General features: G+C 44.4%; 1 long non-coding RNA gene across 1 annotated transcript; it reads left to right on the forward strand.

The window, feature by feature from the left end:
* Positions 1–17,481: 17,481 nt before the first annotated feature.
* On the forward strand, positions 17,482–60,471 carry LOC112403236 (uncharacterized). The gene is made up of 3 exons (XR_003003874.1): positions 17,482–17,647; positions 50,565–50,617; positions 60,359–60,471. It is a non-coding gene; the product is annotated as an uncharacterized LOC112403236 (long non-coding RNA).
* Positions 60,472–66,788: the final 6,317 nt, after the last annotated feature.

The following is a 66,788-nucleotide window of genomic DNA, read 5'->3' on the forward strand; positions in this document are numbered from 1 at the left end:
CAAATTTAGAAAATTTTCATCCATTATTTCTTTAAATAGTTTTTCTTCCTGCCTCCACCCTTGGGACTCATAGCTCACTGATGCTCTTTTCATTCTTTCCAGATGCTTATTTGACAGGCCACTTCCAGTCCTCAGCCCCAGAGATGCAGATTCCATTACTTTGGGTTGGGGTTTGGGAACTAGTACAGTATTTTTAAACCAGTCCCTGGGAGATTCGGATGCATCTGGTCCAGGACCACATTTTTGGGCTTTTTAAAAATTAATTTTGTTTCCTAACTTAAAATGTATTTTCAAACTTAAAGAAAAGTTGCAAGAATAGTTGTAAAAACTTCTGAACGCTCTTTAACCAGATTTACCAACTGTAAACATTTTGCTATATTTTCCCCCCACTCTGCCAACAACAAACACGCTTTTTTCCCCCAGGACTATTAGAGAGTAATTTACACCAAGCCCCTTTACTGCTAAGTCCTTCAGTGTACACTTCCTAAAACGAAGGCTATTCTATTACACAACGACAGTAAAATGATCAAATTCAGGAAACTTAACATTGATAAAATACTGTTATCTCATCTTCAGTCCATATTCTGATCTCACCAGTTATCCTTATAGTGGCCTTTATCTAGCCCGGGACCCTACCTGTGGTCATGAATTCCACTTAATTGTCATGTCTCTTTAATGTCCCAAGGACCAAAATGTGAGAAACATTGTTTTAAAGCTGGTTGGTAGTGGAGGAGAGAGAATAACACTCCCTGAAAGCAGCTGAATCCCAGGAATGGCAGGGCAGAGACCTGAGGGCAAGGACCTCCTGCTGCCGTGTCTGTGGGGCCTCTGTGGACCCAGGGCCAGCGTGTGGAATGTTCCAGCTCTTCCTGCCGCCCCACTGCGGGTCTTAGCTTCCCCTGTATGAACGACCTTATTAATTCCCTTGCCCTTTCTGCCCTACGTCCATTGCTTAAGGCAAACAAGTACATCTCTATGATGTGCAACTGAGAGTGGGAAAGGAAAGAAAAAGTGAATGGAGAGGAGGAGAATGGGAAAGACAAGTAGAAAAATGGAATAAACCAAACTGCCCTGCCCTTAGATCCACAAATTGCTGGATGACTTTGGGCAAGTTAGAAAATATTTTCCAGCATCAGAACCAACATCAAAATAAAACGGGCTCTTACTTTCTGTGTCCTGAGATTGAGATACTGTTGTAAGGCCCTTGGAAATTGTTACTATTGTCAGATGGAGGATGGGAGAAATCTGCAGACAAGGTTACATACTTATGAATGTCCCACCTCGTCATACCAGGGTATCCACCTTCACATGGATTTTGCACTAGTTTTGTCTTTTTTTGGTTTTATTAAAGGGAGTGAAAGGGGGAACTCAGTGCACATGACATTGATGGGAATGAAAAAAAAAAGACACCCCTATTTAGGAATCTGATACAAAAGCAAAGTCATCATTTTCAAATCCAAACTTGGTTCCGACTCATTGGCCGGACTCGTGCTTCAGCACAGGCTTTGGGGAGATGCTCCCAGGCCCACGTACCAGGACGCGATTCTCCAAAGTGTACAAACTGGAGCTGCAGGGGCAGGGTTTGCGCTACATGAAGCTGGCACTGAGAAATGCCCAGGGAGTGATACCTGTGCGTGCAAGCCTAACACCTTACATCGTGATCTGGTCCTACTGTGGCTTCCTTTCTCCCACCTCTCCGTCTCCATCCAGCCACGCTCCACCTCTTCAGCACCTCCAGACCTGGCGACCATCATGTTTGCTGTCTACTCTGCTTGGAATATTCTTTTCTGGATCTTTTTCTTCTTAAATCCTGCCTCTCTTTCTGTTCTCAGCTTTGAAGTCACTTCCTAAGCCTTCACTGCAACCCAAGCTTGGAGTAGGTGCCCCTACCTGAAATCCCAACATGCGATGAACTGACCTAGCACAGTTGTGATTGCCTGTTACCATGCCTGGACTGCACGGTAGATTTTAAGGCCTGTGAGATCAAGCACTGTACTTCCTTTACTGTGAGATTCCTGGCTCATAGCATAGTCCTTGATGTACAATAAATGCTCCATAAATATTTATTGGATGAATTAAAGAGAAGCTGGCTCAGATCTGATAGTTTGGAAATTAAAACAAAAAGTGTGAATTAGGTTTGGCAACATCATACAAACTCCCATGCACCCCCATTTCTCCCTCTAACTGTTGTGGAGAGCTCAGATTTGTTGCGTTATCTGGGAGTCTGGAGTTTGCCTTTAGCTGCTTCCTCATCTTCCCCAGCTGGACATCCAAGTGGTCACCAGACCCTAGATAGTCCACATCCTAGGGTCTGTCAGGGTCCATCTCTCCTTTCCATTCTCACTGCCAATACCCTCATAACCTCTGTGTTGTGTCAAGCAACTCCCTTGCTCCTCATTGAAACCTTGCCCTGACGGGTCCACTGGTCTCCAGAGATGGACTTACTCACACTGGGCTCTTAGCCATTCCTCAGGCATTTTTATTTCTTTATTCTTTCACCCATAATGCTTCCTCAGCAAGGAATCTACCCCTACCCCCCATATCTGTTGAATCTGCCTACTTAACCTGCAAGGCTTAGCTTAGATTCTTCTTCTAAGTTTCTTTTTTTTTGTTTTTGTTTTTTAATAAATTTATTTATTTTTGGCTGCATTGGGTCTTCGTTGCTGCGCGCTGTGCACGGGCTTTCTCTAGTTGCGGCGAGCCGGGCTAGTCTTTGTTGCAGTGTGTGGGCTTATCATTGTGGTGGCTTCTCTTGTTGTGGAGCACGGGCTCTATGTGCGCGGGCCTCAGTACTTGTGGCAGGTGGGCTCAGTAGTTGTGGCTTGTGGGCTCTAGAGCACAGGCTCAGTAGTTGTGGCGCACAGGCTTTGTTGCTCCGTGGCATGTGGGACCTTCCTGGACCAGGGCTCGAACCCGTGTCCCCTGCATTGGCAGGCGGATTCTTAACCACTGTGCCACCAGGGAAGCCCTAAGCTTCTTAAGAATAAGGATATCCCTTACTCTCTGAGTCTATTTCGCTTCTGAGTTCATATAGAATCTTTGGGTAGGGAGGGATAGTGGGTTATCAAGCACTAAGACGTTCCTGAGTTTGAGAGAAAAAGCGGCTGGAGTTCAGATAGAGAAAGACAGCTGTCATAACCGTGACCTGTGTGCATCACCATTAATAAGGACCAGGGCTGAACATCTCACCTGCCTTATCTCCTTTAGCCTTCATCACAGCTCTTGGGGGGTGAGGGGTGGGGAGTCAGTTCTTTAAATATCCTGATTTTACAGATAAAGAGACAGAGGTTCAAGGAGGTAACCTGATTTTCCCACAGCCGCCCAGCAAGGACGTGGTGGATCCTTGGTGCACCTGGAGTCTATTCCGCCTCTCTCCAGAGCTTGAGCTGGTGCCTGTTGTGCCCTCCTAAAGAGAACAGCCACTCCCAGGCACCTCTGCGTGGCCAGAGACATCGCTTTGCACATCGTAAATGCTCCATCAGTCTTTCAAATGAATGGATGCTTTCTAATTGATATTGACAGATTATAATCTTTCATTATCTTCTATCATTAACATTGATAACAACATGGTACCTAAATGCAACCCTTTTGTCTATTTAAATAGAAGCTCTGCATGTGAGTGATAAAAAAAATTAAATTGTACAAGAGCATATAGAATGAAAATGAAGTTTCGTTCCCTCTCAGGCCGCCTAGTCTAATCCCCAGAGGCAACCACTGGTAATAGCTTCTTGTTTATCCTTCTGGAAATATTCCACGTATAAATCAGCATATATGAATATAGACTTCTTGAAAAGAAACACAAATAGAAGCCTACCGTGCATTGCTCTGCATCTTGTTTTCATCTAGAAGTGGGTTCTGGAGGATGTTCTATTCCTCACATGCAGATCTACTGCAGTCACTTTAAGGGCACCTAGTGTTCTGTAGAGCGGATGTGCCTGAGATTGGCTTAACGAGTGCTATGTTGACGGATGTTTAGTTTATTATCCTTATTTCGCTATTGCAAACAATGCTGTGAAGAATACCCTTGCAGGGCTTCCCTGGTGGCGCAGTGGTTAAGAATCCACCCGCCAACGCAGGGGAAACGGGTTCGAGCCCTGGCCCGGGAAGATCCCACATGCCCGGAGCAACTAAGCCCGTGTGCCACAACTACTGATCCTGCGCTCTAGAGCCCGCAAGCCACAAATACTGAGCCCACACGCCACAACTACCGAAGCCCGCATGCCTAGAGCCCGTGCTCCGCAACAAGAGAAGCCACCGCAACGAGAAGCCCGCGCACTGCAACGAAGAGTAGCCCCTGCTCGCTGCAACTAGAGAAAGCCCGCACACAGCAAGGAAGACCCAGTGCAGCCAAAAAAAAAAAAAGAGTACCCTTGCACACACTTGTTTGCCCTCACGGTGAGTGATCTGTATCCCCTTACATGTAAATATGTAAGAGGTACACATTAAGAGGTAATTCTGGGCAGTTTCTCCCCTTCTAAAAATAGGAGAGCAAGGTACAGAAGTATTTAGGAATCTTCTCGAAGGAAGGAAGAGAGGGAGGGAGGGAGGGAGGGAGGGAGAAAGGAAGTCAGAATATTCTACATTTTTAGAACAGGGTCAGATTGGAAGGTTAACATGGCAAGATGTCCCCCACCATACACCATTAGTAAAAATCATAACATAAAAAAGTTCAGATGTTTTTCCACAGGGACCACCTCGTGGTTTTTGTTGAAGGATCTTTTGCTTTTAAGACATTCCTTTTTTGGTGTCCCTGCTTTTTTCTGAGACCCAAAGCCTGGGTTTAGCCTGCCTGTGACAGTGGCCAGAGTGAGGAATGGGGCAGCACAAAGAACAGGGGTCCCCGGCCCTGGGATTGACCAGAGTCAGAACTCAGAGTGCAACAGAGCCCAAATTCACAGCCCTTATGCCAGCCACCCACTTGACAGATGAAAAAACTGAGACCCAGAGAGATGTCATCTGACTGTCAGAAACTAATTGACATCATCTTGACACAGGTCTACCAACTCTCAGACTAGTGGCATTTTAAAGTAAGTGAACCCTAGGCAGATACCCATTAACAAATATAGCCCCAGTGTTTCATTTTTATTTCACAAATGCAAACAGAGCATCAAGACACTCATGAGCCTGCTCTGGGTCGATGGCATGTTAAATGTCGGCTACCCCCTGCCCCGAAAGGATGCATTGCCCAGATGGAACTATGGTTTACGATGTCCTGGTAGATAGGGAGAGCAACAGTCAGTGGGTCTCAGGGGCCTAATGTGTGCTGACGCTGCCCATCATTCAGACCCTTGGACGTTCTGAAGGATGACGGTCAGCTGCCTCTTAGATAATATTTCACGGCTGGCCCCAGTATTATCTGTCTCGTGTCCTGTTGATGTGGCTTGGAGAACTCCCAGACACCACACTGATCTAGGTAAGATCTGAGCTGGCAGCTCTTCCTGTCGAAAGAACCTTGTAAGTCAGAACTTTCCAGAGAGCACACAGTGTGGCTTTGGTGGCTGATGTGAGTCCTTGGGGACAAGGAACCTCCTGGGTGCTCCTTGGTGTTTACAGGCACGCAACTCTCCAATTTATTTTTTCTTCATTCTGGCCCAAGTGCAGGCAGTGTGGTGTGGTGCTGGAGGGTAAGCTCAGGCATGAGGAATGTCTGGATTCAAATCCACTGCACAGAGCAGTGTGACCTTGAACGAGTTACTTAAATCTCATTGTGTCTTCAGCCTGGACAGGTGCACGATTCTCTTGATGCTGTGTCCACCTGTGAAAGTAAAGGAGTTTGGACTAGAGTGATTTATTAGTGGCTTTATAGGATTTCACTTGCATTAAAAGGCCACTGGCCTGAGTGGAAATTGGAGTTGAAGCTGGGGAACCAGGCCGCTGCATTTGGATCCCTGCTGTGAATTCTTTCCCCCTTCCCACTGTGTGACCTTAGACAAATCACTGCACTGGTCTGTGCCCAAGTTCCCTCAACCCTAAAAGGGGGTAACAACAGTACTTAACTCACAGGTCATTGTGAGGATTGCCTGAGATGTGTGTGTAAGGTGACACAAACACATCTCATGAAATATGTGGTAGGTTATATGCATAGGTCTTGTTTTGAAAGACAATGTCCGTACCTATAACTCCCCTGCTCCCTCCTCCAAATACAATATGCCTTTCCTTTTCCCTACACTTTAATTCACTCTAATTGTTAAAAGTATGTGTGTAATAAAAGATGCTCACACACGGGCAATTCATTCATATTTATCCATTCAACAAACTTTTTTAACATCTTTATTGGAGTATAATTGCTTTACAATGGTGTGTTAGTTTCTGCTGTATAACAAAGTGAATCAGCTATACATACACATATATCCCCATATCCCCTCCCTCTTGCGTCTCCCTCCCTCCCGCCCTCCCTATCCCACCCCTCTAGGTGGTCACAAGGCACCAAGCTGATCTCCCTGTGCTATGCGGCTGCTTCCCACCAGCTATCTGTTTTACATTTGGTAGTGTATATATGTTCATGCCACTCTCTCACTTCGTCCCAGCTTACCCTTCCCCCTCCCTGTGTCCTCAAGTCCATTCTCTACGTCTGCATCTTTATTCCTGTCCTGCCCCTAGGTTTTTCAGAACCATTTTTTTTTTTTTTTTAGATTCCATATATATATGTTAGCATACGGTATTTGTTTTTCTCTTTCTGACTTACTTCACTCTGTATGACAGACTCTAGGTCCATCCACCTCACTACAAATAACTCAATTTTCTTCCTTTTTATGGCTGAGTAATACTCCATTGTATATATGTGCCACATCTTCTTTATCAACAAACATTCTTTAACTTTGTCCTGTGTGCCAGTGACTATGTTTGAGGCACTGGGGACATATCAGTGAACAAGACAGACACAAATTCCTGCCCTCAAGAAGCTTACACTTTAGTTGGGGAAGATGGATGACAGCTAATATACTAAATAAGAAAGTTATATAGTATGTCAGAAGGTGATGAATGCTATGGAAAAAAATGTTGGGGAGTGGATAAGACAGGAAGTACTGAAGTGTGTGGGCTGTTTAAAATGTGGGGCAACTCCTTGAGAAGGCAAGAGCTGATCAAAGCCTTGAGGGGAGTGAAGGAGTGAGCCATGGAGACGGTAGGGAGGAGAGCTCTGAGGAACAGCAAGGAGGGCTTTGTCACCCACTGGAGAGGGCAGGGCTGATGGCAGAACATGAGGTCCCAGAGCTGAGAGGTGGTGGGTTGGGTGCACATTTCCCTGGGCCGTGTAGGCCATTGGATGGATTTTCATTTTTGCTCTGAATGAGAACAGGTTCCACTGGAGGTTTTTGAGTAGAGGAGTGCCATGATCTGATGTAATTTTAAAATAGTCTTTTCAGCATTGGTCATTTGAGCAAAGACAGGCAACAACCTAGATGCGCATTAGTAAGGAGCAGGTTAAATAAACGCACTGTAGAAAAGAAAGCTCGTTCTGTATGGATATGATATGTGCTATGGACTGAATGTTCAAATTTGTGTTGAAGCCTAATCTCCAATGTGATGGTATTTAGAAGTGGGCCTTAGGGAGGTAATTAGATCACAAAAGTGGAGCCCTCATGAGATTAGTGTCCTTGTCAGTAGAGACAGAGGGAGCTTGCTTTTCCTCTCTCTGATCTCCATCACCTGAGGATATGGCAAAAAGATGTCCATCTGCAAACTAGGAGGAGGGTCCTCATCAAGTACCCGACCTTGCTGGTGCCCTGATCTTGGATTTCCAGCCTCCAGCACTGTGAGATCTAAATGTTTGCTGCCTAACCCAGCCAACCTCTGGTATTCTGTTACAGCAGCCTGAGTTGACTGAGAAAATAGAATATACAAGATACATTGTCAAGTGAAAAAATGCAAGATGCAGTGTTTGTACCTTGCATTCACACAGAGATCTCCGTTTTTGCATTAACTATGTCTGAAAGATGTGGAGGAAACTGATAGCCCATGGGAACCTGGAGCCTCTAGGAGGATGGAGTGAGGAGGACCCCTTTTACTCTATACACTTTTCTCTGTTTTGAATCTTGAGCCATATGAATATATTACCTATTCAAAAAATGATCAAAAATAAAAGGTATACACGCTTGTACCAAGTCAGATGATATAATGTGAATATAAAGAAAATTAATAATGGTCCCTTCTGTCTTCCTTTCCTAGCCCCTGAGAAAACCCAGTGATGTATATCTTTTAACATCTTTCTCTATGTTTAAACATGAGTATATAAAAGTTATAAATACATCTACATTTTCTCCTTGAAAGCAAGAAACCAACAAGAAATGGGATTATGTTATATTCATTACTCTGTAACTTGCTTTCCCCCAAGCTTCATAAAGCACCGTGGCCATTCTCTGGACCAAGCCAATAAAACTCATGTTTATTATTATTATTTTTTAATAGCAAAAGCATCCATCATATGAATGTGCCATAGTTTATTATTTAACAGCTCCCTATTTGGAGCACATTTAAGTTGTTTCCAGTGTGTATGTGTGTTTGTGTATATGTGTCTTTGTGTTATGCCACTTCTGACAGTGCTGCAATGAACATCTTTATATGTCTTTCAGCTGCTTTCAGATACTCCATCTGAGCTATTTTGGGGTGAGGGCAGGCGGTTAATCTTCTTCCCATTTGTTTGTTTGTTTGTTTGTTTTGGCCGCATCGTGTGGCTTGTGGGATCTTAGTTACCTGACCAGGGATTGAACCCTGGGCCCACGGCAGTGAAAGCACCAAGTCTTAACCACTGGACCACCATGGAATTTGCAATCTTCTTCCTATCTGTGAAGCACTGCAGTGGGTCGTATGAAGAGCTGGGCTTTAGTCCAGCTTGCCCACTGACTATAACTCACTGTGTAAATATGAGCAAGTCTCTCCCCATCTCTGGGTCTCAGTTTTTCCATCTGTCAAAGGGGGAATTGGACTAGGTGATCCTGAAGGGCCTTTCCATTTTCTAGGCTCTTCATGGGGTTACAAGTTCCACAAGGAGAGGGACCATGTTTTGTTTTATTCACTGTTGTTTTCTAAGTTTTAAATAACTTTTATTGAAATATAGTTGTTGTGGGTTTTTTTGTTTTTTTGGCTGCATTGGGTCTGGTACGCAGAGTAGTTGTGGCTCACAGGCTCTAGAGCGCAGGCTCAGTAGTTGTGGCTCATGGGCTTAGTTGCTCCGTGGCATGTGGGAATCTTCCCCAGCCAGGGTTCAAACCTGTGTCCCCTGCATTGGCAGGCAGATTCTTAACCACTGCACCACCTGGGGAGTCCTATTCACTATTGTTTTCTAAGTATTAAGCACATAGTAGGCCTTAAGGAGTAATTATTGATCAAACAAGTGAATGGATTCTTTGTCTTGTTTAAGCTCATGAAGTTCAATCATAGCAGAGTAGTGTGAGCTTGTGCTTCTTTTTCCCTCTACATCATGCTTCCTCCCACCTCAGTAAATATCTTTGCCCTTGACCTTTACATCTTGTAACCACGTGACCTTTTGTTCTTCTACTGATACTCATGTGATGTGTGTTTCACTGTAATGTGTCTTTTACATATTAGGCCAGGATTCTGTGCCATCATTTACTACTTGTGTGGCCCGGGGACAAATTGACCCTGTTTCCTCCTCTATAAATAGGAATGGAAGTTCACTATTTACTATGCACATGTGCTTTGAAGTAAATTATCTAAGCCAATGTGTGTGAATTGCCTAGCAAATCGCCTGGTGGATAGTAAGTACTCAAAAAATGGTTGTAATTGTGGTTTGAGCAGGGTGTAGCCTACACGATGGGCATTTCAATTTGACAAGTGATTGTTGTCATCTGTTAGATGGGAGACAATGGCCTGGGTACTGGGGTGATTCAAAGCTGTGTGATAATGTGCCCTGTCCTTCAAGTAGCTCATCACGAAATCCCAGAAACATCCATTTTGTAGTAGAATTTCATCAAAATGATTAAGTATGTTACAACATACATATTTCTTGTTTTCCTTCTTGGGTAGTTACCACATTAAAAGATACATATGCACACAACATAGAGTTTTATGCATTTGACTATGTTTTTCTTTTTCCAAATGCCTGGACCATTTTTCAACTCATGTTGTTGGTTTGGGAGGATACCTTGAAAATTGGGGTGGGTTGAAATAGTTGAGGCAGGAAAGGGTGAAGGCAGCTGAAGGCTTGTTTCCTTTCATCTTCTTCATAGAAAGGGTCTGAGACTCAACTCAAATTCTATTGATGTAGAGAATGCCTAGAACATGGTTCCAGGGAAAGAAATGCAAAGGATTATTCATCTCAGAAAAGGGAATCGATTAGTGCTTCTTATGTGCAGGTCACAGAAAGCCAAAACAAACTGGCTTAAGTAATACACAGTTTATTGTCTCACATAACTGAATTGTTTAGCAGTTCTTTTTTAATGACGGCTTCATTTTCAGCTCTTACATGAGTCCCTGTGGCAGCTGCACCCCCCCTTATGGTAGCTAAATGGCATGGCAGCTGTAGACCCAATATCCATATACTACATCATCTAGGGGGAGAGAGAGGGTGTCTTTTGGAGATTCCTCAAGGAGCCTCAGAATTGCTTCTCTTTCATTGCCCTGACTTGGGTCATGGGCCCTTTCCTGAACCAATCATCATTGTTCTGAAGTGTGGTTTAAGCCCATCATAACCACTTTTGGAGGGGAGCATAGGATCAATTCCATTCAAAATAACGGGGTTGAGAATGGGGGAGTGGTGATTTCACAAAGGAGATCTCCAGCAGTGTTTGGAAGGGAAGTGGATACTAGGCAGCCAGTATATAGTAAGTGCCTACTAGAATCATCAATTATTTATTTATTGAGTATCTACTGTATGTTGGCCATAGTTCTAAGTATTTTACATGTACCAACTCATTTAGTGCTAAAGAAAACCCTATGAGGCACTACTATTTTTTCTATCGCTAGGATAAGGCAACAGAGACAGAATGAGATCAAGTAAGTTGCCTACTTGGTAAGTGGAAGCAAACAAATTCAACATAGACAGTCTGGCTCTGGACCTGCTGCTTCAACGTTACACCATGGTTTTTACCAGACCCAGGTTGGAATCTAAAGTAGTTCTGCTCCACAAAGTCACTTCCCTAATTCTATTTGCTGTAATCTGTAGTTTTTCTCAGGATGCTTTTTATTTTATTTTTTAAAATAAATTTATTTATTTACTTTTGGCTGCACTGGGTCTTCGTTGCTGCGCGCAGGCTTTCTCTAGTTGTGGCGAGCGGGGGCTACTCTTCGTGTGGTGTGAGGGCTTCTCATTGCGGTGGCTTCTCTTGTTGTGGAACACGGGCTCTAGGCACGCAGGCTTCAGTAGTTGTGGCATGCGGCCTCAATAGTTGTGGCTCATGGGCTCTAGAGCACAGGCTAAGTAATTGTGGCGCATGGGCCTAGTTGCTCCGCGGCATGTGGGATCTTGCCGGACCAGGGCTCGAACTCGTGTCCCCTGCATTGGCAGGCAGATTCTTAACCACTGTGCCACCAGGGGAGTCCTCGGGATGCTTTTTGAAGAAGATGATGTTCCTATATTGCTCTGGATCTTTTCACTTAGTTGAAAGCTTTTGGACAGTTTCAGGGTCCCATCATGCTTTTAGGAGTTCATGGGAAAGACAGTAATTTTTGCTTAAAATTACCCTTAAATTGCATTTGTCTTTGATCTATAAATATTTACACTCTGTTAATGCATGGGGTATATATTCCTGGGCTTTTATCTAGCATCTTTTACTAGCAGCATTGCTGGTATTGTTTTTCCTCAGCAGAAGCTTTGAAGGAAGAAGAGCAGAAAGGTTTGCAGAGGGGAAGCAGCTTGGTGGGAAGATGTTTATGAACCCCTGCTTGCTGACCTCCTTCCCTTTTTTCCTTCTCCTCCTCCTTCCTGTTCTTCCTTTGTCTCTCTCTCAAACTAACACTTTCCCTCTTTTTATAAAAGTAATACACTTGGATTATTTTTTAAATGTAGAAGCACAAATGAGAAAATTTAAGAAACATCTCATGTAGTTCCATCTCCCTTTTGCACGTAACTACTCTTCTTGGTGTGTTGCTTTCACTTTTTCTTATAGAAATTACATGAAAACAGCTTTTTGTAGTATTATTTCCTTTTAAAAAATATCTATGGGCTTCCCTGGTGGCACAGTGGTTGAGAGTCCGCCTGCCGATGCAGGGGACACGGGTTCGTGCCCCAGTCCGGGAAGATCCCACGTGCCGCAGAGCGGCTGGGCCCGTGAGCCATGGCCGCTGAGCCTGTGCATCCGGAGCCTGTGCTCCGCAGCGGGAGAGGCCACAACAGTGAGAAGCCCACGTACCGCAAAAAAAAAAAAAAAAATCTATAAGATCTTAAAAGCTGTGATGAAGCATTCTTTAGCATCATCACTGTATTTTTTAAAATTAATTTTTATTGGAGCATGGTTGCTTTACAGTGTTGTGTTAGTTTCTGCTGTACAGCAAAATGAATCAGTTATCCATATACATATATCTACTCTTTTTTAGATTTCCTTCCCATTTAGGTCACCACAGAGCATTCAGTAGAGTTCCTTGTTCTATGAAGTAGGTTCTCATTAGTTATCTATTTTATATGTAGTAGTGTGTATGTGTCAGTCCCATTCTCCCAATTCATACCACCCCACCTTCCCTTCTTGGTGGTAACCATAAATTTATTCTCTACATCTGTGACTCTATTTCTGCTTTGCAAGTAAGTTCATCTGTACCATTTTTCTAGATTCCACATATAAGCGATATTATATATTTGTTTTTCTCTTTCTGACTTACTTCACCCTGTGTGGCAATCTCTAGATCCATCCACATCTCTGCAAATGGCACGATTTCGTTCCTTTTTATGGCTAATATTCCACTGTGTATATATACCACATCTTATTTATCCATTCCTCTGTCGATGGACATTTAGGTTGGCATCATCACTTTAAGTAGAGTGAATACACTTTGGTAGATGCACCATAATTTATTTTGCCAACTGCCTATTTTTGACAGTTAGACTTGTCAGTGTTTTGATGTTAAGACAGCTTTACTCGTGAGCATTGTTTGGCCAAATCTTTGCTACATTATCGATGACTTCCTTCATTTGCTGGGTCCGATTGTGTCAGTCTTCCACATCTGGGGATGGTGATGCTCTACTGCTCTTTCAGGCCCACTGTGTTGTTCCCACCTTAGAGCTGCTTGGTTTTCAGGTTCAGGAACGGCCTCTGAGAATGCAGGAATGCAATGGGCATCATTATTATCTTCCTGCCTGTTTCTGTCACAGTGTAGTACCATCCCTGCACTGGGCACTAGCTCTCTGGAGGTCCAGCTTGGGGAAAGGCCACACAAGAAATACAAAGCTATTTAATAGGTGACCTTTTTGCTTTGTCATTTTCAGGGCGTGCCAAGGACCATGTATTATGTTTGGCACTTTACTGCTTTTTTAAAATAAATTTAAGCTTTAACACACCCCTGTCAGATAGGAGTTATTCCCAGTTGTGTTAGAAGTCAGTAAAAGCTAAGTTAGTTTTTCTCATCTGGAATCTAATGGTCTGGCTCTTTCTACTACTACTTCTTGTCTTAAAGGGTGTTAAGCTAGTTGGAGAGACCAGCTGTGCACAAACGAAAAGTTAAAAACGTTGGACAAGGCACACGTGCCAGACAGTCCTGCGATACGATGGAGGGAGGGGAAGCTGGGGTGTGGCAGCCTGGAGGCCTGCTGCTCACATGCTCTGTAGGAGGCAGCTGAGCTGAAGGGCACTTGGTGACATTGGGTTTTCCTTTGGTTAGAGGCTGTCCACCAGGGACAGCTAACCCTCCCTTGAACTTGCAGAGAGGAGGGTGAGTTGAATCCTCATTCCGGGCTCCAGCTGAACTATAAGCTGTTTGAGGCACCAGCTCTAACCCTCACCCCAACAGAGCCTGTCTTATTGGGGATTTCCTGGGTTCAAGAACCCCAAGCATCTCAGCTACTGAGTGGGCTGGAAACACAAGCATCATCGTGACACTTGGAGGTATTTTTCATAGCTATCTATGTCACAATTTCCTAGTACTGGATCAAAGCGTCTGAGGGCCAAAGAACTCAGGTGGAGATGTCCCTAACGTACTCAGGGGCACGTTTGAGGTCATCTTTCCAGTATGACCTTTTTGTACCCCTGAGCCCACACTGTGATATTTTCAGATAGTGGCAAGATTCTCAAGCTTCGTGTTTGTGCGTCGTGAACCGTGAAGCAAGGCCATCTCTTAAACGTGGAACCAGGTAACATATCAGAGACTCTGGATGTTGCCTATTTGTGCTTTTCCAGGGCTCATTAGGGAAGAACTGGCTGGCTCCAAAATTCAAAAAGAAAACTGCAAAATCAAAGCTAATAAATGTTTAATTAAATGCCTCCCCAACATAACATCATAATATTGTATCAGTTTATGAACTTTAAGCCAAGTTATATATCAACATTAGTTTCAGTTAACACAGTTTTTTTTTTGGTTTTTTTTTTTTTTTTTTTTTGCCGTACGCGGGCCTCTCACTGTTGTGGCCTCTCCCGTTGCGGAGCACAGGCTCCGGACGCGCAGGCTCAGCGGCCATGGCTCACGGGCCCAGCCGCTCCGCGGCATGTGGGATCTTCCCGGACCGGGGCACAAACCCGTGTCCCCTGCATCGGCAGGCCGACTCTCAACCACTGCGCCACCAGGGAAGCCCTCAGTTAACACAGTTTTGTGGAAAATCAAGGACTGCCTTATGTAATATTTCCTGTGGGATATGGATTCATTTAGAAATGTCTAATACAATGGTAGAGGGTGGGGGATGGGTGAGTGAGTTATTCAAAAGGAAGGGTGGCCCTGCTTGGATTTAAAATAAAACAATGCAGGGCTTAAACTTTTTCATATTGATGTTGTACACATTGCCTCCCAAGTAACTGGGTAGAAAATAGGTCCAGCCCAGTAATCCTATTAATTTTCGTGTTTGTGAGCACCTGTAAAGAATGTAGCATGGCATTTAGTTAGTTTGGGGCTCCAAACCAGGAAAGGCAGTGTTCTTGTCACCCAGGAAGATTCATATTCATTCAAAAATTCCCCTCCTCCCAGCATCACCTTTCTAACTGTAACTCTGGGAAGTGATGAAACTTCTCTGAGTCTCAGTCAGTCATCTGTACATTATCACCTGTAGGATGGATGTTAACACCTATTTTATGTGCATTAAATGAGAATGTAGCTAAAGTGCCGAGCACTCTGCCTGGCATATAAATTCCATAAATGGTGTTTAAGTTCACCACCCCCCTCAACAAAATAAAACAAAAATGATATAAATTTTGACTATAAAAGGATGAGGCTAAATTCCTATATTATCCATGAAAACCTGGCTCAAGATTTTAGTCTGTTCTTACCCAGGTAATAGACAATGGAGGTGCATACAGCTGGCCGCATGTAGCTATTTAAATCCTGGCTCTGCACATCCACTTGCTTGGTTCTAGAAAACCATACCAAAGGAGCCCCAGGTGTTGTGAAGGAGCCCTTAGGAATGCATAAGTCAAGTTAACTGACTGGAACAGGGTAATGAGCTTGTTAGCAGAAACCAGCCAGGCCTGGGTTCCTTCTGTGTATTCCATTTGAGTCAAGCCCCAGTTAATGGATCCAAATGACTTCAGATCTCTTTCAACAAGATCGTCACTAATTGGCATGATGTAGCTCTTAACCCTTTGTAAAAGCTTCACAAATAGGTCATTTACTCCTTATTTCAATGTGGAATGGGTAAAGAGTACGCTTAACTCTTCTGGTCAACCTATCCTTCCTCTCATCCATCCGGTGTTTCAGAAAATGCTACATAATGCCTAAAAGTCAGCCCAGAGCTGACTCAGATGCCTGGGGCCAGGCCCATACTCGCAAGGAGCTCCTTTCTCGTGAGAGAGAATCTCACATAAATACAGAGTTTTAAAGTTGGTGCCCTTTAGCGGCAGTGTAATGCAGCACGTGGGTTTCAGAGATCCCAGGAGAGGGAACCTCAGTTCAAACCCTGGCTCTGCTAATTTCTGGCTATGTGACCTTGGGCAAGTTTTTAATCTCTCTGAGCCTCATTTGTAATCGGGATAATAAAAGGATATACTTTTTGGTGTTGTTGGGAGGATTGAATAAGAACCTGTATGTATGTACAGTGTCTGGCATATAATAAGTGTTCAATAAATATGTGCTTTTAAAAAAGTTACCTATAATAGAAAGGCAAAGCTTTTGGGAGCCCAGCAAGGTGAGCAACGAACACCTTCTGGGGAGGTAAGGGAAATGACTAACTCTGCTTGGAAGCAAAAACCTTTAAATTGGCTCTTTTCTGTCCACGGGTAAATTTCCAGTGTAGGGAGGGTATATTTATCTTGTCTGGGGATCTTCATTTGCAATTGCATATTCCAAGGGTTTAGGAGGGCCTTTCCAGTTTGGGAAAAGGAGCGGCAAACGGTGGTACCCCCTGGCAGCAGTTCCTAATTGTGCGGCCTTGGGCAAGTCACCCCAGCCTCCTGGGAGATAAAACTCTCTTCTCGGTAAAATGGGGATCATAATACCGGCTCCCTGACATGCTGCTGTGGGATTGGGAAAGCCCTTGCCTGTGAAACACTGAGCAGAATGCCTGGTGCATAGTAAGAGCCCATTAAAGTTGAGCTATTATTGTTATCCTTAGCTGAGTGAGGCAGCTTTGTATCTCCACATTTCAGAGAAAAGTACTGGGAAAAACATTTCCGGGTCTCCTGCCTGCCAGGTCAGCGCTCACTTCAAGCAGCCAGTTTAAAAGCACCCATTTGTTCAAACAGATTCAGGCCTTGTGTATCTGCAGCACCGATCTTGACCCCAAAGGCTTAATTCTCTTTTCTTTTTTTCTTTTCTTCTCCTCTTTTTCTTTTCTTTCTTTTTAAATGAATGCCTGCACACGTGTTATTTATTTATTCATTCTTTATTTACTTATTTATGGTTAACGTTAAATTGAGGTTTGAGCCGAAACTCAAGCTGCGCGTACTTGAAAGGTGGACGGGCTCGTTGGGCAGCGGTTAGAGCTCTCGGGGGTTCCCCCGCGGGGCTGCGAAGAGTACAGACAGGAAGCCCGGGACCCGAGCGCCTGACCAGAACTTCCCCGGGGGAGGCTGGAGCAGAGCACGAGCATCCTGCCCAGAACTCTCCAGAGCGCGCCGGCCGAGCGCGTCGTCGGCTTCCCCAGCGCGCGTGCAGAGGGTCCCGGGCCCCCGCCCGTGGGTCCAGACTCAGCGGGCAGCGGGAGGGACGTTGAGGCTATTCCCCAGGGAGAGGCTGACCCTGCCAGGCTGGAACCTTCCATTCCGGCCCAGCCTCTTCCCCCTTCTCTGCGCCCAGGAGGGAATCGAGAAGGGACTTTCCAGAGAGCGTTAGCGTGCAGGGTGTGGAAATGGAATAATAGCATATGCAAATAGGCCCTTGCGTGCCTTCCTCTACCCCTGCGAGCAAGAGCCTTTCTCCAGAAAGATGTTCTTGCTCCAAGACACTTGACAGCGCTCTTCCTTCCCTGGACGGCGGCAGCAGGGCCGAGTGAAGTGGTAACACCCGGGCAGCGGCAACGCCTGGGTGGGCCGGGTGGACAGGAGGGAGTAGCAAACAGAGGAGGGGAAGAACGGCCGCTGAGTTGGAAAGACAAAGTAAAACGAAATTTTAGGAGCTCGCTGTGAGTATGAGCTGGGAAAAATAATCATGGCAGGCTGATTTATTATGTACGTATCCTCTGTCTGAAAAGTAGCTGGCTTTTGTACAGTGGGTTATTGCAGAGTAAATGGCACATTAAAGATATAATCAAGATGTTTAAGGCATATTGAATGACGTTAAAAAGTAGGTGAGACTTTTGTCACGGTCTATAAATATAAAACTGTCAGGGCCTTGGAGAGATTTCCAGTGCTTTAGTTAAGATGTGGCTCCATTTCCACAAGGAAAATATTTTTAACCTTTTGTTATTTTCAGGGTGGGGTGGGATGGAGTCTGGAAGTGGTGTAGAACCTATAGGGATGATAAAATAATATGCTTTAAACCCTGGAGTTGTAGACTGTAACCTCTACTTAGCAAGTCATGAACTTCCTTGCAGTGACAGTAGCATGAAAATATTACATAGTGCATATGGTACTCTTTATTTTATATTGGAGTATAGTTGATTAACAATGTTGTGTTAGTTTCAGGTATACAGCAAAGTGAATCAGTTATACATATACATGTATCTATTCTTTTTCAAATTCTTTTCCCGTTTAGGTTGTTACATAATATTGGATCTCATTCAGTCCTGCCTTTGGGTATAAGAGTTTTTGTGTTTTGAAAATAATCTTTTTTTTTGTTTGTTTTTAACATGCTGAACCTGACTTTATATGAATGGGGCAAATAGTGTAGCTTTTCTTTCTTAAAGGCTTAACTGTATTATTGTATTTTCTTGTCTTTTGGGACCTGTACATTCAGTGTCCATTATTTCACTTGCTTACCCAGAGTTCTGCCTGATTTTTCCCCAAACTCTTCTGATTGCTGTACACTGCTGACATTTGCCCCCATGTTGTAAACTATGGATTTGAATAGAGTGGATTTCTCTTCATTTGTTTAATAAAAATCACCTTGCTGTCCTTAGTCATAGCACTTTTGAGAACAGATAAGCAAACTCTTTATGCTGGAGTTCACAGAGGGAGAAGAAGGTAGAAACTTGATTTGGGGGTTTGCTCAGATAGTTTGGAGCTGCTTGGATTGGTAGCACATGGACTGGCTGGGGTCGGAGTCTTTTCTTCAGGATCTGTCCAGGCCCAGGCATGGGATGGGGTGCAGTGCTGACTGGAAGGCCGGTGATGATTCTTGGTCATCCTCTTATCTCTGAATTCCTATCGTCCCACCTTTTTCCAAGGACCCTGAAGAAACTCAGTGTAGTCTTACCTTCTCAGTGTGGGCCTTTGGGCTAAATCTGTAGCAAATGTTTATTTACTCTGACTGTCAGCATTTTATAGGCTTGGGTGTGGTCCCGAAAAGCCAGCTTTGGGTACTTTTTAAAATTCAAATGGTGATTCCTCCCTCTGGTTGTTCTACAATCTGGCAAAAGTTCCTTATTTTGGTCCTGGCCTCAATCTTAATAGCAACAAGACATTCTTTTTATTTTAATGATGACTAATGAAGTATTTTTATGGTTTACAATTTGCAGAGCATTCTCATTTGGGTCATTTCATGTAATTCTCCCATAAAATTTGTAAGGTTAGTAGAGACAGTTGAATTGGCACATAATGGGAGCTTATTAAATATTTGTTGAATGAATGAATTATCCCCGTTTTACCCATTGAGACTCAAAGAGGTCAAGTGACCTACTGAAAGCCCCACTGCCCAGGAGGGACTCGAACTCAGATCTTCTGATATTTTTCCGCTCCAGATCGGCTCTGATATAGTGTTTTACGTGATATTTGTTGTCTTTTCTCTAGGAAAATGTCTTTGATTCTCCAAAAAAGATACTGAGAAACTGCAAACAGTTGCCTGTACTATCAAAGGGTGGCCAAGAGCTTCCCTACCCCTTTATACAGACTTTTCTTAGGCTCCTTACTCTGCCAGAAATTTATATCTTTAAGGTCATGACTGTCTGGATATGTTCCTTATTGGGGATAAACATTCAAGGTTATGCTGAAAAAATGACTGTCTTGGATTTTTAGTATTTCTTGGAGGTGTAGGCATGAAACCACACAGATCTCAGAGGAAACTAATACCACGGTTTTGCGTGTGTAGCTGAACAGCTGTCTCTAGCTTTGTCTCCTGAGGTATGGGGAGAGGCATGCGGTGCCATCTTTTGGCCGGGGGCCTGGTGTGCGGGGACCAGAGGTTGCCTGGCCTACAGTAGTTGTGACCACTGCTCCCACTGCTTGAGGAACTGTCATCCAGATCCGCTCGGATATTAAAATCACAAGGAAAGAGCCCCCTGTTCTCCCAAAGCCAAGACTTAGGCTCTATGCACCAGTAACACTCCATCTGCTTGCCAGAGACTTCCTTCAAGCCCCGTGACACCAGGAAGGAGAATTTCCCTTCTAAATCTAAAGCTAGTTAGAGAGGAATGACAGCGGGAGTCCACCTGGGCCCTTTCCCTTTGACTTCTGTAATTGGAGATTCAGAGCTTTGGCTGTGAAGTTTCTCCCAGAGGAAAGTTGAGAAAACAGTTCTGATTCCTTCTCTACTGAACTGACACCCCTTCTGTCTTCAGTGTGTGATTGTATGGCCACCTAGGTGGTCTCAAACCTGCCAGTATTGCCCCTGATGGCTTATGTGCCTTGTTTAGACAGGCCTTTCTGAAGTGAAGGCTATAAAGATTTATTCTTATATTTATTTTATTTGCAGTTAACTCTTTCATCCAGCTGAAGTGTGTTTTTCATAAGGTGTGAGACAGATCTGAAGTTAATATTTTCCTCTATAGATGCCAGTTTCCCCCTCTGCAGTTCGTTTGTTTGTTTTTTAATAAGCTTTTAACTTTAGGATAGCTTTAGATTTACAGAAAATTTGCACAGAGAGTACAGAGAGTTCCTGTGTACTCCCCTCGGCTGCTTTTTGACTTGAAAGGATATATTTTTGCCTGGTCCTAAATTCCCACATATACACAGATGTCTTTCTAGAATCTTACTTTTATTCTATTGATGCATTTGCTATTTCTGCCTCAACGTCATATGTTTAATTAATATTAGTTCTAGAGAGTTCATAGCTTTTGCTAGGGAATCTGAGATCTTACAAGGCTTTTAAGAGGTCACGTCCGGACCTCAGGGAAGGAAGGCAGTATTAGCCCTGTGTATGGGTGTTACTGCTGCTGAAGTGACTGGCCAGGAAGGAACACATGTACCTCTCTAGTACACAGGGAGGGGTCATCATTGGTGACCTGCGTCTTGTAGAGAATGCCCTGTTCCTTGAGCACAAGCCTCGGACACAGTAACACGGGCTAGGCTCTGGGGTAGGGTTTTTCCTCCTTAGTACCACTGATATTTTGGGACTGATCATTCTTTGCTGTGGGGCTGTCCTATGCATTGTAGGATGCTTAGCAGCATCCCTGGTCTCTACCCACCAGAGGCGTTAACAGCCCTAACTACTCACGACAATCAAGTTATGTTCAGAGACTGAAAATATCTCCTGGGGACCAACCTGCATGCCTCACCCTCACCCCAGCTGAGAACCACCGGTCTGGTTCTAGCTGCCTGAGCGTTAACCCTGGCTCCACCGTTCAGCAGCTGTGTGCCTCTGTTTCTTCCTCTGTAAAATGCAAACAATAATGGTGTTTGTCTCCTGGGATGGTCCTAGGAGACCATTTGACCATTTGGGCAAATACACATAAAACACTCAGAACAGACACTGGTGGGACAGATCCTAGCTCAATGTTAGCTATTACTGTTATTTAAAAAGCCCTTTATATTTGCTCACACTTCTAATAAACACACAGACTTCCCATTTTTCTACTACCTCCATAGCTTCCCCACCACAGAGCAAAGGTGTTTAAAGCATAACAATATTTGCCCCAAAGTTACATGTTAATGAAATGGAACTCTATTTTCAGGGTTCTGTAACTGCTAATTAATCAGCTCCCATGATAAACCCATCCGAGCTGCCTGTGATTTTTATTTGCAGCTACAGAAGAGCAATTCCAGTTAGCGAACAGGCCTTTAAGTGACAGTCCAGCTTTGTGGAACAGCAGAAAGGCCCAGAAACGATTCTCTAAGCAAGACAGTAATGCCAGTGGGAAGAGAGAAATCTGGGATGAGGAGAAGACTGAGGATTTGCTCGATTTATTCACTTGGTGGCTTTGGAAATGCTGTGTTCATTTACCGTTGAAACACACCATCATCTTGCAGTTAAGAGAGGGCTGGATGGAAGACTTGTCTTCCAGCAATTCATGTGACTTAGTCACCCAGAGGTTTTTTTTTTTCCCCTTTTGTAGCAGTAGCTTTTGTAAAACCATAATGTTTGCTGTTAAGCTTGTCCGAGAACCCCTCTCATGGGGATGATTATTTCCAGTGTGTAAGAAGAGCTGGCTGATATGGGGGAGGGGGTGTGGGCTCTTTCTACCTTCGTCCAAAGGGCTCACTTCCTCCAGTGAAACCAGGAGTGGTTTGAAGAGGCGAGGACTGCCCTGGCTTGAGCTGGAGGGGCTGGAGTCTGGGTGGGGCTCATTAGTTTGCTGGCTTCAGTGAAGCTTGGTTAATTCACTTAGCCTGTGCAGCTGGGCTGTTGGGGACGTGGGTTCGGGAATTGGAATGATTAGCTTGAAATCCCAGTTCCTTAACTCGCTGGCTGTGTGGCCTTGGGCAAGTCCCTTGAACCTTTTCTCATCTTTAAAATGATGCTGATGATTGTACCTTCCTCATAGCTTTTTTTTGTGAATTTTAAGTGAGATAATTCGTTTAGCCCAGTGGCTGGTGCATAATAAGCACTTAATACATCTTAGCTGTTATGGTAATTATATAATTATCATTTATTTGAGTGTCCTCTGTGAGTACATTCAGGTCAAAATTCTACAGTTTGTGCCTCCGAAGAGTTTAATACTCTGGAAATTAGTGTTTTGACAGGTGAGCATCGAAGGCTGGGGAAGTGGGAGGGAGTCAGAGAAGTCCCCAGAGACTGGTACCCTAGTAACCACAAGGGCATGGACCCTGGATATGGCAGAGCCTGTGGATAGAGGGAGAGACAGTCAAGGCCATGGAAACAGGGACAGGGAACTTAGAATCCTCCCCTCCCCCCCACCATAGGAGACAGTTACCAAGTTTAAAGTGGATAGGCTGGAAGACCAGAGAGAGAAGTATCTCCCACTTCTGCTGAGTGAATCCAGCCATCAGTTTCTGCAGACTTTAAGCCTGTTTTGTAGTAAGCTCTGCCTGATTCCTGGCCGAGTGGGCCCTAGAGCCTAGAGGTGCCTCCCTGACCCTCTTCCCGTGCATGGGCTGCAATCAGTTGTTTGGTGAGTTGTGTTTTAAGTCTCTTTTCTCTTCATAGGAACTCACCTCATGTTTATAAGGGGATTTTGTTTTACACAAAGGGCTAGTGAAGTTCAACCCTGGAGGATAACCCTGCAGTTTCTTACTGGCAAAGATTTGTCAACTCAGTCTCTTTAATATGGCCATGTCTGCTCCAGCTTTCCTCCTAAGGCTGTGCGTGGAGACCTAAATGAGATAATCACTCAGACTGTTTAAGATAAAAGAAAAAAATAAAGTGCTATGTAAGGGACTGTTTTTTTAGTGGCGAGCATATAAAGCAATTTGGAAGCATCTCCTTTATACCTTTGGGAAATGAACTGGAAGACCAGGATTCATTTAGCTCTGAAAGGATTTTAGATTTGCAAAGTTATACCAGATGAGTAGTTCTCCTAAAAGCCTCACATACTAGAAACTCATTCCTATATTCTAAGTGTATATAGCAAGAGCAAAGTGCCACAGTAGTAATTTTGGGGCGGCAAAATCTTATTTATAACAACTTTTGGGTTAGTTTTTATTTTTTCCTCAAAGAGTGGGTAAAACACATGAAGGAGAAGGGCATGAATTCTTGGAAACGGAAATGAATAATTCGTCTATCATAACACACCAAGACCAAGTCAGGTGTGGGTTTCTTTCCGTAGGATAAATTCCATACGTTTACCCAACAGAGTTACACAATGGAGTTCTGTCTTAAAAGAGAATTCAGGTTTTTATTGATTTAATACAACTTTAGGTTTCCTGGGCTCTGTACTGGGGAAGTGCTAATAATGGGTAGAACAGGAGTGTTGATAAATGTGAACAGTCAGTGGTTAAAAGGCCTTTGTATTGTTCTTTTGTTTCCATGTTTTCTGACTACAAATCTCATGAAGTTGATAAAATGTCTCCTAATGTGGAGTACGTCCCGGTAAATAGGAGGCAATTACTTTGCTGAGTTGCTCTGTCCTGTTCTCCATTCCGGCTGAGAAATGGTTCTGGCTGTGCAGTTGAAGTTCGCTGTGACCTGGCTGCTTCAGAAGTGCAGGAGCAAACTCCTGCCTCATTGGTGATGCAGACTCTGAAGAACCAGAGGTTGGAGGGTCTTGGTGACTCCGTACAGGTGGGGTCCCTGATATCCCCTGTCCAGGTGACGCAGTGACTGTTCAGAGAGCTTGTGAGGAGGTTATCTGAAAGGTGTGGTGGTCTTCAAAACCAGAACATGACAGTTGGGTGGAGGGTGGGAGAGCAACTGGGAACAGGAGGGAATCTTTCAGAGGGCAGAGGGAACGAGTTGTTCATTATAAGAAAGACATAGAATTTGTTATCGCAGAACAATTACTTGAGAAATGTTTTCTAATTGTCTACCATGTGTAATGTACCCCTGTTATAGGTAGGGAGGGCAAAGAGGTTGAAAATGTCACACCTGTCTTTGAGAATTTCCATCTCACAAGGCATGCACTGATGGATACAAGACCCCACAGGATCAAGTGTTAAATTGCATGATGGATATGCGGGACTATTTCATGCCCTCCCCACAACTGTTCATCACATCCGGCCAGAATATTTTAAAAATGCAGTCAGGATCACATCACTTCCCCGTTTCTTCTGTTTTCCCCTGATTCCTAAGCAAGGGTGATGTGAACTGCCCCTTGGCTGCCTGGGCCTGCTTCACTTCTGTGCCATGGCTGGTCTCAGTACCATCCCCAGGGGAGGCGTCCGTCTCGGTCCCCACTTGTGTGCCTGTTCATGTCCTATCTCAGAGTGTTTGAACATTCTGTTCCCTCTGCCTGGACTCCTGACCACAGCCTATTTTTCCTTCAGGATTTCTCCTTAAATGTCACTTTTTCCTAACTACCAGGTGCTTGGTAGGATCATGTACTTTTCCATTGGCAGTGCTTCTCACATTTGAGCTCACTTGTTTTGTATGATTGTCAATGAGACCTCAGTCTTTCCTGCTATTTGGTCATCTCCAGGAGCATCAGGGCAGCAGCCGTGTTCATCTTCTTCCCTGCTGTCTCCAGCATCGTGCCCAGAGCCTGCCATGTAGCAGGTGCTCTGTAAATGAGTGATGGATGAATGGATGGCTGGATGTGGACGGAGAGATTCCACTCTCCTTTAAAAGCACATTGTCCCTTCTCCTACTGGGGCACTTGGTATGTTGTACTAAACATTCCTGTCTACCCTCACATGCCTACAGCTTCCAGAGGGCAGGAATTGGATCATAATCACCTTTTCATCTCCAGAGTCTGGCTCACATAGAAACCAATGAAGGTTTGTGGATGAAGAATGTATTATGCATGAATAGGGTCGGGGTGGGGGGCTTATCTGGGTTTTAAAGCGTGCCTGGGGATAAGGGTGAAGGAAAAGTGAATTTAAGCATCTAAAATAGCAGTGGGAGTTGGGATGCAAAATAAGATTAGGGTTAAAAAAAAAAAAAAGCTGAAAACTGAATTAGATATATACCGCATAGTCACCAGACACAGCTTGACAGGATGTACTCATACTGCAGATTGGAGGCCTAGGTGGCAAGGTCGCTGGGAATTTCCCCACCCGAACTTAATACCTTAAATAATGTCTGTCTTTCAGCCTGCTGTCCACCTCAGGAGTTTTATCCATTCTACAAACATTTATCAAGCACCTATTCTCTGCATTCCCAACAGGGGAACCGTCACCCCCAAAGGCACAAAAATTGGCTTGCGGGAGGTGAAAAATTTCATCCTTTTTATGTATAAAGCACAGATATACATATAGTACATGAACAGATATATAGTATGTCTGTGGTATTAAAATTTCATAGTGGAGGTGATTAGGAAAAAATCTCTAAAAAGGCTCTTTTGGGAGATGATAATGAAAAAAAAGGTAGAGAACTGACTCGCTCTATGACAGGCATTATTCTTGTCAAGGTGCCTATCCCCATGGAACTTTCATTCTTGTGGGGCAGGCAGTAAATAAATAAGTAGCCGTAACTGTCAAAGAGTAAGAAATCCTGTAAAGAAGAAAAAAGCAGGCATAGAGATAGTGTACATGGGGGTGAGTGTGGGCACGTCTGTGGCTCTTTGAGGTAGGGGGTCAAGTAACTTGGATGAGGTGACACTTGAGAAGACTCTGGAAGAAGTAAGGGGGAAGAGCATCCCAGGAAGAGGCAGCAGTGTGGAGGAATTGGAACGGCAAGGAGGCCACTTGGGCAGGAGTGGATGAGTGAGGGAAGGATGGTGGGAGATGAGGCTGGAGACGGGATAGGGGCCAGGTCACATGGGCCTTATATACCGTGCTAGGGGGTCTGGGTGTTGCTCTGAGCAAGCTGGCAAGCTTTATGCAGGGGAGTCACTGACCTGATTTGCCTGGCTGCTGTTTGGAGGGTGGACAGTAGAGGCAGGAGTAGAATCAGGGGACCAGCAAGAAGGCTATTGCTGGGGTCTCCGTTGGAGGTGGATGGCGGCTTGGATGAGAGAGAGGGGTTAAGTTCCATTGTACTGTGAAGGGAGAGCTCACAGGCCTTGCAGAGGGATGGAAGGGAGGGTGCAAAAGAAAGAGGAGTCAGGTAAGCCAAGGTTTAGCCCAGGCACTGGGTTCTATTTATGGAGCCGAGATCGACTGTGGGCGGAGCACGCCTTCCCGGGGACCATTCCTAGAGTGAGGTCTTCCTTCTATCAGCTGCAGGCCCCTCTTGTTGACGCTAGGCTTAGCATGTTTATATATTTAATTTAATATGTATATATTTAATTTTAATTGAAAAAATGTTATTTTTATACAATTTTGAAAGTTTACTTTCCATTTACAGTTATTATGAAATACTGACTATATTCCCCGTGTTGTAGATTATCTCTTTGAGCCTATCTTAGCATATATTATATATTGCCTTCTACAGTTACTTATCTTTCATCTGTATACATCGCTACCTTACCTAGTCTTTAAATTTCTTTAGGGAAGGAACTTTTCTGTTGTTGTTGTTCTTTCTCCAAGAGGCAGGCAGTGGGGCAGAATGGCTACAATTGTTAGTTGTGTGTGCTAGGGTAAGTGTTTTAACTGCTTAGCTTTTACCCTCTTTCCCTTTCTCTTCCCCCCTTCCTCTTCTTCCTCAGTGTTTTTTTTTTCTGTTGTTGTTCAGTGGAGAAGGCAACCGTATCTACTTCCTACCACGACTTTGTGAAAGCAAAGTGAGACTTGCACATAAAGCCTTGCGTAGGTCTGGCAAGCGGTTGGTGCTTGGTGGTTTTTACGTCACGTGGCTCTCCCCTTCCCACTAGATTTCTGTGTTGCTGGCTCTTGTATCTCAGGGTCATCTAAGCTGGAGCTCTTTGCGGTAAGGGTATCCCTTTTCCCCTTCCATGTCTTGGTTTTCCTTCATAAAAAAAGGGGGAAGCGAGACTTACTGAAGCGATGAAACAGTGGAGCCCCTCAAATGCGGGTATTTGCTCTGTACGTGATGTTGAATCCTAAGTGTGACAGGCTCTGTTGAGTTGAGGATGATGGAGAAGCCTTTCCATGCCACCCGGGGGGAAGTGAGCGCCAAGTGAATCATTTTCAGTAAGCAGAATTGATGCTGCAGCCTGAGCAATACAAGACGTTTATATAGTAATCACCAAATTGTGTGGATCCAGCCAGAATGAAAAATGCCTGGAGCCTTGGCTTAGGGCCATGGATGAACAGAGCATGAAGCCTGGCATGGAACAGAAGGAGTGGAAGGCATGGGGGTAGCACGGTGATGTAAACAGATGTACATTTAAGTAGAGATGAAAATACGTTGTTGCCTCTTTCCCTTTGTGCAGTCGTGGCAGACTTCGTTAATCTATCACATCATTCATTCCTGATTCTGATATAAAGCTAACATTTCTTGAGTGTTTACTGCATGCCAGACACTGTTCTGTGCACATCATCTTCTTTACTCCCCACAACAACTCGGTGAGGTGGGTCTATTATTATCCTCCTAGTCCTATGAGAAGACAGTCTCAGAGTGGTCAGTAATGTGCCCAGGGTCTCCAGGCTGGCCAGTGGCAGAGCTGGGATTACAACCCTGGCCACCAAACTCTACAGCCTGCTCTCTAATCGTTACGCTTTACAGCCTCTAGCTATGCCCAGATGCTACCTCAGAATCCTTCTACCCCGTAAATTTATTCCCATCTGCTTCATTAAGGTTGTGGGATAGAGGTTCATACTACATGTGCTCATTTATTCATTCATTCGCTCATTCACTAGACAATACTTCTGTGCGTCTGCCATGTGCCAGGCACAGTGTTAGGTGCTGAGGATTCCGTAGTGAATGAGACACAATCCCTGCTCGGGGGCTACGCTTAGTAGATCATGACTTCTTGTCTGAGACTCTCTGCGGGTAGGAAGAAGACTCAGAATTTGTGTGATTCGGGATACTTCCCTGTGTTGAACCAGAAGGTGTCCCGATTGATGATGGAAATCAGCAACAACCTGAAAAATGCATTATAATGCCCAAGCATGCACCCTGGACCAGAAATCGGGCCACCTGCCACCTTTTTCTGACTTGACTGATTGAGCTATTTGATCTTGGGCCTCAGTTATAACTCACGTTCAAGCAGTGCTTTCTTATGCGTTCGTTCACTTTGTTCCTTCCAGTAACTGAGTGGAAGGAGTTCTCTGAAGTGCAGAGAGGTTATGTGACCTGCCTGGTTCTCACAGCTGGTTGGAGACAAGCAGGTTGGAGACTAGAACCCAGTTCTAACTTCTAGCTCCTTGTTCTTACTATCTCATCATGCAGTATCTTAATGTCTTTTGAGGCCTTCAGTTTCTCCATCTATAAAATAGGGAAATTAAACCACATGGTCTCTAAAAGTTCCTCCCTCCTTCCCTCCTTTCCTCCCTCCCTTTCTTCCTCCCTTTCTTTCCTTTCTCCCAAATCACTGCAGTGCCTATGTGATCCAGACATTATGCTAGAAGTTGGAAATAATGTTGTGGAGAACACGCACACACACACACTCACACTCACTCCTCAAAAAAGTTAAAAGCCCATAGAATGGGAGAAAATATTTACAAATCATATACATGGGACTGGTGTCCAGAACATGTAAAGAACTCTTACAACTCAATAATAAAAACAGCCCAATTAAGAGCTTGGCAAAGGTTATGAAAAGACATTTCTCCAGAGACGTGCAGGTGGCCAGTAAACACATGAAAAGAGCCTCTGCATCATTAGTCATCAGGAAAATGCAAGTCAAAACCACAATGAGATACCACTTTACACCCAGCAGGATGGCTATAATCAAAAGAGAGATAATAACAAGTCTTGGCAGAGGATGTGGAGAAACTGAAGCCCTTATACACTGCTCGTAGCCTTTGAAAATGGTGCCGCCCCACCGGAAAACAGTCTGGAATAGAGTTACCGTATGACCCAGCAATTCTACTCCTAGGGATATACCCAGGAGAAATGGAAATGTATATCTACACATATGCTTGTACACAGGTGTTCACAGAAGCATTATTTATAATAGGCAAAAAGTGGAAACAATCCATTTGGATTGTTTGAAGAAAATGTTTTAAAACTGGTTATGTTGATGGTTACATAACTCAGTGAATATACTAAAAACCAACAAGTTGTACACTTTAAATAGGAGAATAGTATGATATGTGAATTATATCTCAATAAAACTATTATATATACTTTAAAAAGCCCTAGCATGAGCTCTGCCCTTGTGGAAAACATAATCTTGTTTGGGAGATAAGTATGAATCAAATAACTACACAAAAGTTGTGTTTTTTTTTTTTTTTTTTTTTTTTTTTTTTGCGGTACGCGTGCCTCTCACTGTTGTGGCCTCTCCCGTTGCGGAGCACAGGCTCCGGATGCGCAGGCTCAGCGGCCATGGCTCACGGGCCCAGCCGCTCCGCGGCACGTGGGATCCTCCCAGACCGGGGCATGAACCCGCGTTCCCTGCATCGGCAGGCGGACTCTCAACCACTGCGCCACCAGGGAAGCCCACAAAATTTTGTAGTTACCAATTATGGTAAGTGCTATGAAGGGAAAGAACCAAATCTTATGACAGAGACTAGCAGGAAGTTAATGGGGGTTAGGGAATAGATATTGATACTAGGAAAGCTGTAACATTCCAGTGCTCCGACAGAGATCCTCAAATAGCAGTGGCTTAAACAAGGTAGATGTTGAATTCTCGCTTATACAGTACTGCAGGCGTAAGCAGTGCGGGGCTCGTATGGAAGCCCACAGTTGCAGGGATCTTCTGGCGTGTTGCTCTGTCTTTCCCCTGGGGGGGCTGCCCTCATCTGCATGGTCCACGGCGACTCTCCATCAAGTCTACAGGCCGGCACTGAGATGGGGAAGGGGGTGCTGGAATGCTCATCATTTCTGCTCACATCTAATGCTCAGTCACATGAGGCTGGGAAAGGAAGTCATATGCCAGGTGTCCATGTGCCCTTAGGGGCTCTGTTATAACCTTGGAGGTCCTATTACTAAAGAAGGAGGGGAGAACAGATGTAGGGTGAACAATGAACAGTTTCTGCCGTGGATGGCCTCTCTGAGGAAGTGACATTGAGGGTGAGAACCTGAGGATGAGTTGGTAGAGAGAGAGAGGGAAGAGTTTTCCAGGCAGGGGGAGAGCGTGTGTAAGGGAAGGCAGGAAAGCCCAGCTACAACATTTAATGATGTTTAATGATGCGCGTGTCTGCGAAGCACATCCTCCAGGTGCTTAGGACTCAGGAGTGCCAGAACTAGACCTGGTCGTGGGAAGCAGTGGCTCTGGATTCACCTGGCTCTTCTCTCTTGTATCTTACAGGGCTGGGACGGGCCTGGGCCGTGAGGAGGGGGGCTTTGTGCCAACTCTGGAAAGCCTATGTGTATCCCCAGCTCTGAGAACTGAATTCCATGGGTTGTGTCAATGTCAGACCTGTGAAGTTTAGTTCTTCAGCTGGGATATCTCTATCATCCTGGACTCGAGGGACATTGGAGAGAACAGATCCGAGGTCGGCTGAAGAACCTGGAAGACTGGAGACAGAAGGGCCAAGTCTCAGGCTCTGAAGCAATAGGGAGGATGGGTTCACAGGAGGAGCACTCATTTCATTGTGAGAAGACTCGGATTCTAGCTGAGCAGCGTTCTAACTAGCTAAGTGGGTGCCCTAGGCAAGTCAGTTTTGCTGCTGCTGCTGCTTTTACTAGTTTACCTTTATTGATTACTTACAACGTTCCAGGTGCGGTACTAAGTGCTTTCCATGCTGTTACAGGAGACTCTTGGGAAAAATCACTTTAGTGAAGCTTGGGATGCCTGGCGCTGCCATGCAATGATTTTTTCCCCTTCTACATGGAATCAGACAGAATTAACAGAATGTGACAAGTACTCTTTAGCATGGATTGCTGAGCTAACTGGCTGGTCCCTCTTTAGGATGAGATACATGGATACATCCCTCTTGTGGTCCCCCTCTCCATTTATTTGAATCTCTACTTCCTTGCCTTCTGTAAGTACATTAGGGCTATATAGTGTCTTTGTATTCCAAACTAGGCAAAAGGAGGTTGTGATTAGACCTTACTGTGGTTCCCAGTTTCTCCCAGGGAAAAGGGATATGAGGGTTTTGAAGGCCTGCTCCCTTTGCCAGTATGGTCATGTGTGTGCTGTAGGTCAAGCCCTCTGTTGTCCTCCTGTGTCACTGTCAGCTTGGTCTGCTCTGAGGGTCACGCTTTCTACAATAATGATGATTTCCACCTTTAGGCAGCGGGCTGAGGGCTGCCTAAGTAATATCTGGGCTTTATTAGGCTTTAGATTTGATGGGGAGCCAGGCCTTCCCATCTATTGGAAATTCATCTTTGAGGGTCTTGGTGTCCTGAAATGTCCATCTCCTTATGTCTACAGAATGCAGGTGTGGTCTGGCCCAGGGAGGGGAGGCAGGCACAAAGTGGGAGGCCCACAGCACATGCCTTCTCACTGTGTCTTCTCAGTGACACTGATGTGTATCAAGTGCCCACTACATGCTGGGCACTGGGCTCAGTGCATCTTGTGCATGATCTCAATGAATCTCACATCAAGCCTTATCTAGAAATTGAGGACAAATTAACCAAAGGATGTCAAATAAAGAAGTGTAATGATGTTATACGATACAAAAGGGTGCTTGGTTCTTCTGAAGGCCCCCGGTGTGGGTGTTGGACCTGCGTGTGCTCTCTGGGCTCTACTGATGGTATTAAGGGCCTCTCCCACCCCCTCTCAGTCTGCCCATTTCTGTCCTTTGCTTACTAGACCTTTAGCCAGTGACTCATCCTAGAACCAGAACACTGGTGAAACTCAACTGAGACCAGAGATCAGTGTCTTTAGTCCTAGATGCTGGAGAAATTCCAGAATTTACTCCAGAAGTTCCAAATGCTCTGGATTTCAGACCATCTGTGTTGTGAACAGGGGCTTAGAGCACAGACTCGTGGTTTACTGCAAAAGGCTAATCCTTAATGCAGGTGAACTCTTCCTAAAGCAAACCTGGTAAATGAAATATGGAATTCTCTCTCTCACGCACACACACACACACACACTTAAAAAAATAACACAGTAGATCTATGAGGAGTAGGTGAAAATTCACTATATAAGATAATATTTCATTTCCTAAGAGAACTTTTATTAAGTAAGAGGTGATTCCATTAAGTAATACATTTTCCAAGGATTTTTGAGATTGTATTTGCTTTATCAACACATTTTATATAAGTGGAAAAAGTAGGTTACAAAATTGCATGGATTATATGATTCAATTTATGTAAAATTATAAATGCATAAAGGAATATGTGCATTGAAAAATGTACATCAATTTACCAACAGGGATTATTTCTTTAGTGGTGGGAATTAACATGTGTTTTTCTTTCTTTGTATTTTCTTCTAGTGTTTGATTCTTACACTGAGCATGATTAATTAAAACAATAAAGTTATTATTTTTTTAATCAATTTTTATTGGAGTATAGTTGCTTTACAATTTTGCGTTAGCTTCTACTGCCCAGCAAAATGAATCAGCCATACATATACATATATCCCCTCCCCTTTGGATTTCCCTCCCGTTTGGGTCACCACAGAGCATCGAGTAGAGTTCCCTGTGCTATACAGTATGTTCCCCTCAGCTGTCTATTTTATACATAGTATCAATACTGTATATGTGTCAATCCCAATCTCCCAATTTCTCCCACCCCACCCCTTTCCCCCTTGGTATCCATACATTTGTTCTGTACATCTGTGTCTTTATTTCTGCTTTGCAAATAACGTCATCTGTACCATTTTTCTAGATTCCACATACATGTAAAAGAGTAAAGTTATTGAAGAAGATTTCACATACAATTGTGATGAATCTAGACAAGTGCTAGTGCTGTGCGTTTGGTAGAAGTTACGTTGCACAGGTGTGTCGTGGAAGAGTGGACGGAGGTTCCTGATATGTTCAGTGAAGGAGGTGGGCATAGGGAAATATACAGTGTGATTTTTTTTTTTCAAGAGGGAAGTGTGTCTGTGTGTCTGTGTATGGAGTCCAGTGGGTAGTGGGTGGTAAGGTAGCAGGCGATTTTTCTCTCTCCCTTACTTAGGCTTTTCTGCCCAAATAAGAAGAAAAAGAACTCTCACTGTATATGTGCTCCTTCCCAAGAATCCATCCATTGTGTAAACCAGTGGTTTTCAAGTGAGTTTCCTGGACGAGCCACATCAGTATCACCTGGGAACTTATTAGAAGTGTAAATTCAGGCTTCACCTTTATCCTACTGAATAAGGAACTCTGGGAATAGGACCCAGTAATTTCTGTTTTAACAAGCCCTTGGGCTGAACTGTGGGTGTTAATCAAGGGACATCCCCACTCCACCAAACTGAAACACAGCTGATATTGATATGAAAGATGCTGGCCACTCCTACAAGTATGAGGGAAGGTATTCTGTAAAATTGATCTCTGAGAGATGAAGGGCAGGACCACAAACCTCTAGATCCTTACCAATGATCATTCCCTGCAGTGAACAGTAGATCTACGTTTTTAAAGTGCAAACTTCAGGTGCATAAAATCACCTGAAGAGGTTGTTAATTAAGGCAGATTCCTAAGTCATGCCCCTGACCTACAGACTCAGCATCTCCTGAGGTCTGCCATTTCAACCATCACCCCTAAGGGATTCTATCAAGGAAGTTCTAGGGCAACACTTTAAACAACGGTTTTAGGCTTTCTCAGACTCTCTTTTTCCCCCCTGTATCCTCGCTTACATTTCTTCTTTCCTTCTCATCCCCTCCCTTCCTGCTGTGATTGGTGGGATCTCAGAGGCAGATTCATCATCCTTTCGGCTCTGTGCTTCAGAGACAACAGGTCAGATGCTCTTGGAGAGGTGCCTTGGGAGTAATAATAATAATAATGGAAGTATTGACTTGCCATCCTCAGATTACAGGGGAAGGTCATGATTTATCAGCTCACATTGATGGGACACGGTGCGTAGCTGGACACACACTCCATAGTCACTGTCTATCCACATGACAAGGCTGCTGAGACTCAGTGATTTAGGGGCACAGTGGTTTCTTAAGTCCTCCCAGCTGTCAAACCCCTGTGTTAGTTAAGGTGAAGATTCCTGTATTAGGGTTCTGCAGAGAAACAGAACAGTAGGATTATATACACATAGAGATTTATTATAGGGAATTGGCTCATGTGATTACGGAGTACCACTTGGCAAATCTCATGATCTGCAGGGTGAGTCAGCAAGCTGGAGACCCAGGAGAGCCAATCGTGTCCTTCCAGTCTGAGTCTGAAGGCCTGAGAACTAGGAAAACCAAGGTGTAGTTCCAGTCCAAAGGCCCGCAGGCTCAAGGACTAGAAAGAGCTGATGTTTCAGTTTGAGTTCAAAAGCAGAGGGAAAAAATGTCCCAGATCAGCAATCAGACAGGAGGAGTTCCGTCTTACTCCCAGGAGGTCAGCCTTTTTGTCTATGCAGGCCAATCATCTGATTGGATGAGGCCCACCCACACTGGGGAGGGCAATCTGCTTTACTCAGTCCGTCAATCCCAATGTTAATCTCATCTGAAAACACCCTCACAGACACACCCAGAGCAGTGTTAGATCAAGTATCTGGGCACCTTGTGACCCAGTCAAATTGACACATAAAATTAACCTTCACAGTTCCTTTTTCATGCTTTTTCACATCTAGATTCTCTTGCCCTCTTCTCTGATAATATTTCAGAGCTTGGATGTCTGGTTGGCACAGAGGCTTGCAAAATGCTCTGGGGGGTAGGGGTGGGGAGCCAGGCATCTTGCCCCATTACTCTTTGTTCTTCTTGGCATTAAAGTGCTTTGAGGAACTGTTTTTGAAGGAAGTCCTGCTCCTACCTCCTGGGGCGGCCCTTCCAAGTAGAAGAGCTAATTTCAATTTTTCCTGGGAAAGGCAACACTACAATTACAACTTCCCTATAGTAGGTGTTTGCAGTGCTCCAGGTGTCTTATATGAAGAAAGATATCATCTCCATTTTCTAGATGAGAAAACTGAAGTTCAGGAAGGTTATGTACCTCGCCTAAATTTCACACACTATTAAGTTTCACAGCCAGGATGTTAATCAAGGCTGCCTAATCAGAGCCTATGTTCTTTTCACTAAAGTTTGTACTGGGCTTTACATTTATAAAGCACTTTAACACACATTATTTTATTTGCTGACCGTAGCTTTCCCCAGTGAAGTAGATATTATAACCATAATTTTAGAGATGGGAAATAAAGTTTTCAAAGGTTACACATCTTGTCTATCTCCTGTGTCATGTAGCTAGAAACTGCTGAAGCGGGACACAAATCCAAAATCTCAAATAAAAAGATAATTTTTATTCTAAAAAAATTCATAGGAATACACATAAACTTAGAAGGAAGGTAAGAAAGAAAAAAAATCCCCTGCCTCAGTTTCTCTAATGTGACTGAAAACAGAGTAGTATACATTGAGGTCCACCCTAATTCCCCTGCCTATGTCTTTAGTAAGCAGGAGTGAGCCCTTATACATGATCAATTCCGCCCTCTGGGGCACAGTTATACTTTAAAATATATTAAAATTACATTGTTGCTAGCTTTTAAGAAACCATAATATATTTTTGCCCTGGGTCTTGCCATACGGCTAAGACTGGTCAGATTCCACCTGCCTCTGGGCAACAAGTGTGTTTTCTTGTTTAAAAGAACTAACATATTTTTATTATATGAGTAATATGAGTTTACTGCAAAAGAATTCTGAAAATGCAGAAAAGTGTAAAAGAGAAAAAAATTTAAACTATCAAAAATTTTTATTGTACAGTAAAGTATTTTTTTAACTGGGAATTTGGAAAATTCAGAAAATCATAAAGCAGAAAAACTACCCATAAGATTATAGATGACTATTTTGGCTTATACCTTTTCATTTTCACTTTTTAAAAACACAATTGGGACCATCATTTAAGTGTAATTTGTTTGTGTTTGTAATTTGTTTTCCTGTTTTTGTCATAAGCATACCCTCATGTCCTTATATGATCTTTTTCATGCATTTTAAATGGCTGCATATGTAGTTCATGGAGTGGGTGTGCATTTGTTTGCGTGATCTTCCCCTGTTGTTGGACATTTAAAACTTGGATCTCCTGAATCCAAATCTGCTGCTCCCCCACCCACACATATCTGTCTTTATTTCCTTTTAGCCTTTTGCTTACATTGATTCAGGCATTATTCGTGATGACCTTAGGAGTGTTAAAAAAAAATAAAAGCCTAGTAGCTTCTTATTCATTAATGTGTAATGATGCTAGTGTTAAGGATTTACTATGTACCAAGTTCTATCTTAAGACGTTGAACAGATTTTCATTAAAGTTACCATTTCTGTTATTCTCATCATACAGATGACACCACAGAGGCACAGAGAGGTTGAGATAAGTATCGGAATGCACTCACTTGTCCTGAGCAAAACATTCACCTTACAGAGCCTTATACAAATAGGCCTTTATTCATTCTGCATTTGGGCAGCTATTGATATTGGTTTGGAGGCTCAGACACATTAAGACTGCTGTCACTGCAGTCCTCTTCTCCCATGCCTCTTGGTTTTAAAATGGCTGCGACTGAGCTAGACATCACATCCCAGTTCAGGGCAGGAAGAGAGTGAAACAGGTGGTTCTGACTGATCACTTCTGCCCCTCTTATCAGGAAAGAACATTTTCTTCTCAGAACTTCCTTTTTCACTCAGCAGAATTCCCCTCATGAATTATTGTATTTTATATGATCACTGCCAACTGCAGAAGAGGCTGGGGAAAAACCTTACCTCTAGAGGAGAAGTTGACTAGATGAGAGCGATTTGGTTAGGACTGTTGGGTCAGTTAACCGACAGTGGCCACCACAAGATACTTGCCAAGGTCAAGTGTTGGTCTTATTTGACCCAACCAGCCTATTTCATACAGGTGCTAATACCCATTAGCTGGGAATTGCTGTTTCTCACACCTCTAGAAATGGCTAGACTAGAAGTGGCCTGGAGCCTGCCAAAACTCATCTTTCACTGAATATAACACCATCTAGCGCATGCTAACATTTTTTATCAATATTAATGTCCCCGCAAAGTGCCATTAAAATAGAAGTGATTTTCATACATTATTTAACTGCAGTGTGTCCACCAAGCCATTCTTTTGCTGGAGCGCCGTCTCCTTGGCATTTATAAACTAGGTAATAAATCTGCAGCTCACTCGGTTCGTAGCCTCGGTCTGTGGCATAGGGAGAGGAGGATCCACAAGCTTTTTGGGCTAAAACAAGTTGCTGCATCACTTTTCTCTCAGCCCTGAGCATGTTCATTAAGGGCCTGGTTGCAGGTGAGCTGAACTAGGGGCTGCACAGTGGCAATTCTGAAAATGATGGCTGTACCCCACTTCTTGAAAATATGGCTTTATCTAATTAGGAAGGGGCTCAAAAAAGATCCGTCATTTACTGGAAGCTTTCAATTGTGGTTATTTCTAGAGCAGAAGTCTAAAGTAGCAATTAAGAGGAGTGTTTTGTTTTAGGGCTGGGACTGGAGTGAGGTGAGTGAGGTGCCTAAGATATTTAAGCAAAATTTAAGGGGATGTTCACTCCCATTGTCGTGTATTACTTGCATGGCCCTGGTTTTGTTTTGTCTTTACTAGTTGCTAATGTTTAAAAATTGGAATAATTATTCAACAAAGGTTTTTTGATCACTTCCGTGTGCCTGGCACTATTCTAGTCACTGGGGATACAGTAATGAATAAAATAGTCATTATTGTCCTCATGGCACTGATATTTTAGTAAAGGAGAGACTTCATAGAGAAATTTGGATTTTTGGCTCCTTAAAGTATCAGAAGAACTGATAACTGTGAGCTGGCCTTTCCTTATGACAGCCATCACTCACATCTGGGGAGCTGCCGCTTCCTTTCAGTTGAGGCATGAGTTCGTCACACTCCCCATCGCTACCTACTGTGTTGTTTGATCCGCACGGGATCTCTATGAGTGGATACCACTATTATTGCCAGGTTGCAGATGAAGAAACGGATGCTCAGAGAGGTAAAGTGACTGGCCCGGGGTCTTCTAGCTATAGAAGGCAGAGTGGGATATGAACCCAGTTCTACGCAACTTCCGAGGCTGAGATTGCTGTCACTGTGCAGAGCAGTGATTCAGGAGGCAGGAACACAGAAGTATCAGCAAGCAAAAACATTCAGCCCATATAAGATCAAGTTAGAGAGGGGTATCAGCAGGAGACAGACGGCACCCTCCAATTAGGATAGCTCAAGCAGAGTTTCATAAACTATTTACAAAGGCGTGGGCAGAGTGTAGGGAAACCACAAGGCGTAGTGCAGGACCCCAGATTAGTAACAGTGGGACTCTACTGCCACTCCTAGACCTCTAGGGGCAGGTGACAGGGTGGGGTGCTGGAATCGGGGGGATAGGACCATAGAGAGGGCTGCACACTTGAGAACTTTGGATGCAGCCGGCCCCTTGGCACCCCACGGGGAGGGAACTTGGAGAATAAATACCCCAACCTTACCAAGTTCTCTCTACTCCTTCCCATTGATCTCTTGCCAGTACCAAACTCAATTGGAAGTTGGAGGACAAGAAGCCCATTGATGCATCCCTCCAGGTTCTGGGGGTACAGAGCAGGGTGGAGAGCAGTGGAGAGTGGCTCAGGAGGGGCAAACAAAGGCAGGGGCAGGTGAAAGCCAAGGGCATTTTAGGGGGCAGGGACTGATGATGGGTAGGGGAAGAAATTAAGATAATTGTGAATACGGGGTCCAGCTTTGTTTTTTTTTCATCAATATATTTTTAAATTGAAGTATAGTTAGTTTACAATGTTGTGTTAATTTCTGCTGTACAGCAAAGTGATTCAGTTATACATATATATAAGTCCTTTTTTAAAATATTTTTTCCATTGTGGTTTATCATAGGATATTGAATATAGTTCTCTGTGCTATACAGTAGGACCTTGTTGTGTGTCCATTCTGTATATAAAAGCTTACATCCGCTAATCCCAAGCTCCCTCTCCATCCCTCCCCTAAACCCCTCCCACTTGGCAACCACTAGGCTGTTCTCCATGTCCGTGATTCTCTTTCTGTTTTGTGGATATGTTCATTTGTATCACATTTTACTTTTTTTTTTCCCTGGCCATGCCGCGCGGCACGCGGGATCTTAGTTCCCCAACCAGGGATTGAACCCGTGCCCCCGGCAATGGAAGTGCAGAGTCTTAAACACTGGACTGCCAGGGAAGTCGCCATTTGTGTCATATTTTAGATTCTACATATGAGTGATATGATATGGTATTTGTCTTTCTCTTTCTGACTTATTTCGCTTAGTGTGATAATGTCTAGTGGCACCCATGTTGCTGCAAATGGCATTATTTTGTTGCTTTTTATGGCCGAGTAGTATATTTTACTTTTTTTTTCCCTGGCCATGCCGCACGGCACGCGGGATCTTAGTTCCCCAACCAGGGATTGAACCCGTGCCCCCGGCAATGGAAGTGCAGAGTCTTAAACACTGGACTGCCAGGGAAGTCGCCATTTGTGTCATATTTTAGATTCTACATATGAGTGATATGATATGGTATTTGTCTTTCTCTTTCTGACTTATTTCGCTTAGTGTGATAATGTCTAGTGGCACCCATGTTGCTGCAAATGGCATTATTTTGTTGCTTTTTATGGCCGAGTAGTATTCCATTTTATATATATATATATATACCACATCTTCTTTTTCCATTCATTCTGTTGATGGACATTTAGGCTGTTTCCGTGTCTTGGCTGTTGTGAATAGTGCTGCTATGAATATAGGGGTATGTGTATCTTTGTTTTGTCTGAATATATGCCCAAGAGTAGGATTTGCTGGGTCATATGGTAATTCTATTTTTAGTTTTCTGAGGAACCTCCATACTGTTCTCCATAGTGGCTGTACCAACTTACATTCCCACCAACAGTGTAAGAGGGTTCCCTTTTCTCCACAGCCTCTCTAGCATTTATTATTTGTAGACTTTTTAATGATGGCCATTCCGGCTGGTGTGAGGTGATACCTCATTCATGTTTTGATTTGCATTTCTCTAATAATTAGTGATGATGAGCATCTTTTCATGTGTCTCTTGGCCATCTGTATGTCTTCTTTGGAGAAATGTCTATTTAGGTCTTCTGCCAAGTTTTTGATTGGGTTGTTTTTGTTGTTGTTGTTATTGAGTTGTATGGGCTGTTTGTATATTATGGAAATTAAGCCCTTGTCGGTTGCATCATTTGCAAATATTTTCTTCCATTCTGTAGGTTGTCTTTTCGTTTTGTTTATGGTCTCCTTTGCTGTGCAAAAGCTTGTAACTTTGATTAGGTCCCATTTGTTTAGTTTTGTTTTTATTTCTATTGCCTTGGGAGATGAAAGGAAGAGCTTTGATGGGGCTGGGAAATTTCTTTCTCTTTCTCTCTCTCTCCCCGTCAGCCATGTTTAACCAACCACCTGTCTACTAGAAACATCATTGATTTCATGTCAGAGATTCCTCAAGTTTGTAACACAGGGCTTGAAACTTTTATTGTGATGACTTTCCAAATGGACAAAATTCTGAACAATGTAGGGAGGTAACTTCTTCCAAGTTTTCGGAAGGGTGACAGAGTTCATTGAACCCTAGCATTGTGGAAGCCTGTATCTTTAAACATCCAAGACTGATCTGTCTGTTTTTAAGTTTCTCCTCTAAAGTCTATTCAGCTTAATACTTCTTGTCAAACACTGTATATCTTGCTAAACTGAGCCATGTATTACCACCACGAAAAATCATTTACCTGCTTGCTTTCAGAATTCTCAGTTTCTGAAATGAACTGGACCATGGCTTTGGATCTTTAGTGGATTTTAATCAGTATGTTTCAATCATCTTTACAGTTACATTTCCTGTATGAGTATCCCTGTCAGCATAGTAACAGCAACAAAATCAGGAGCACTTTAGCTAATATGGTAACAATGCAAATAGCTGTTAAACCTAGTATATGTGGCTCAGAAACAATGTACTTCTGAGAATACATAGCTGCAGGGAGGGACATAGAATGTGGCTGGGTGAGAACACTCATATGAGGAGCATGGTGTCATAATTAATTTACGGAACAGTTGTGACACCACTGGCTGGGTACCTATGAGCCTTTCCCCCTCTTTTTCCTTGTTAATAGAACCCCAATATTGTTCAGCAAGTAGGCAAGTCATGTGCCTTGAAAGGGCTGGCCTCTCCAGTCCCAAGGAGAAAATCATTTGTCCATTACAGGCTGGATAACCTTGTCCCTTTTACCAATGATTGGATTAGCAGGGTCACGGAATGCAGTCCTAATAGGATGTGAGAAGTCTGCTGTGGATATCTCTAGAATAGGTTCTTCTTGTTGCTAAAAAGAGTCACATAGGAAGAAATAGTTGCCTCTTCTTTACCGGACAGTATCATAGCAGCTTGTGATGCCTAGAACTGTGGCAGCCAGGTAATGATGTGAATGGAGCCAGGTCTCATGCTGAGGGTGGCAGAGTACAAAGATGCTCTACGATGTCATAATTCAGGTAACCACTGAATTCACCGACCTGAGTCCTAGCCTACCTCAGGTCTTATTATTTGAGACACTGTGTTTCTGATTGTTGACACTACAGACACAGGCGGCTCAGATCTTTATGCATCGAAGAGATGCATGAAATTCAGGAGTTTAAGGGAAGGGTAACTGATGATTTTAACGTTTTGTTTTCCTACTTTTTTTGAATTCCAAAAGTAATACATGGATGTAAAAATTCAGTCAAAACAGAAATGTTAAGAATCGAAACCAGAGTAAATCCTGAGTTCTCTTCACAAGGAAAAAATACTTTTTTCTTTTTCTTTTGTTTTATGTCTATATGAGATGATGGATGTTCACTAAATTTATTGTGGAAATCATTTCATGATGTATGTAAGTCAGATCATTATGTTGTGTATCTTAAACTTATACAGTGCTGTATGCCAATAAAACAGGAAGGAAAAAAAAAACTGCAAGTCTCCTATAATTCTCCACCTCCTACCTACATATGTTAATATAATGTTAAAAAAATAGGATCTTGAATAGACATACCTAACAGGACATCTTAGATGTCTTTTATACGAATAATGTAGATCTACATCTTTCTTTTTAGCAATTGTGTAATATTCCTAAGTATGGCTAGATCATACTTTTAAAGACCTGATGTGGGTGGTGCTTTAAAAAAAATGTGATCCATGGGTAACTATATTCATCTCTGCCCCCAATCTCTGCCTTCAGCCATTTCTGGCAGGCGTCGCTGTCGTTCAGAGGGGCATGCACAGGGAGAAGGTGTGTGGCACAGGGAGAAGATGTGTGGCACAGTGAAGGGACACAGGATTTGGGGTCAGGCAGGTTGGGGCTGGGATTCAGCCCTACGATGTATACTAGCTATGCCATCTTGGAAAGTGATTAAACCCTTTATGTCTCCGTTGCCTCACCCTGCTAAAAGGGATAATAAAACCTACCTCTTAAAGCTGTAAGGGTTAGAAATAATGTGTTAAATCACTCACAGCCTAGAAGGATATTCAATGAATGACAGCAATTATTCTATGAAAGGAGCCGACTCCATGAACTCGTGTAACTGTCTTTGGTTATCCTCACCGAGCACACAATGGACAAAGATGCCCTAGGACTTGTTAGCCAAAAATAATTTCTTGAAATTATTGAGCAAATGGTACAAAGTAGGTCCACGGGAACAAACAATCTAAATTCATGGTTGTGTCAATCTTGTAAAGGAGTTAAACATTTAACCTTCATTTCATGGACAGAGACCTGCACATACAGTATAAGCAATTTGTCAAATAGGTCAAGAAAAGACACCATAGTAAGAAGGTTTCGGTAGGCTGGAGTGGTAGGCTAAATTAAACAAGGTGAACTTAATTAGGGGAATATGTAAAATTTAACTGTTTGTTTCCTTTTCTTTCTTTTTTTGCACAATACAGAAGGGGAGAAATGTGATTTAATAACAGGTATGAAAAAGGCTTAGGGTTTTCTGTGGCTGAGGTTCAATGTGAAGCCCTAGTGTGATACAGCTGTCTAATCAAGCAACTGGAATCTTAGGCCTTATAAAGAGAAATAGGAAATTCAGAATGAGGAAAGTGACGCCTCCACTTAGTTTGCCCTCGTCAGACCACATGCTATAACACTAGGATGGCGAGTAACGGGCATGCAGGCTGAGGCTTCATGTTTGTATGCCATGACAGATAACACTAACTAATCATATTCCATTGTGTTTCGATGTTGCCTCTGAATCCTTCTCAACACTGTCTTTAAGGCAGCCAATATCTTTTCCACGGAGTTGGCATGCAAGATGAAACCTGTCGGTAGCCGATGGACTGCAGGCTTCTCCTATGGTCTTCTTCTAAGGATACATTTCATGCTTAAATCACGTGGTTCAACTTTTTACCAGCCACAAGCGATTGGATATGGACCCAAGTTCCGCCAACCTGTAGGATGCTTAAAGAGCTTTATCCAAACTAGAACAAGTTCCCTCACTTTGATTCTTTTGGGAATTTGAACTGGGAAGAAAAGAGTAAATCAGGCAGTTGCTGGCGGGCTCAGAGTGGACATAATGAACATAAGAAAAGGGAAGCAAGAACGAGGAAGCAGAAGCTCTGAGGTAGAGATAATCTATAAGGGGAGAGGGGATAAGGGATTGGCTGGCGGCAGCAAAAATGGTGGAAGAAGCGGCAGAGCGCTGAGGATAAATGTCACCCTGCTGCTGAGGGACCGGCAAGATCTCTTGTCCTCTGGCCGGAGATCCAACTACATTGCCATCTCTACTCTTCCCAAGAGGCGTCATCAGCCTGGGGTCCGTCAGGCTGGCCAGAAATGTGAGGTTCCTGTTTTTCTTAAGTCCACTATAAATACCCCCTCTTACTTGAGGTGACCGAGGGAATCTTTGTTCCTTGTAACCCAAAACATCTACTTAAGGTTCTTTGTCTAGCTCCTGGCGCCATAGTGGCAAACCAGAGAAGGTGCCAAAGAGAGAGACTAGCATGGTAAAGAAGCCTGGGAATCTCACACAGGAGTTTTCAAAGCTGTGGGGGTGTTCAGCCAGAGCAGTGGTTCTTAAAGTGTGATCCCTAAGCAGCAGCAGTGTCTTAGAGATGTAAATTGCTGGGCCCACCCCAGACCTACTGAATCCGAAACTCTGGGGGTGGGGCCCAGTACTCTGTGGTTTAGCAAGATCTTCACATCTGATGCATGCTCAGGTTTGAGAACCACCGGCCTAGAGGAGACCAAGGCAGGACATTAGTACCATCTCTGGTTATTTGAAAGACTGTCAGGGCAGGTGTGATATGAGACCCCCGAGGGCAGCACGAAAACTAGAGCTTAGACAAAATGCGGAGACAGATTTCAGTGCAATAGAAGGGGGACTTTGCAAGCAGTTAGTGTGGTTTGAGAACGGTTTGGGTCTGTTGGGTAGTGAGCTGCCTGTCCCTCACTGGTGGTGGTGTTCAAGGGGCTGCGTGACCGCCAGGTGGTAGATATTGTAGAGGGCTGTGAAGTCCACAGGAGGGAGAAGAGAAGACTGAAGGAGGAAGTGTGAGTTAGGAAGACTCTAAATCAGGAACCGTGATTGAGGACTGGCATCCTGGGTCCCTGGGTGCCATGGTGACAGTGGTGGCGTGGGGCAGTAACAAGCCAGTTGTGTGTATAGGAGTTTCAGGTGGGGCTTCTTTCCATTAAAGGCAGATCCACAATCCTGGTCTCTGTCAGGAAACAGATCCTAACATCTAGGACCAGGATCCCACTACGGGATTTGCTTACTATCCCTCTCTCTAGATTCTAGCCCTTCATTCAACGATCGTAAGCAAAGGCAGAGACTCTGATATTGGGGCAAACAGGTGGAGGCAGTCTGATCACTCGCTCACCCAATCCTCTTGGGACAGGCAGTAGAATAACGAATATTAACATCAAAGTGTCGTATTGCGCTTAGTGGGCACAAGTTTTGGCTCTGGAGTCAGAAGGCCAGACATGTCATTGCGTGACTTAAGCATACTTCTCTCTGCCTTATTTTTCTTGTCTCTTAAATTGAGGCTTATATGAGTTGCTGTCTCATAGGATTGTTTTAGTGTTGAGATAGTAGCCGTGTGCCCAGTCCCCGATGAGCACTCAATATGTTTAACTATTATCATTGCTGTAATTGTTGTCTCTCATCAGACTCCTAAAGTGCCTATGAGGAGGGTAGGGTAGGTTTGGTCACCCCCGTTTTACAGCCCCAGGAGCCGAGGCACGGGACGGTTAAGACCAGGCTGACATCACACTGCTTCAGTATTAGTGGCAGACGAGAGCTAGGACTTGGTTTTCCTGACTTCAGGTGGCCAGGACAAAGGACAGATTCTGTATGTGTGTTCTAGAAAGAAGAGCAGAATCAGTTTTTTGAAAAGGCCATATATGCATGTGAGAAACATTCTACAAAAAAGGCATGTGGTACAAAGTAAGTCTTACCGTGCCGCTAACGGGCTGGTCTCCTTGTCCCTTTCTGTTGATGGACTCTGTGCATCCTCCAGGAGCTGGTTCATGCTTGGACAAGCCTGGGGTGTATGGATCCCTGGGTACTATTTCTAAGGCCTGTTGCTGTTTTGGTCTCCGGCTCCAGGCGTGTGCGTGTGTGTATGTGCACGTGCGAGTGTGTGTGTGCGTGTGCGTGCGTGTGTGTTGTGAGGAGGGTTTATGAGGGCAGAGTGGGGTTTGGGATCTAACCTTGCCCTTGGAAAGAGAGGCCAGTAGGTCTGGGCAGCACCAGAGATAGGCCAGGGCCAGTGCTGGGTGGCCTCCTTCAGCCTCCCTCAGGGCTGGGGGCCTTTGAGTTCTCCACCCTGTTCCAGAAGACACAGGCGGGTGGCCTGGGGGTGTGAACGCTGGCCCACTTCTCCCTTGCTCTGAGTCTGGCTTTCATCTCTTTCTTAAGGTGCTTTCATTCCCCCTGCTCCTCCCAATCTGCCTGGGGAAAGCTGATGGGGACCCCTAGACCCCAAGCTGCTGGATCATCACACCTGAGGCACAGCACAGGGGTGGGGGTGCAGGTCACAGGCCCAGGGGCCCGCACTCCTTGGCTCTTCCCCTTCCTCCTGGGGTCTTTGCTCAGCCAGCTCCTGGGGGAAATGTCAGACTCACTCAGCTTTAGTAATCCTGCCACTTTCCCAGCTTAGAGGAACAATCTTAGTATTTATTATTATTATTACTATTATTATTTAACTTCTAGAAGCCATGCTCTGACAAACACAGCATGGCCTTAGTTGCCTGCCATTTTGGCCAGGAGACAAGGGATGGGGCCAGCTGAGAATGCCAGTCCTTTCCGGGGTCAGCTGGGCCGAGACCATCCCCTGTCAAATCCCCTGGCAGGCATTCTGGTGTCAGAGCAGATTTCTGTGCTTCCTGGTTTCTGGTTCTCTCCAGGCTTAGTTCCTGGCTCCCCCCTTCCCTGGGCTGGAGTTTAAAAGGTTCTGCGTGAAGGCCTCGGTGTGTTGCTTCTCTGAGCCTCCCTCAGCAGGGTCCTGCCTCTCTGATGACTGGAACTATTTAAAAACATGCTTATCAGTCAGCTCCTTGCTGGCCTGTGCAGGCTTGAGTATATCCACTCACGGGGATACAGTCCACCACTTCTGGAATCTCCCATCTCATTCTTAGATGGTTCTAGAGAGAAGAGCAGAACTAGAATTTGTGGCCAGGACTGTTTGTTTTGACTGGTACTGGGCTCCTAACCTCAAATTCCTCTTTCACTTAAAAGTCCTATGGGTTCTTAATCTCAGGATGTCTTTGAACATTTCTCTTAGGGTCAAGTTTCCAGCGGCTCATCTAAAACTTGGATGGGCTGGGTGGGCCCATTGTTCACCGGAAGGAGTGTAAATGTAGGAGAAATCCATCTGTCCCAAGAGAGAATCAGGTAGGGGATGGGCAAAGTGACTTCTAAGGTCCTGTCCTCATCATGCATTTGGGCTCCACATCCTCTTATTCTCTGAAGGAGCCAGAGTCTGCAGTTTTGGGGCCTTATCCTCGGTACAAGGAGAACAAGTTGGAGAAGTTACTGAGTCCTGGGATGAGCCCAACGGCTTTCTTCCTTTTCTCGCTTTGCTTCTCTCCTTCCCCCCACCCTTTCCTGCCTGAGGCGGTATGGCCAGCAGCCAGAGCTCCTGAGCCCTGTTATTTAAAAAAAAAAAAAAAAAAAAAAAAAAATTCAGCCATCACCATGGCAACCTTCATCCTGCGCCACCTCAACCAGAGATACAAAGAAGCAGTGAAACGGAAAGTTTAATAAGATTTTTAATTAATTTATTTATTTTATGAATCTCACTGACAGTGTCTATCTTTTTGGGAAATAGAAATGTTCCATTTTCGTGTCGTTATCAAAATGCTATTCATTTTCTGCCCCTTGGCTGCAGCAGGGTCACCATCACTGCTTGCTTTCTAAGGGCTCCCTTCAGAATGGGTGAGGGGTCTTTTTTTTTTTTTTTTTTTTTTTTTGGGGTTGGGGACTGTGTCAGGTCTTCATCGCGGCGTGCGGGATCTTTCGTTGCGGTGCACAGGCTTCTCTCTAGTTGTGGCATATGGGTTTTCTCTTCTCTAGTTGTGGCGTGGGTTCCAGAGCGCATGGGCTCTGTAGTTTGTGGCACGCGGGCTCTCTAGTTGAGTCACACGAGCTCAGTAGTTGTGGTGTGTGGGCTTGGTTGCCCCACGGCATATGGGATCTTAGTTCCCTGACCAGGGATCGAACGGGTGTCCCCTGCATAGGAAGGCGGATTCTTTACCACTGGACCACCAGGGAAGTCTCTGGGTGAGGGGTCTTATTTGGCATTTTGGCTTTTTGAAAGGGTTTGGAGTTGGGCTAACGCTAGAGCATTTCCATGGCTTTATTCTCCCTGCCATTTCCCTGACATGCAATCAGAGTCACATCCGGGTATTGAAAGCTGGAAGGGTCCTTACAAATCACTTAACTCTGCAGTGCCATTTCTGTTGCTGCACGTCTAGCAACTGTTCTCCCACATTCCGAGAGTACTTCCTTGATCACCCCCGGGGTGCCTGGTCTCTGGCCGTGTCAGTCCACGTGATGCAGGTGGAGCCCAGAGCTTCCCTTGACCACAGCTGCTGGCTCATAGGCGAGCTCGTGGCCCAAAGGCACCTGTGAGGGCGGTCCAGGGCCTTTTGTGTGCTACGGCTAAGAGAAAGCCCCTCTATTTTTCTGCTGTGGGGATGAAAGCCTGGAGCTGCTGGAGACCCCCGTATACAAGGAACCTTCCTGCAAGGGGACCAACAGAGCGGGAAGCAGAGCTGAAGGATGGAGGAGAGAGACCAGGCTCAGAGGAAGTTGCTTGACATCCTAGACTAAGTCCTCAATCCATGGCTTTTCAGTTTCATGAGTAATACGTATCCCCCTTTTACTCCCCTTAAGGCAGTTTAGGTTGGGTTTTCTGACACCTGGAAAACAGTGGCTTTGATGTTACATACCCCAAGAGTTTAGAAATGAGACAACAGACAGCCGGGGCAGGGAGGCACCACCCAAGGTTACAGAGAGACAGCCGCGAAGGTCAGGTGTCCTGATGTCCGTGTAGCCTCTCAATCTGCTGTCCTTCAGTTCTCAGGCTGATTTCCCCACCATGGCAGGAACGAAAGCTAAGCTGGTGGGGGCAGAATGTAAACAAGTGTAATTACGGTAAAGATACCTGCCCAGCTACCTGCCCCAAGGGTGACGGTGAGCATGTGCGGTCATATTCAAGGAAGGTCTCCATCCTCAGAAGATTTTTGTGCCCTTTATAGGTTAGGAGGGATCCCAAGACATGTCAAGAAAAGCACTAATCACATGACCGGTGCTGCATAGCTGTGAAACCCCAAGACGTAGCTCACCTGCTTTCTCCACTGAGATCTGCTTTTTAACTCTGTAAACAGATATAATTCAGTCAGTAAACCAACACTTGTGATTTCATTAATTCCACGGAAAAGCATTAATTGAGGGCCTCCTATGTGCTAATCAGTAGAGACACAGATTCAGTAGTCAACAAGGTAGCCTCTGTACCTGTCCTCAGGGAACCTACACTTCAGGGTGGGCATGAAAATAACCAGAGAAACATAGACTTAGGGGCTGTGAAAAGTCTTATGAAGGAAAAGTACCCAGTGCCATGAGAGCATATGAAGAGGACCCATCTCATCCGCTGAGGCAGGGGAAGTGCTGAGCAGAGATGGACAGAAGGAACAGGTATTAGCTAAGCAGCGTGGGGACCAGTATTTTGAATACTGGACAGAGCCTGGGCAGTTAGGGGGGCAGGGCTTTGAATTCATTCATGCCAGTGTTTGTTGGGTACCATATGTCAGTGTTCCTCTCTTTTGCTTGCTATTTTAGGTCCTTTTATTCCTGCCATCAGATTCTCAGAGCCCAGGAGTCCTTGAGTCAGTTATATAAACTATTTTCAATCTAGGATCCTTGGTGCTCTGGCCTCACGGCTCCACAGGTTCAGATACGCTGCGGGCTAACGTCTAGTTAGTCACGCTTTTGTGTGTGAGGTTAAAAAATTCCGCCATCGTAACCAAGCCTGCTCTTTTAGAGAAGGGTGCGGATTGCTTCTATCCATCCTCAAAAGTGCCTCCTCTCCCCCCACCACCCCGCCCCGATTTCCCTTTCATTTGTCTGTAGAAGAATGTGGCGGCAGTGAAGCTTGCTGCCACTAGGGGGCAGGAGCGCCAAAGCAAAGGACTAAGTTCCGGGAAAAAAGCAAATGAAGCCCGCAGGTAACACGCAGACAGTCCGACAGGGTTTGCGCTGGCGTAGGCCCCGTCAAGCTCCGAAGCCCAAGCTTTACGTGTCTCGATTCCGGTACACCAAGTGTGCTTACAATGATGATTCCCTCCTGCACACTGTTGATTGCTACAGATACTAGTGCCAGCAGAGAAATTTTAAAAAGGAGCCTCTGGTGGGGGTGGTTCTTTTTGTCTATAAAACAAAGGAATGGAGTCTTGGATTAGAATTTAAGCTTGAAAGCGCCCTTCAAAATGTGCAGAGGGGCCAGGGGGCCCCAGTCCTGGTTCGCAGTGTGCTGTGTGACCTTGCTTAAGAACATAACCTCTCTGGGCCTAAATTGCTCCTTTATAAAAGGATGATACGATGTGAAAAGTCTCTTCTGATTCAAAGAATCCGAGTGGTGAAGACAGTTAAGAGTGGAGAACTGCACCCTTAGATGACTCCTTGTGTAATTTCTAATTTGGGGGGTTCTTTCCACTGAGGGAGTTCTGTTTTCCTGACTCACACCTCCTTTCATTTTACAGATGAATACGCTTTACCACGAAGGAATGAAGAGCTATGGGCGGGGTTCTGGCAAGTAAGTGGTGAGAGAGATACTGTCGGTTCTTTCAAATCACACCATGACCAAATCCTCTTTGCCTTTGATAGGGATGAGCTATTTGGCTCTGATGTGGGAGACAGGGTGAGTATCTGTGAGAAGCAAGTATCTCCCTGAAACTCAAATTAAACCCTCCGTTATCCTGGAATCCAGAGCCTTATTGAACTAGCTCACGTGGCTGCCGGCTTGAGAACAGCGTGGAAACAGGACTGCTCTGGGACGGAGAGATGATCTTTAAGGCCCTTTTCTGCCTTGTCACTCTAGAATGAGAAGATTTATGCCCAGACAAGACTATCCCTGGGAGGCCCCACCAAGAAGTGGAGCTTCGGCCTAAAGCCACAGTCTTGTTCTAAGACGGGCCCCCTGGGACTGGCCCCTGAGGACCTGTGCTGTCCTCACCGCCCACTGCTGCTTTGGGCTGGGGGAAGATGGTGGACCATAACGGAGACAAAAACCCCAAACAAATCAAAAACCAACAACAAAAACCCTATAGGAAAACCTCCTTTCTCTGGCAGCACCAGTTTCTGGGATTCACGACTTAGACCCAAAATGTAGAGTGGGAGGGGTCAGCAGGGGCTCGGGGAGGCTCCGCTCGGATTCTCCTTCCCGCTTTGGGTGATGGCTCTCTCTCCCCGCCCACCAGTGCCAGATCGACAGCAAGCGGTTGCCTTGCGTGGCTGCTGCCTTTCCCACTGAGCAGGATGTTATAGATACCTTCGCTCTCAATTAATATAGATCAGCACCATGATTCGTGTTTCTCTAAAGATTATTTTAATGTTGACATTAGTGGAAGTTTATTTTCTGGTTGGGTGACATCAGTACCACAATTTGTAATGATCGCAGAATGTTCCAGTTATGACTGTTTTGGGCTTTTTTTGGCCAGGCCTTGCAGCTTACAGGATCCTAGTTCCCCGACCAGGGATGAACCTGTGCCCGCTGCAGTGGAAGTGTGGAGTCCTAACCGCTGCACCACCAGGGCATCCCCCTGCCCCACGGTTTTAACCGGCAACTCCCCACCCAACCCACACATTGCACATCCCCTAGGTCGCCTCTCTTCATCTTGACACCGGGTGGAGGCGGGGAATCACCGCATCTTAGGGATCATCCTCTCTAGCCCCTTCATCTCCCAGAGCAGGGATGCGGCTTCCAGCTGGTGGCTGACCGGGGCTAGAATTCAGGTTTTCTGAATCACCACCCCTCTCAGGATTACTGAAGGTGGCCAGGAAGGGAGGAAGAGGGGACTTCACCCTCCAATGCCTGGCAGTTTACAGATTGTTAAGAGTGTCCCCTCTTACACATTTTTATATTCTCTTCCATGTTTCTACAATAAGTGTCCAAAATCCTGTCCCTGGCTGCTTGCTTGTTGGACAAATTTGGCCTGCCCGTCCTTCCTGTGCCCGAAAGTGGCATTTTAAACCCCTCCTTCCTCTCTCCCAGATCTGTCCCACCTCTGCATCCCCCAGATTGAATTTCCCAAGGGCGACTGCCACACAGAGCTAGCAACCCGTCACGAGATGGCTAAATATAAACCGTACAGACTGCAAATAAGCCTCCATGATCATCTGCTCCTTTGTTTAGCTTATTATCCTCCCAAATCAGGCTGGCGGGGAGGCACGCGCCTCGTCCGTGCTGCACAGGACCCGGTGGGTGTTGGTGTCCCACAGGACAAGCCAAACAAACACACTCTGCTGTGTGCCGAGTCGTTCCCTTCTCCGTGGAGCAGGCCCTGCTTTCCAGATAAAGCTGACAATCCCCAGGCTCTGATTTCCAAAGCAAATAACTGTGAATCCCCTCAATATTGGGAACAGATGCAACAGTCTGGCTGAGGGCTGAGTGCAGCTAGGGACAGAGACACGTGATGTGCTGTGGAAGTCGTCTTACCTCCCTCAGGGGAGGATGGGGAATGCGGGACGATGACCCGGGAAGGGATCAAGGGTTCAGAGCTGTACCGCCATCCTAGAACATGGCATGTAGGGAGAGTGACCCCCAGAGGCACACATTTTTCAGGGGGGACTTCCGATCAATTAATGGTGTCTGACGTGGACCCAGGTTTGGTGGGAGGGAATAGGTGTGCCTCACACTTGCCATCTGTGATCTAGAGGAAACCAATCTCAGGAGGTAGGATTTCTTAGTATGTAGGGTGGAGCGGTGGTTGCAGAAAGTTACAGGCTTAGCTGAAGCCTCAAACTGTCATGTTGAAAACATTCCTAGTGTTCAGGATCTCGTGAATGGTTGGTTTTTCTAGAGAGTTGGGGTCCATTTTGAACCTTGCATTGTAATGGGGACAAGGGCACAGGAAAGAATCTGTGTTTGGAGAGGACCCAGAATGGGATGCTATCATGAAAGGACACCACTGACCTCCACTGCTAATCTGATGGCTATTTACCTGTCTTCATCTTAAATGACCCTTATCAGTGCTTGGTGCTACTGGCCATTTCTTTCTTCTTGAATTATGCTCTTCCCTTGCTTAAAAACACTCTTCTGCTTTTCCTTCTGTCTCTTTGATCTTGCCTTAATTTCTCTTAAGTTTCATCCTCCTCTGTCATTAAATATTATGGTCCCTTGTCCATAGACTTGTCCTAGGTCCCTTTCTTTTCCCACCCTGCATTCTCTCCCTAGGTGATCTCATCCTAGCCAATTATTTTAATTCCCACCTACATGGATATATTCAATCTTTTATATCTTGAGCTACACAGAACCCCTCAGCTCCAATGGCCTATTTAGCATATCTGCTTGGGTGCCCCAAGGGCAAGTCAAACTCAACATGTGCAAAAGCAAGTCTGTGATCTCCCTTCTGTGCCCCGCCCACTTGGATCTCTTCTGGTGTTTCTTAACTCCAGTTAAATAAGCCAGAAATGTCACCCTGAACATACCCCCTCCTTCTCTCTTCCTGTATCCAATCCATCACCTAGCCCTGATGGTTTTTTCCCCAGTTTTATTGAGATACCATTGACATATAGCATAACGACTTGCTATATAAGGGGTACAGTGTAATGACTTGACGTACATATAAATACCATAAGTTTAGTTAACATCCATCTCATATAGTTACAAAAACGTTTATTCTCCTTGTGATGAGAATTTGTAGGATTTGCTCCCTTAGCATTTTTCAAATATGTCCTACGGAAGTGTTAGCTGTAGTCACCATGTCGTACATGACATCCCCAGAACTTATTTATCTCATAACTGGAAGTTTGTACTTTTGACCACCTTCATCTAATTCCTCTGCACCCTGCCCCCCCAACCCTGGTTCTAGTAAACACACATCTGTTCTCTTTTTCTATGAGTTTGGTTTCATTTTTTTAAAGATTCTACATATACATGAGACCATACAGCTTTTGTCTTTCTCTGCCTGACTTATTTCATTTAGCATAATACCCTCAAGGTCTATCCATGTTGTCACAAATGGCAGAATTTCCTTCTTTTTAATGGCTGAATAATATTCCACTGTATGTATATATCCCTCACATTTTCTTTATCCGTTCGTCTGCTGATGGACACTTAGCCTGATAATTTTACCTCATAAATATTTTTGAATTTGTCCACTTTTTTCTGTCATGACCACCATCCTAGATCGTTACTAAATACTTTCCTTTCTTGCTCAAACTACAAATGGTCCAAAACACCCCAATTCCTTTCCTTAATTTAATTTCAGCTCCCAAGTTGTCAAAAAAGGTCTTAGTCAAAAGGCACCTTGGATCACCTTCTCTTTCTCCTCCCACTGTTTCTACTCTGATATTGGCCTCTAGTTTACTGCATGCTGAGGACTGTTAAAATCCCAACATTCACATGGTGCTTTCATTTCAAAGCACTTTTTTTTTTTTCCAGTACGCGGGCCTCTCACTGTTGCAGCCTCTCCCGTTGTGGAACACAGGCTCCGGACGTGCAGGCTCAGCGGCCATGGCTCATGGGCCCAGCCGCTCCGCGGCATGTGGGATCTTCCCGGACCGGGGCACGAACCCGTGTCCCCTGCATCGGCAGGCGGACTCTCAACCACTGCGCCACCAGGGAAGCCCCTCAAAGCCCTTTTGTTCTCATCATTTCATTTTATTTTCAACTGGCCCCGTGAGTGGGTCACAATCACCGCATTTTAGGGATCTTATCTGCCTTCCTTGGAAACAGTCTCAGAGACGTGGATCACCTCTTCTAAGGTCATCACTGGTTAGTGAGCAGGGCTCACGTCTGCTGACTCCCCACACTGACCTCACTGTTCCCCCCACTACTCAGAAGAGGACTTTGGATGAGCCAGATGCCCTTTAAGGCATATTCTAGGGCTAACAGTCTGTGATTCTGTGGTTTACAGGGACCAAGGGGAAGTTGCAAAAACATTTCAAAGAGAACTTTAGAGGTGAGGTTGAGAGAAAAGGTTCAAAGTGAAACTTGCCTTTCTCCACAAGTGAGTTTCAGATCTGAAGCCTGAAGACAACAGATCAATTCTCTCTGCCTCGTGGCTGCTGCTTCTCTGGCCTCTCAGTGACCATGACTGGAGGTTGGCTTACAGCCTGATGGTGACCCAAGAAGGGTCAAGGGGTTTTAATCTTGCTTGGGGAAAAGATTGAACGTGGGAGGAGTGAAAACCTCATGTTGTGCTAAAGAGGGTAATGAGAAGTGAAAATAATCCACTGTGAATGAGCCCCGTAGGGATGGAGAATTTGAGGGAAGAAAGAGTCAAGGCAATGAAGGGCTAGTGATTTCATGTTCCCAAATGCAATCCACATAGTTCACATGTGAAAACATAGCAGAAGTTTGTGTTTGTGGTATAGATTGCGATGTCTTCTTATAGTTATGTGTGAATTAAGGGCTTCTCAAGCTGCAAAAAGGTTGTTAATGGACTGAATGATCAGGAGGGACTCCGTTGATGAGATAGATGGTCATACTTCATGAACTTTTCATTAGGCTGGATACAAAAATATAGACATTTCCTTATCCTGGGTGTGAATATGACAAATGGTGAGCCTGTAGACCATGTAAAGTAGGGATGGTAAACAAGTTTAATTTCCTGTGGTATCCCTGATTATGTACATGGTTGTGACTTTTTTCCTTTTTCCAAATGTATAAAATGTCCAGAACAGGGAAGACAGAAGACAGAAAGCAGATTAGTGATTGCTTAGAACTGGGGTTGTAGGGGAAGGAAGAATTGGAAGATGACAGGTAAAGGTTACAGGGTTACTTTCTTTTAAATACCTTTTAACTCCCTTCACCCATTTCTCCCCCCCACCTCTGGCAACCACCAATTTGTTCTCTGTATGTATAAGCTTTTTTCTTTTTTAAAAAAGACTCTACCTATAAGGGAGATCATACTCTAATTTGTCTTTCTCAGTCTGACTTACTTCATTTAGCCCAATGCCCTTGAGGTCCATTTATGTTGTTACATATGGCAAGGTTTCATTCTATTTTATGGCTGAATAATATTCCATTGTAGATACATAAACCATAGTTTCTTTATCCATTCATCCATTGATGGACACTTGGGTAGTTTCCAATATCTTGGCTATTGTAAACAATGCTGCATTGAACATGAGGTGCATGTATCTTTTGGAGTTAGTGTTTTTGTTTTCTTCAGGTAAATAACCAGAAGTGGAATTGCTGGATCATATGGTAGTTGTGTTTTAGTTTAGATTTTTTTTTTAACAAGTTTCTTTTCTTTTTTTAAATGTTATTTATTTATTTTTGGCTGTGTTGGGTCTTCGTTTCTGTGCGAGGGCTTTCTCTAGTTGTGGCGAGTGGGGGCCACTCTTCATCGCGGTGTGCGGGCCTCTCACTGTCATGGCCTCTTTTGTTGCGGAGCACAGGCTCCAGACGCGCAGGCTCAGTAGTTGTGGCTCACGGGCCCAGTTGCTCCGCGGCATGTGGGATCTTCCCAGACCAGGGCTCGAACCCGTGTCCCCTGCATTGGCAGGCAGATTCTCAACCACTGCACCACCAGGGAAGCCCGTGTTTTGGTTTTTAAAGGAAACTCTGTACTGTTTTCCATACTGGCTGTACCAGTTCACATTCCCACAACAGGGCATGAGGGTTCCCTTTTCCCCATACCCTCGCCAACACTTGTTATTTCTGGTCTTTTTGATAATAGACATTCTAACAGGTATGAAGGGTAGTGGCTGTCTTGAACACTGGGATAAGGAAGATTTTAAAACCAAGCATGGGCTTCATGGGGAAATGTGTGGTGACTGATTAGCAATTTCTGCCATGGTTGAGGAATGAGGCAGTGGGAGTACAAGTGCTGACCTGGGTCAGTGCTACTCAAAGTGTGATTTGCAGATGGATGTAGGTCTAGAAATATTTGTTACCCATGAAGAAATGAGTACAGAAATGGTAAGTAAGCATTTAAAAACTTTTATAGCAATTTGACATTGCAGCCTCATCCACGTATATAATTCCCGTTATTTTATAAAGTATCTATCTGTGGCAGATTGAAGACAAAATTAAAACCTGGCCCTTTACCAGAGATAGTTTGAGAAGCAGTGACCTGATGGACTGTATTTGACCCCATTAGTTCCTATAAAAGACTTTGGACTTGGAAAGCTTATGAACGCAGCCGAGGTCCTATACATGTTGGCATTTACGTGGACTTGTTGACTGAGCATGGGTGTTTGCCAGTTTTCCTCCTCTTGCTTGGCAGAAGGATTAAGGTAATAACTACTCAGAGATTGCCAGAAATGCCTTCCTGGACTTCTCTACCCATTTCTACTTTCCATTTATTCCGTAAAGCCTTCACTAACATTGGCTTCTTCCAGTGGAGAGTCAGTGAGGCCAGCAAAGAGGTGATGTCATAGAAGGGCCTGGAGGGTGATCAGAGAGAGGTGTCCAACATCAGCTATTGAATTGGCCTGGGTGGCCGCTGGGATCATACATGAAGTCACCCATTCATTTGCCCATTGATGCATTCTTACTCCTTCATTCTGTCATTCAGCAACTCTTTGTGGAATGCCAACTATAAGCGTCAAAGTGCCAGGTCCTGGAGATATGATGGTGAACAAGGCAGACGCGTTCTCTGCTTTCACGAAACTGACAGTTTAGCAGGGGGACAAGTCTTAAAGCAATAATGTGTATGAGTGGTGATATAAATCCTGGTAGGTAGTCTGATGGAGAAGCATTGGTTTCTCTGAGAATATTTAGCAGGGGCCCTATCCTAGCTAGGGCATCTTGGAAGGCCTCTGAGGAAGTGACACGTCTGCCAGAGTGGCTGGACCATGATGAATGACTGGAGAGCAAAGGAAGTGACTAAGATGATCCTGGGGAGGTGGGCGAGGGACAGAAGGTGCAAGGCCTTGCAGGCTGCAGAAGGAGTTTGCACTTGATCCCAAGAACAGTAGGGAGCCTAATGGAATTACAAATATGGTTACGCCATGGTCTCTGCTCTCAAGAGACCATCAGCACAGTGGAGGAGAAAGATACCTAAACAACTACCTATAATATAATGTGATCTGGGTTGTACAGAGGTGTACACACAAATGGGAAATAATGGGGTTAGGGGACCGAGATGCATTAACAGGTGAAATTTGACCCTGTCATTCTCCTGCTTTAAACACTTTGGTGGTTGCCTGTTGTGCTTAGAATATAGATGAGATCTTTCTGTATTGCCTAGTCCTATCTCTGTGAATTACAAGAAAACCCTTCAACCTTAAAGTTGCTCAGGACTACAGAGCTTCTGTTGGGGTGTGTCATTTAGCAGGTGATGAGCATGTTGGAAGGCTGGGGGCTGGGGCTGTGGTCAGCCACAGCTGAGCCCTCCCTCGTCATTCCCCTCTGCCCTGTGTGAGTCAGTCCCTGCTGGCCTTAAGGTTTTGGTTCAAGAACCAAGGGGCCCATGTCTGTAAAATTTTCTCTGTGAGTCATCTATTGCCGTGTAACAGCTTATCTCCAAATGTCGTGGCTTAAAATAATGCATATCATTGACTATGTCTCATGGTTTCCGTGGGTCAGGAATTCAGAATACAGGGGGCATGACCTGTGTCTGATGCTCCAGGTCTGGGGCCTCAGGTGTGGGAGCAGGAGGGTTGAAGGCTGGGTGCTGGAATCATCTAAAGTCTCCTTCAGTTATGAGTCTGGCGGGTGATGGTGTTGCTGGCCTGGGGACCTCGCTGGGTCTGTGGGCCGAGACACCCACGTGTGGCTTCTTCATGTGCTTGGGCTTCCTCACAACATGGTGGCTGGATTCCAAGGGCAAGCATCTCAAGGGAGAGCCAGGTGGAAGCTGAATCCGTTTTAGAGCCTAATTCTCAAGTCACACAGCGTCACTTCTGCTACATTTTATTCGTTAGAAGAGAATCACTAAATCCTCCTCATGTTCAAGGGGAAGGAAATTAGACTCCACTTTTTATGGGCATATTTGAAAGCTACCCCATTCCCTTCAACAAAAGTCCAGAGAGTACCCTGGAATAGCGGTATATGCTCCAGTGTAAAATAATGACGTCCGGGAATTCGCTGGTGCTCCAGTGGTTAAGACTCTACGCTCTCACTGCTGAGGGCTCTGGTTTGATCCCTGGTCCTGCAGCCACGCGGCCGAAAGAAAAAAAGAATGACATCATAGCAAACATTTCATTTCTGAGATTCTCTAGGACCCTACCCTGGGCAATGTTTTGACAGCTCCCCACATCCCCCATCTCCCTTTAGGAAGAGGCACTAGTTTCTGAGAAGCTTCTCTACCCCTGGTTAAATAAACATAGGACAGTCTGATTTTACTGTGTGTGTGTGTGTGTGTGTGTGTGTGTGTATGTGTGTGTGTGTATGGTGGGGACCATCCACAGTTCACCTGAAACTCTGCAGACAGGCTACTCACTATCCTGGAACATTGGGAAGCTTCTCAAGGTTCAGTACACATTTCTGATATTTCAGAGCTGCCCAAAGACATAATAAAGAAATAAATAAGCCACACTAATAGTGAAGAGTTACATTTAAGGGAAGGTTCTTCGACTGAGCTAGTTTAAATGTTAATTTTGTTACTCAGGAGGACACTTTGGAACTCCCTGTCATTATCAAACAATTAAACTGTAGTTCCTTATTAATTTTTACTGCTTTCCTAGGGTAATTAGTGGCACGTAATGTGAATTGCATCCCATTAATGAATAGATTTTTGAATGTGAGTGGGCAGAACCTTTTATTTGGCTATCCACCTAGACAAGGCCCACAAAAGGAAGAAAGGTGGACCCTTGCCAGAATAGAGGGCCTCTGCATGTCTCCCTGAGTCCAGGGTGAAGCCCGGCAGTACCCTTTATAAAACATGTAGTCATCAAGCTTCAGGAAGTATGATGGTCCTGGTGCCTTCCTTGAACTCAAAGTTGGCAGTCAGAAAAAGGATAGTTCTATTGGAACAAAGATTTGGAAACCAAAACCACGATATGGAGATTCCTGAAGTCTTAAAGGAAGACTCTCACTTGCGGATTCATCTTTTTGGTTTTGTTGAAAGTGCAGTTTATGAAGCACCTACTATATGCCTGGTACTTTACCAGGCAACATGAGTATATTATTTAATTCTCCACACTCCTTCATAAGATCGCTATTATTATCTCAATTTCATAGACAAGGAAAACTCATCTTGGGCTTAAAAACATGAGATCATATATTAAGTGACAGATCTTGGCCCTGAGGCCAAGTCCAGCTGAGTCTCAAGCCCCAGTTCTCAACCACTGCATCACTGCCTGATGGTCGGGCCATATCTTTATTCCTATCCTCTGTTGCATCACTCTGATTTATTTTTAACATTTTTCTTGTTTGCAGATTCTATAACTAACAAAATTGAACACAAGTGTTAAAGGACCTTAGAGATGTAAGGTGATCCCTTCATCGTTTTTTTTTTTTTCCCACTTCATCTTATAAATGAGAAAATTGAGGCCCCGGGAGGAGAAGGGACTGTCGACTGAAAACAGATGCACAACCTAAAAGTTGAGAATTATGTTTTATTTAGCGGACTTTCTGAGGACCTCAAGCCCAGGACACAGCCTCTCAGATAGCTCTGAGGGACTGCTCCCAAGAGGTAAGGAAGGAGGTAGGATATATAAGGGTTTTTGCAACAAAGACCAGGTTGTTGGAACATTAGAAGATTACCGTTAATTAAAGAAAACCAGAGAGCGCAAGTTAATGAATTCAGCACTTTTCTACGTATGGGAAGATGCAAGAGTCTGGGCTCACTGAAATCATTCCTTTGCTATGCACCTCAGCTCTCTGGGACCAGTGTCCTGTTCTTGCACATCCTGAGTCCCCTCAGGGTGCACAGTTGGGGATGGCGGCCATGGCTGAGGGCTTGGCAGTGGGCAACCTGGCAGCCCGGAAGCCATTTGTCACCATGCTGAGTTCCTGCAGGGCTCACCACGGGGGCGGCTGTGGTGGATTGATGGCTGAAACACCCTTTGTTTACTGACATGGCAGGACACTTTTTTCATCCACAGGACCACCTGACCCAGTGAGAGAGTAGTGAATCTGGTTCCATGTACATCCTAGAGGTGGTCCTGGCTGCCAGCGGTTCCCCTGATTCCTACTCTGTTTGCAGAATCCTCAGATCCTAACAGAGAGGCTGACCTCTGGCTTCCTGGGTGGGCTTCTCACCAGCAGTGTCACCTGCTCTGAGAATCTAGGTAAGTCACATTCCCTGTATGGGAAAACCATAGCCAGCTCTGTCTTGTCCCCTGGCAACCCAAATGTCACCAGCCTGAAAATACAAATTGTGTTGGCACAAGTCCCCACCTGCCTGGATGACAGCATTCACCCCCTCCTCGGTTGACCTGGGGGTAGGTGGGGGGCAACTGCTGAGACCACAGGAAGCAAAACTGCAGATAAGGGGGGACTACTGTATAGGAGAGCCTGGATCCTGATGGCTTGGTTGAGTTGCCCAACCAAGCCTAAGGGCGCCTTCCTCTGGGCTTCTCACTTAAAAACAATCAATGCAGAATAGTTTAAGACATTCTTAACCTCTTTATCAGTTATTTCCGGCTGAAAGCTAGCCTAATAGATAGTAGCATGTTGAGTGACCGGACACAGTCCCTGCCCCGACGGAGCTTACACGCAATCGCTAGATGATAGAGATGCCGGGCAGGGAAGAGAGCGGAGTTGTCAGCTGGGGCAATGCCTGGGTACCAGCTCAGCCATTCTCTTCTGCTTATCAAAGGAGAAGAACAGCATTCCTTGCACACTGTGTCTCCGTTCAGTATAATTAAATTCCATCTCTATTTGCTTTTACTTTTAACTTCTAATTTCTCAGAGTAAATCTGAGCCAGGAAGAGCTGACCAAGGAAGCAGCTGCTCCTAGGAGCCTGGCCGGTCTGCAGGCGGCTGTGGTAGACTGCGAGCTCATTTAGAGAACACTTTTGGATCGATAATGATTTCAGTTCCACCAGAGGCAAGTGTTTGGAGCCAGTGACTCTGGAGGAGGAGAGATGCTTACATTCGGAGCGCTGGTGTCACGGGTAGAGGCTTTTTCCTTCTCGCCTTCTCTGTGTGGGAGAAGTCATCTCTTTTTTGGCTGGAGGGTTGCTAGGTCAGTCAGTCCTGGCAATGGTTGATTCACAGTTCAGATTTTCTCTCGCAGGTGACAAGTTTTGCCAGGAGAGAGGTAGTGGAGGGTGGTGGTTAAGAGCTCCAGCTCTAAGAATCCAGACTCTACCTCTTTACAGGCCGTGTGACCTTGGGCAAGTTACTCAGCCTGGCTGAGCCTGGATTTCTTTATCAGTGCTCTGTGGATAATCACAGGAGACAAGGCTTCTGCTGGCCCTCAGCAGGCCTTGCATAGATCTTTCGAGGAGCATGGTCGCTAAAGGCTGGAATGGGGAGGGAGTGAATTTGTGGAATGCACAGAAATGAAAACATCCCCAGCAGCGGGGGGCGTAACATCAGTAAAGGCACAGAGGTCAAACAAAACAAAATAAAAACACAAAACAAAACCCAAAACACGTTGAGGGAGGGGAACCCAGGGCGTTACCAGGAGGTGTTGAGATGAACTCTGTCTCCCTGCCTAGATCTGGTACTGCCAAGGTCCTGCCCTGTGAGAAGTGCCTCCTGTTAAAAAAGAACTAAAACACTCCCCCAAACGTGACATCCATAAACAAATATTTTTAATGATATTCAAAGTTTCTGTGTTTTTAATGGAAGAAATTGGCAGCTTTATGCTGCAGGTAGACAAGTATTCTATTAAAATATTTTAGTAGGACAATTGTCAGTATGAATCAAGAGCCCTAAAAGTGATCACATCCTTTGACTTGGCAGCTCCACTTTCAGGAAATGATTAAAGGAACTAAGATTATGGTTGTGAGAAATTTAGTTCACATGCTTTTGGCACAGTGTTGTAAAAATAGAGAGGAACTGTCCAATAATTTCTTAAATTCTGGTGAATCTGTAAGTGGAATACCATGTTACCGTTAAAAAATATAGAACATTGCTTTTTAAAAGAATGTTATTGAAGTATAGTTGATTTAAAATGTCGTGTTAATTTCCACTCTACAGCCAGGTGATTCAGTTTTATATATATATATATATATATATACATTCTTTTTCATGTTCTTTTCCATCATGGTTTATCACAGCATATTGAATATAGTTCCTTGTGCTATACAGTAGGACCTTGTTGTTTATCCATCCTCTATATAATAGTTTGCATCTGCTAATTCCAAACTCTCAATCCTTCCCTCCCCCAGCCCCCTCCCCCTTGGCAACAAGAAGTCTGTTTTCTATGTCTGAGTCTTCTTTTGTTTCATAGATATGTTCATTTGTGTTGTATTTTAATTCCATCTGTAAGTGATATCATATGGTATTTGTCTTTCTCTTTCTGACTTACTTTGCTTAGTATGATAATCTCTAGTTGCATCCATGTCACTGCAAACGGCATTATTTCATTCTTTTTAATGGCTGAGTAATATTCCATTCTGTATATTTTTCACATCTTCTTTATCCATTCATCTATCAATGGACATTTAGGTTGTTTGCATGTCTTGGCTACTGTAAATAGTGCTGCTATGAACATAGGGGTACATGTATCTTTTCGAATTATAGTTTCTTCTGGGTATATGCCTAGGAGTGGGATTGCTGGATCATATGACATCTCTAATTTTGGTTTTTGGAGGAACCTCCATACTGTTTTCCATAGCAGCTGAACCAATTTACATTCCCACCTACAGTATAAGAGGGTTCCCTTTTCTCCACACCATCTCCAGCATTTATTATTTGTAGATTTTCCGATGATGTTCATTCTGACTGGTGTGAGGTGATACCTCATTGTAATTTGGATTTGCATTTCTCTAACAATTAGTGATGATGAGCATCTTTTCATGTGCCTCTTGGCCATCTGTATGTCTTCTTTGGAGAAATGTCTATTTAGGTCTTCTGCCCACTTTTTGGTTGGGTTGTTTGTTTTTTTGTTACTGAATTGTGGGAGCTTTTTTTTTTTTTTGCGATACGCGGGCCTCTCACTGTTGTGGCGTCTCCCGTTGCGGAGCACAGGCTCCAGACGCGCAGGCTCAGCGGCCATGGCTCACAGGCCCAGCTGCTCCGCGGCATGTGGGATCTTCCCAGACCGGGGCACGAACCCGTGTCCCCTGCAGCGGCAGGCAGACTCTCAACCACTGCGCCACCAGGGAAGCCCCTGTGGGAGCTTTTTGTATATTTTGGAAATTAAGCCCTTGTCAGTTGCATAACAATTGTAGAACATTGTTGAAAGCCTGAGAAAAGGCTCAAGATGGATGCAGATGTGAAACATGAAGACTGGATTATACTTCTGAGGTTTAAACCTGCTTCTACCACTTCCTAGCTGTGTGGCATGGGACAAATTACACAACTTCTCTGTGTCTAGGATTTTTCATCTGAAATAGGGGTCAGAAATCATAGTTGCTTTGTGGGTTTATTATAAGTGAGATAATGCTTGTAAAACTTAGGGCAGTGACAAGTACATGGTAAGTGCCTCATCTATCAAGTGAAACTATGAGGGCATATTTCAAAAAAAAAGGAAGGGAAGCATATGTGCAAAAAAGAAAAAGAATTTATTTATCTATTCAATACATATTTATTGAGTACCTCCCATATGTCAGGCTCTGGAATACAGTGGTGAACAGAAGAAGCCCAGATATCTGCATTAGCAGGGTTTACCGATCCGAAAGGAAGTCATCCTAAGAATCGCTGGGGGTGCCTTTGCAAAATGCAGGTGCTGGGAACCCATCCATACCCAGAAATCTGGATTCTGCAGACGTGCGGACATGCCCAGGAGTCTGATTTTGTGTATGCATGGAGAGATTCTGCTGCAGGCTTTGGGAGACTGTGCTGGTGGAGGTACCACCGAGCGATGGTTGGAGAGGGATGAGGAGTGACTGGTTTTTTTCCTTGTATTTTGTAAAGTTTTAACACTAAGTAAGAATATTTTTAAAAAATTTTTATACCTTTGTAAACGTTTTATATATATAAATATTCGGCAGCTCTGCCCCTCCAGTCTGCCTTCCCCCACATCCAGCACAACCCTTATTTCTTCCCCAATAGCAGAAGCACATTGCATAGATTCCAGATTAGGAAAGCCCTCTGGGAATGGATAGTGGGGCTGTGATTCTCAGATACCTGCAATATCACAAAGGGAAGGTGGAAAATTTCTTGCCCAAATCATCTACTTTTACTTGAATCTGCCTCGGAGCAGGCTCTCTTATGCAAAAGCCCTCTTTAAAGATGCATTTCATTTGCTTTCTTTTTCCTGCAAATTCTCCTGACCTTGAGATTTCTCTGGTGGCTCTAGTAATTGGTGCTGTTTCCAGAGTCATTTGTATGGACACTGTGTAATGCGGAGGTAGGGGGAGAAATCTCCGCAGTCATCCTGTGCTTGTATCAGGTGAATTTATATTTTATAGGTTTTGGTCAGATTGATTTGTGTGAAACACCCTGGGGTGTTTGCAAATATGAAAGTTTTTGTAGTGCTGGTCGCTTGTTTGCATTTACAGGAAGAATATAAAGAAGAAAAAAAATTTGCTCTCTTGACAAACCCCATTGTCCCAGGAGCGTGGTAGAGAAGCAGATGAAGGGGTTCCAACAGGAGAGAAAATTAGAGGCAGGGAGATCAGAGATCAGGGTGAGAAGCTGCCAGTGAAGGCTCATCTGCCCCGGGAATTATTGACAGGTGTGGGCTGCATGTTTTTAAGTACTGGGTAGGTCTCACTAAAGAAACAGGTTAAGATAAACACAACTGCTATGATTAAAGGCTTTAAAATCTCTGAATTCTTTTATAAGTGGGCTCCGTGGTCCTACCTTGAGTTCATTCAGCGAAACAATGTCCATTTTGGGCTGATCTTAGTAGTTACAGACACATAGAAGGAGTACCTGTCAGCTTGGTTATATAAATTGAAAAACATATCTTCCCCAACCCCAAACCAAACCAAACCAGAATACTTAACTTCTTGTATCAGTTGGTTCTGATGCCTGAAATACTTTTAGTGTGGTTTCTTTTGGTAAAGGTAGGCACGGTAAGTATGTAGCATGCATACGGCTACTTCTTACTTCTGAGCTCATGACAGCCATCACTAATCAATTATAGTATTCTCTACTGCTGAGGCCAGATGTCAGCACTAGTGCCTAATAATCTTACTTATAGTCTGGGCAGAACATTCTTTTGGGGTTGGTCTTAAGCATAGATAGGGTTGGTGTTTGACCTAACTAGTAGAAATTATAAGGCCTTCCCTACTCCACCAACCTTACACCATTTAGCAACTCCATTCCTAAATTTCTGATCGTGATAGCCATCCCCCCTTTTTAATTGAAGTATAGTTCATTTACAATGCTATGTTAGTTTCAGGTGTACAGCCAAGTGGTTCAGTTACATATATATACATATATATATATTCTTTTTCAGATTCTTTTTCCTTATAGGTTATTACAAAATACTGAGTGTATTTCCCTGTGCTATACAGTAGGTCCTTGTTGGTTATCTATTATATAGTAGTGTGTATATGTTAATCCCAAATTCCTAATTTACCTCTCCTCTCTTTCCCCTTTGGTAACCGTAAGTTTGTTTTCCATGTCTGTGGGTCTGCTTCTGTTTTGTATATAAGTTTGTTTGTATCATTTTATTTTTTAGATTCCACAAATAAGCAATATTGTGTAATATTTGTCTTTGTCTGGCTTATTTCACTTAGTATGATAATCTCTAGGGCCATCTATGTTGCTGCAAATGGCATTATTTCATTCTTTTTTA

This window comes from Neophocaena asiaeorientalis, unplaced genomic scaffold, assembly GCF_003031525.2.
Source record: "Neophocaena asiaeorientalis asiaeorientalis breed wild unplaced genomic scaffold, Neophocaena_asiaeorientalis_V1.1 scaffold527, whole genome shotgun sequence".
Taxonomy (NCBI): Eukaryota; Metazoa; Chordata; class Mammalia; order Artiodactyla; family Phocoenidae; genus Neophocaena; species Neophocaena asiaeorientalis.